Source organism: Neomonachus schauinslandi, chromosome 10 (genome assembly GCF_002201575.2).
Source record: "Neomonachus schauinslandi chromosome 10, ASM220157v2, whole genome shotgun sequence".
Lineage (NCBI taxonomy): Eukaryota > Metazoa > Chordata > Mammalia > Carnivora > Phocidae > Neomonachus > Neomonachus schauinslandi.
In genome coordinates, this window is record NC_058412.1 from 137,263,052 (window position 1) to 137,314,298 (window position 51,247).

General features: G+C 52.6%; 1 protein-coding gene across 1 annotated transcript; it reads right to left on the reverse strand.

Moving 5' to 3' along the window:
* Nucleotides 1-8,167: 8,167 nt before the first annotated feature.
* DIDO1 (death inducer-obliterator 1) lies at nucleotides 8,168-40,102 on the reverse strand. Its single transcript, XM_021677863.1, has 15 exons — nucleotides 39,945-40,102; nucleotides 37,411-38,245; nucleotides 36,365-36,686; nucleotides 34,116-34,328; nucleotides 32,978-33,188; nucleotides 23,831-24,293; nucleotides 23,556-23,715; nucleotides 22,472-22,588; nucleotides 22,242-22,346; nucleotides 21,871-22,006; nucleotides 20,930-21,452; nucleotides 20,363-20,516; nucleotides 19,560-19,649; nucleotides 18,519-18,714; nucleotides 8,168-11,290 (listed from the first exon to the last, which is right to left on the reverse strand). Exons 2-15 carry the CDS (start codon nucleotides 38,241-38,243, stop codon nucleotides 8,226-8,228), a joined length of 6,588 nt encoding a protein of 2,195 aa, XP_021533538.1. The 5' UTR covers nucleotides 38,244-38,245; nucleotides 39,945-40,102; the 3' UTR covers nucleotides 8,168-8,225.
* Between the last annotated feature and the right edge of the window lie 11,145 nt (nucleotides 40,103-51,247).

A 51,247-nucleotide genomic window follows, 5' to 3' on the forward strand; every position in this document is an offset into this window, starting at 1 on the left:
AGGCCCGCAGCGCGCCTGCGCCGCCCCGCCCCGCAACGGAAACCCCACCCCCTGCGCCGCGGTCCCGCCCCCCGCCCCCGCCAACCGCCTGGCCGCCGCCCCGCCACGCCCCGCCCCGGACGGCGGTCGCCACGGGAGCTGCGCGCGCAGGTGTGTATGTCGGGGGGGCGGGGCGGCAGGCTGCGCGCGCAGGTCGGGGGCGGGGCCGGCGGGCGCGTGCGCCCTAGCAGTTCACAGGTGAGATACCTTAGCCCACGTACCTGGGTGACCTGGGGGCCTGCAGCCTGGTGACGGGTCCTCAGACCGGTGCGTCCCAGAACAGACAGCAGCCGTGCCCCCCGGGCGTGCAGCGCTCCCTTACCGCGTCCTTTCTGGGAGCAAATGCGAGATCATACCCTGCACGCGGTTTTAACACGCTTTTCTTTTCTCCCACTTAAAACGGAGGGAAGTGGCGGAGTCCTCAGTAAAACGTAGGACAGCGGATTAATCCGAATAGAAAAAAACAAGTTAGAGCACTGATTTGCACACCAGATCAGAAATCAGCTGTAGATGATTGAAATACATAATCTTAAGTGAAATGACCAAGCCATTGAATGCATGGAATGACACGGGTAAAATCTTTGAGTAGATTGCAAGCACGGCACCGACACGGTCCGCAGTGTGCACGGAACCGCTAGATCTCGTTAAAGAGCAGATTCTAGGTCAGGCCTGGGGGGGCCTGGAACCCACCTTTCTAGGGAGCCCCCATCTGATGCAAGTGCAGCTGGTCAAAGGACCCCAACTTGAATAGCAAAATCACGGAGTACCGTGAAATTTACAATGGTTAAAAGAGAAAATAAAATCAAGGTTATGTCCAATATGGCTTTTCACGTATTGGAAATAAAGACCATTGGCCCCTACAGTGTCTTTTTGTTTCTTGTTTGGGTGGAGTTCTTGCAGATAGCAGTTTTCAAGCCTTTTGTTTAGACGTAAAATGTGAGAATGATCTGACTTTACTGGAGTTTGCATTCTAAATAAAATGTGAACAGAATACCAAACATGCTTTTCTAAAGTCAGTGTAGCTCCCAGTGGTTCTGCCTACCCCTCAGGAGGCAGCCCTGCAGAGCTGAGAACCTGACTGAGAGTTCAAGCCGAGCCTAGTGTGCAGGGAGTGAGGAAGGCTCCGGCCATGGCTCCTGGGAGCAAGTAGCAGGCCTCCACCCCAAACATGCAAGAAAATAAAATTTCAGAGGGACTCTGAAGGAAGGACTAGCCCTTCAAGGACAGGAGGGCAGCACGGCACACATGGTCATTATCTAGGGGAAGACCCATGGTGGGTCATAAGGTCAATTTAGTGACCCTGGACCCACAATTGAGAACAAAAAGCACATCATCCGTGTGAGCCGTGTGTCATGAGGGTAAGTGTCGAATGTGAAACCGTTATACAAACATGTATTCTGTGAAACCAATGTGACTTGATATCAAAACCACATAAAGATAGTAACAGGAATATAAAACCACAGACCAATACCTGACATGAACAAACCTGCAAAAATTCTTGATAGAATCTTTACAAATTGAATCCAACAAGATTACTGAAAAGGAATAATAGGTCATGACCAAGTAGATCTTATTCCAGTGACACGAGGGTTGTTTACATTTGAAAATCAACCAACGTCATTTACTGTATTTCAACCAACATCATTTACTGTATTAACAGGCCAAAAAGGAAAAAAAAAAAAAAAGCGTTCACCAACTCTAACATCCATTTCTAATAAAAACTCTGCAAGCCGTGAATGGAAGGGAACTTCCTCAACCTGATACAGGGCATCTATGAAATCACTACAGCCAGCATCATAATTACCAGTACAAGACTGAGTGTTTTCCCCTAGGTTAGGAAAAAGGCAAAGACCTCCACCATCGCTACTTGTATTCAACAATGTGCTGGAGGCTCTACTCAGTGCAAGAAAGCAAGCAGAAGGGAAGGCATCCAGACTGAGAGAGAAGAAGTGTAGCTGTCTTTCCTTGCAGACAACATGACGATCTATGTAGAAAAGCCTATGGAATCTATAAAAAAGCTACCAAGGGACTTCACCAAGGTCACGGAATAGAAGAACAGCATTCAAATATCACTGTATCCTATATGCTAGCAACGAACTTGTGCACATTGTGGTTAAAATACAATACCATTTACAATCACTCAAAAATATGCTTAGGTATAAATTTAACAAAACACGTATAGGACATATATGTTGGATATCATACTGAGTATTTTCCTTAAAAATCGTCTGCGCTCTGCCTACTCATCCCTCCCTCCCTTGCCCCCTGGAAGCCACTGATCTTTGTGTTTGCATAATTTTGCTTTTTCCGGAATGTCATATAGTTGGCATCATGCAGTGTGTAGCCTTTTCTGATTGGCTTCTTTCACTGAGTGATATGCATTTAAGGTTCCTCTCTGTCTTCTCATGGCCTGACAGCTCATTTCTTCTTAGCCCTGAATGATATCTGCGGTCTGGATGGTCCACAGTTTATTTATTAATCACCTACCGAGGGGTATCTTGGTTGCTTCTGAATTTTGGCGATTATGAATAAAGCCACCATAAACATCCACGTGCAGGTTTTTGTGTGGGCATGAGTTTTCTACTTCTTTGGATAAATACCAACGAGTGTGGTTGTGGATCGTATTACAAGAGTTTTGTGAGAAACCACCAAACTGTCTTCCCAAGGGGCTGCCCCATTTCGTGCTCCCGCCAGCAGTGGATGAAGAATTCCTGCTGCTTCACATCCTCGCCAGCCTTGGGTGTCAGCGTTCTGGATTTCGGTCGTTCTGATAGGTGTGCTTGACAGCCTTTTGCAGACTTGATCACAGCACCAGCTAGATGGCTGCAACTTGCAGGGCTGGGCAGTGTCTTCCAGGATACAGCATATGCTCTAAGTCAGCAACCTGTTTATGGTGCTCCTTCTGCACAGCTGGGATTCATGGACCTGAGAATCAAGGGGTGGAAATGGGGTGGCTCCTTTCACTGTTCCCTCTCCTGATCCACGAGCTGAATCTCTGCTGTCTGTTCCCACAAGTTCTGGTTCTAGAAAGCTCAGTTCAAGGGGAAGAGAGCCCCGTCCAGTGACGCAGTGATTGGGCTGTGGGCTGGGGCAGCCACCTGGCCACGTGGGACCCTTCGTGCCAGTGAGCCAACGGGTAAAGAACAGAGACTGTACTGGCCAGGCTGATCAGGCCTGCCTGTCAAGGGGCAGAGGGCCCGAGGACATGCCTGGAATGCAGGAGGATTCCCCGGGGCGCCTCGCAGTACCCCCAAGTCCTGTGCAAAAGTTCAAGGACGCGATCCAGGCGGGCTTACTGGGAGTTCAGGCCCATCAGGAAGGAAGCTTTGGGGCTCCCACCAGGCGGGGAGTGCCAGCCAGGGAGTGCGGACTGGATGGTGCAGAACGGCCCGTGGCCAGCTGCAGAAGTGAGGACCACAGCAGCTGGGGCTGACCTTACCCCTGCCACCAAGCTGCAACCCCGAGTGTGAGCCCGCGGAGAACACCGGGAGGGACTGTCTCCTCCTGGGCATGCGCGCGTTTTCAGGATGGCTGCATCCAGTTAGGTGGGGGCATGACTTTATCATTGGCTTTGTTTAGAAAATAGGGTTTAAAGGGTGCTGTGAGCAAGGCTTGGGAGGTGTGCTGAGGCCGTCCTGGGGGCCGTGCTAGGGGCCATGATGGCGGGGCAGGATGACTCTGGCTCTTGCTGGGCCACTTTGGTCAGCATCCCCCTTCCGCATGGTTAAGGGGATCACCAGAGGCACTTCTGCTTGAGATCTGGAGGCCAGGAGGGCAGCGGGGCCACGTGTGGATGGAGGGGACTTCGGGAGTTCTCCTGGTTTGGGCACTGTAAATATTTGCTTACAGATATATATTTTTTAATGTAATGGTTTTTATTTTTTTTTAAGATTTTATTTATTTATTTGACAGAGAGAGCAAGCACAAGCAGGGGGAGGGGCAGAAGGAGAAGCAGGCTCCCCGCTGAGCAGGGAGCCCCGACATGCAGCTCAGTCTTGGGACCCTGGGATCGTGACCTGAGCTGAAGGCAGATGCTTCACCGACTGAGCCACCCAGGCGCCCCTGCTTACAGATTTTTGTGTGTGCACAGATCCTCTTCTGTTTAGGGCCGTTTCCCAACCTTTGAACACTGGTGACTCCCGGAGAAACCCTTCCAGACTTATGTTCCTCAACTCCCTTCCTCTGCTAGGACATTTTACTGCCTCTGATGGGCCATATGTGTGTGTGTGTGTGTGTGCTGGGCCCTTTGGAAGGCCACATACCATTGCAATAGCTATGATCGGTACCCCCAGAACCAACTCTGGCCCCCTTGCGGGTGACCTTGCCCTGTGGCTAATGCATGCTTTGGGGGGAAGTGTCTAGTGGGGCGAATGAAGTCACTGGTCAGAAACTGTCAAGTCTCGCAGGGGCGGGCGTGGTTGCACCTGCCCTTCCTACTGGTGGTGCGTGAAGGTGCCAGGGTCCTGACATGCCGTGCTGACCCACACTGTGTCCGCGGTGGCTCAATCCCTCCTCTGTTTTTGCCGGCAGTCCCGGATTTGTTCCCTTGGAGCTAGGGGTGGCCGTGCGACACGGCGCGAGCAACAAGATCTAACCAGAAGTTGCGAACAGGGAGCCGATGGGGCAGGTATGCCCTGAGAGGCTCTATTCCTCCTGCTGGCTTCCTCCTAGAACAGGGAGGGGATGATGTGCTGCCCACGGGGGCAGCCTTCTTGCAGCCCTGAGGACAAAGGGACCGGCTGAGGACAGGCTGTCAGTGACACTGAGGCCACTCTACCCCTTGGGACTGCCTGCCTCCAGGTTCCCGTGAGGCATAAGACAAAACTCTGTAGAATCTCTGTTCATTGGCGTTTCCTAAATGTATTTCCCTGGTGATAGAGCCCTGAGCATCAGCAACGCAAGCACAGAAAAAAGGGGCCAGAAATACCATTAGGAATGCCTGTTTCCGGGCCACGGCTTTTGCCCCCAGGGCGGTTGGGGGGCAGCGGGGCAGATCTTGGTTTGCTGAATATGCTGCTTTCATTTCCTGTTCCCCTGGGTGGACACTCAGGACCCCACGGACCTGCAGGGAGCATTCATCCTCTGCAAACTAGAAGGATGTGAACCCTTCGAACAATGCGAAAAACACGAATAGCGCTTTTAATACTTGATGCCTTTGGGAATCGCCCAGGATAAAACAAATGAAAAAAAGACACAAGAATGTAATAGAATCCCAGTTTTGTGAAAGAAAAATAGAGGGGAAGAAGATTCAGGGAAAATAGGCAAATGTTACCAGCAGTTACTGCTGGGTGTCGTGTCACGGGGCGTCTTGGTGCTCCTGTCTTCCCCCCAGGGTCCGATGGTGAGCGCCTACCGCATTGTCCCAAGGAGACCCAGCAGTCGGGGCCCGTCCCTGCCTCCCCTCCGAGGGGCCCCCGTCGGGCTTGCCCACAGGGGCGCGTGCTTCTCTCCGCCTCCCGCACAGTCCCCACAGCTGCACCCCCCACCCGGCCCTGCCTCTAGGTGGGTCCCTGGGCTAGCGGGTGTGTGGTGGAGCTGGGGAGCGTGCCAGCCCCTTCCAGCTTTCTGGGGAACAGGCTCCTTTCATGCTCCCTCATGGCTACCTCTACGCAGCGCAGCCTGGCCGGTGAAGGTGAGGTGATGCGTTTTAAAGTCTGTCATTGCCGCTGGCACCCCCGCCAGGCCCCGCAGCTCGAGTCCCAGGGACTGCCCTGCCTGGCCATGTCCTCAAGCTGGACTCCTCACTAGTCGGGTTTCTGGAGAGCCACACACAGCTCGGGGCGCCCTGGATTGTGGGCAACATTGGCTAAATGGGGTCACAGGTTGGAGGGGTGATGGCGTGACAGGTGGCAGGGTGAGGACAGCGCTGCCTGGTGCCGCAGGAAGGTTTCATGGAGCCTCTGAAAGACAGGCTTTGGGATGAACACAAACAAAGCCAAGCATCTGAGGAGCAGACGATGGACTGAGGATTTTAACGTAGGGCCCAGTTCCCTGACATTTTGGGGAAACCCCTCTGATGGCAGTCTGCAGGCCTGAGGGCTCACGAGTCTGGGAGCTGGGCGCCATGCTCAGCACTCCTTAGCGTCTGTCCTGCACAGCTGGGGTCTTCCGACCTGCAGGGCCTGGGCAGCCAGCAGCTCTCCGTAGAGCGGCCCCCCACCCCCACGGTCAGGGCTGGCCCCTCAGGGTGCCCCGCAAATGAGCAGGCTCCACAGGCTTTTGTTGGCTGCGTGCTCCGCTGGGACGGGGGCCTGTCGTGCCGGAAGGGATGTCTTCGCTTCTGCACGCAGCGGAGTTAGGGGTGCACAAGCTGAGGAGGGGGAGTTCGGGCAAGGGGTCACCAGGTTGAGGGCAGTTATGGGTAGCGGTGACTAGCCCCAGGCCCATGCTGTGCCTACGCTCTAGCCATGGCCACGTGTCGGTTCTCCTCGGCCTGAAGGCACCGCATCAGCCTACCGGCCACGGCCACGGCCACACTGTCCGCCCCACCACGTGCTCCCTGAGCAGCACCAGGCACTGGGGGGCGCGTCTAGCCACACACGGAGGAGACAGAGCAGTAGGGCGGGTCACCCAACCCGAGGCCGAGTGGGGGGCCCCCCGTCCAGCCCCAAAGTCCCAACAGGGAAAAGCGACAGCACACGAGGGACAGAAAACCTTCTGTAGACGTTTATTCTACTTCAAGTAACAAAACCTATGGAGTTGCATGTTTTAATGTACAGTGATATCATACTTTGCAATATAAAATACAATTTACAGAAATTTCTATCAAGTAAACCTAAAGAAACACACTTGATTTTTACATTTGTGTATTTAAATTAGAAAAATTTGTTTTACATGTAAAAAACCCTTCACATCATATTAGATGTTGGAACTTGACGCCACTTCAATGTAATTTAACCTACTGACGCTTGGTCTGGAACCAGTCACACCGAATCACCAAGTTCTCCGTGTTCGTTGGTATCATTTGAACGTTTGTGCTAGAAAGTGAAAAATCTGTAGTGATGTACAATGGAATAGACTCCAAAGAATGAATGAAATTCTCTAATTTTACACTTGCAAAAGTAAGTTTATGAAAATATAAAAAAATTATGAAAGTGTATTTGTACAGTCAAATAAATTAGCAAGGTTTTCTCTATTTCCCTCTTTGGAAGTACTTGAAAATACGCGACCAGGAGCGGGACGCCGTTTGGGTCAACAGCGTCCCGGTTTGTTGTTCTCGAGCTAGAGCTGCTGTCACTGTTTTCTGTCTCAGACTTCACACAAACACTGTTCCATTTTCAATGACAGACTTTAAAACGCATCACCGGCCAGGGCGACGGTCTGGGGCGGGGGCACTTTCCCTGGGCCACAGGAAGGACTGTGGGGATGGCTGAGTTTCACAAACAAAAATGCTCCTGATTATTCAAATCAAAGTCACCCCCCACCCCCGTTTTAAAGTACACTTAATTGGCTTCTTTTCTCACTTTCTTTAAGCTGGTAAAGGTTACACCTTTCTCAATAAATTGCTATTTAAAAAATGCAACAGTTTCTACTCGGACAGATGTAGCTTTTAATCCTGTTTTTGAGAAAAAAAACCATGTAAGGTGATATACGAAAAGTGAGCAAAACTAAGAAATGTTTTGTTTCCTGGTTAAAATTTGTAATTCACATTTCCTCGTGACAAAAGAAAAACGCGTTTGTAAAAGCTCTTTCTCCCCATCCCCGGGAGGAGCGGAAGGCCTTCTCCCCGCCGCCGCCCGCCTGCGCGTGGCCGCGCCCGCCCGTTGCCGCAGCTTTTCAGAAACAGAGATACAGAGATGTCAGTAAAGGTACGGCTCTAAGGTCCACGGAAATTCCCTTAAAATTTACTCTGGTCAAGTTACTGGAAAAGATAACTTTATAATCTGAAAAAGCAATATGCTTCTGTAGACACTTTCCCATTTCAGTAATTTTAAATGGAAATACTGAGTTCTTATTTTTTTTAAAAAGCATCAGAATTGTAAAGATGTGAAATTTTGTAAGAAACCACTATACACAAAATTACAGTAACTTTTGAAGTCCAGAATATTCTATCCTGCATCTAAGTTCGCAGCTCTTTGCAAAACCACGTGCTCACCACAGCTGGGGCCGGCTCTCCAGGAGGCCGGCTGCGCACGGGCGGCTGGGGCCGGAGCAGCCGCGGGTCTCGCGAGGTCGGCGGGCGGCCGCTAGGTCTGCGCGGCGGGGGCGGCAGCCCGAGGGGCCTCAGCTCTGGGGTCGCGGGCGCCCTCCTTGCTTTTGCTGCGGTCCTTGCGCTCCTGGCCGTGGTCACGGGTCCGGTCACGGCCGCGCTCCCTGCTGCGAGACCGCTCCCGCTCCCGCCTGCGCTCCCGCTCCCGGTTTCGGCTGCGCTCCCGGCTCCGGCCCCACTCGGCCGCCCGCTCCGGCTCCCGCCCCCGGTCCCTGTCTGCACCGCGCTCCCGACTCCGGTCCCACTCGCGCCCGGGGTCCTTGTCGCGGTGACGGCCCCGCTCGTGGCCCCTTTCCCAGTCCCGCTCCCGGCTCCAACGCCGCCCTCGCTCCCGCCGGCGCTCCTCCAGGGCCCTGCCCGGCCGGTTCTCTGGCAGCGCGGCCTCGGGCTCATCCAGAGGCTTTTCTTTGGGCCCGGCTTCAAACCGCTCCCTCGGCCGCCCTTCAAAGGCCTGGCTTCTGTACTCGTGGCCCTTGCCCTCACGGAAATCGGCCTCAGGGCCCTGTGTGGGCGCCTCTTCCCAGCGCTCCGGCCGGTGCGGCGGCGGGTGGCTGGGCAGCTCTAGCAGCGGCCTGGGGCCCGGCTTCAGCCCCGGCGCCGGCGGGCCCTGGAAGTGGAAGCGGGGGGGTGTGGGCTCGCTCTTCTCGGGAAAGGGCACAGACCCTCTGGGTCCGCCAAACGGAAGGGGTGCTGGCGCCCGGGGGTTGGCAAATCTCGGCGGTGAGCTTACCCTCTGCTCCTCGAACTGCTGAGGCTGGATCCCCCTGGGTCCTGGCATGAAATTTGGTGCTTGGCCTCTGGGTCCTTCAAACTGACCAGGATGCGGCCCCCTTGGGCCCACAAAGTGGCCGGGGGGGGGCCCTCTCTGACCGCCAAACTGGGAGGGAGGGGGACCCCCTCGGGGCCCTTTAAACTGTGACAGCAGAGGCCTTCTCTGGCCTCCAAACTGGAAAGGCGCCGTGCTCCTACTCCCCATGAACTGGGCTTGTTCTGGCCCCTCAAACTGAGGGGCAGGGCCGGCCATCTCATCGTATGGGCTGTCCTGGAATTCCCTTGTCTCCCCGTGGGGGTCCTTCCGCTCTTCAAATTGGGGCGGTGCTGCTCCTCTGGGCCCCCCGAGGTGGGAGGGGGAGGGACCCCTGCCGTCCCCGTAGGGAGGGGGCCCGTGTGGCCCTGAGAACAAGGAAGGGATGGGCCCCTTCTGGGCCCCGAATCTGGCCGGCGGAGGCCCCCTTGGCCCATCGCTATTAGAAACGATATTCTCTTCTGAAAACGGAGGGACTGGCCCCCTTGGTCCTGGGAAACTGGGGCCATGAAGCCCCGATGTCCCAAAAGCGCGTGGTGCTGGGTCACGCTGGCCCTGAGATGGGGGCGGAGGGGCCCCTCCTCTCTGTCCAGCTGTGGGGAACGTGGCAGCCCCCTCACCGGGTCTGCACTGTGGCTCTCTGTCTCCTTCGGCTTCAACTGCCGGGTGGTCACCTTTTTCAGCAAACTGAACATTTCTCGGATCCTCGTACTGGGTCAAGCCAACCGATTTTTCCTGAGAGGTACACGCTGGGCCTGAGAAAGGGTCCCTCCCTCCAGGAGAGGGGAAACTCTGCCCGTCGTTCTGCAAAGGGAAGCCAGGCTGAAACGCGGTGCTGGGGGGCGTGGGCAACAGCACCTTGCGGGCAGGTCTGGGCATGCTGCCCGAGCCCGCCGAGGGCGGGCCGCCATCTGCCGGTGGCGGTACGGGGCTCAAGGAGCGCTCGTGGTTGGGGCCGTCCGGCTTGGCTGGCAGGGCAGTCTCTGCACCCTCTTCCCGGGCTGTGGGGGGCCTCGAGCCAGCTTCGCTCTCGCAGTGATCCGCGGCCAGCCGCCGGGCCTGCCGGGGGTCCCGACTCTGCCGCGGGTCGCAGCCGGGGCCGGCGGCTGGAGGGGCACCAGGGAGCGCAGCGGGGCGGCTGGCGGCCTGCTGCTCTTGCGGAAACAGCTCGGCCTGGGGCAGGGAGGACTTTGGGGGTGGCGACATGAGTGCCTCGGCCACGGAGAAGTGCGCCATGGAGGCCCCCACGGCGGCCCTCTGCTGCCGTAGCGCGGCTTCCTGCTCCTCCACCTGCCTCTTCTGCTCCTCAATCTGCTTGTTGAGCTCTTCTATCATCTTCTGCTGCTCCACCAGGGAGGGGGCCGCTCCGGGGGCCGAGGGCTCACCAGGCCTCTCCGTGGCGCCGCCCTTCCCGTCCGCACACATCCTGTTGGGCAGGTCGTCGATGGCCACTTTGGCTTCTTCTAAAATGGTCTCATCTTCTGGGTCATAGGCCACCTCCTCCCGCTCGGCGGTCTCGGGGGCCTTCTCTACATCAGGGCGCCTCCCACGCTCAAGCTGAGTGTCAAAGGCTCTCTCAGGACCGTACTCCTCTTCGGGGTCATACGGTCTGTCGTCTTCCTCGTCCTCCAGAGCTCTGTCTTTTGAGAACTGACCGAACTGCTGGACAATTGGATCTAGTAAAGGCGCCGCGGGCAGCCCGCCGTCGGCCTTGGCTTTGGAGTCTGGGTGGGAGGCTGGGGCGGACTCCATGGGCTCTCTGGCAGGGGGGTCAAATGACTTCTTCTTCCCAAACAGGGTCTGCAGGATGTGCTCCAGGGGCGAGGCTGTTTTCGGGGCGGAGGAATTGGCAGAGGCAGCGGCCGCCGGAACAGCCACTGCAGGGGCTGAGGGGACGCTGCTCGTGGCTCCCGGTTTGAGCGAGGATAGGATCTTCAACACAGAGGACGAGGCTGGCGCAGCAGGAGGCTCCGGCAGCGGAGGCGGCGGTGGAGGAGTCCCTGGGGGTGTGGTGCTGACCGCCATGTCCCCGGAGCCCACCTGGGACTTGGGGGGCTTCCTCTCAGACTGCGGGGCCGCGGGCACTTTGGGATAGACTGGAACCTCTGTTTCTTCTTGGGTCTGAGGGCGGATCCGCTTCTCCTCTACCTTCTCTAATTCTCCAGCATTTGAAGGACGTTTTATTCTCTGACAGATTACTAACCCAAGGATTATGTTGGGCCGTGGTGACTCAAGACCTGAAAAACAAAATATTTGTGCAAATTTTAGAACCTAACTTCAGCCTTTGTTCCTCAGATGCAAACCCTATTAAGGGTTGTAGTGGAAGAAACTCACTGGCAAAGTAAAATCAAGTGTTTGAAGAGTTTACTGCAAGACTGCGGAGCCACGACCACAGAGCCCAGGGCCCAGCTCACGCGTAAATTCACCCGATTGTCACAATTTACGTTATAGATCTGAACACCAGATATACTGCTAAAGCAGCCGCAGGAGAGAGGAGGTGGGGAAGGCCATTATGCAAATATCAACATCTGCTAACCTACAGGGAGTGAGGCAAGGTGCACTAGGAGGGTTTTTCAACAAGATCTTAGCTGTGTTCTTTTATTTGCCTCTTGCTAACACATCAGAAAGGCAATAGCCTGTCCTGTCTTAACTGAGGATTTGCTCTACAGAAATGAAGCTGAAGGTTCGATCAGGGGGCCAGTCCGACAACTTGGTTACGATGCTCACCTCCGCACATGCCATTAAGTAAGTTCACTAGCTGCTGGTGTCCAAGTCGCAGTGAATGGGAAGGACTGTGCTGACTGAAATGGCTAACATAAATGTTCTTCTCGGTTTAGAAAGGCACTCAGTTAACAAGAGCTAAGTAGTGCTCACGGTCTCTGTAAGCACAGGACGGCGCTGAGACACAAGCGCAGGGTGTTCAGGAAACTGGCCACGCGGAAGACCCTGGGGTTTCTGGGCACAGGACAGCTCTTAAACATAATCATTTCTTAAATAAAAAAAGATTATTCCATTCTGAATCGTACATCAGGAGTGTTAATATTTCAATAATGATTCTCCGCCCCACGCTCATAATAAATCCAGAACACCAAAAGAGGAACAAAAAAACCCAAGTCACAAAACAGTAATTTTAGGGAGAAATGATATGCAAAAATTTGTCAATAGCGTTAAGATACTTAAAATCAAATTTTATGAATTCACCTGATACGTTGTTGCTGTAGTATATAGGCATTTATGCTGCCTGTATACAGCTTTCACTTACTGAAAATCAGTAGTTTTCCCATTCTTTTTGGTTTTAAAGATGATCACAAGTCAAAGAGTTGTTTCTGGACACCATTATATAATTCCAAAATGTCTGTTAATCTTCCCAAATTCCAATAGAGCTGGGTTGACAGGCGGAGCACACGAGGGTGGAAGATGGCCCATCCAGCCCCCGAGGAGGAAAATCAGGTATGCCAGAGTGCGGTGGGGAGACGGAGCCTCTGCGCACACAACCTAGTGCTACCCTCCCTCCCCCCATCGGGAAGGGCCTGCTTCACAGGCTCGTGTGTGAGAGCAGGATGCCCATGGACCTAACACACCAGGACCTGAACACCACCTTCATTAGAGACCCGGCTTCCAGAACATTCTCTCCCTGGCCGCCCCCCCCCCCCCCAATGCTGTGTATCCAGGAAAGGAAGAGCCTGGCAAAGGAGGGAATAGAGACTGGAAGGTCAGGCAGCCCACCCTGAGTGTCCTATCCGAATGTTTCTGCTCAGCAGACATGAAGGGTAATCTATCAAGTTCATTCCCTAATTAACATGAGTTAAGGGTATTTTAACTTCGAATGACATCTCTCTTACTCTAACAGCCATTTACTGAACATTTGCTTACTCAGATCCAGTTTTGGGTATGATCAGTTGCTGAAACGGCTCTCTCGTGGCCATTCTGGACCGAGTGTCTGGTGCCTGGCTCTCCCTGAGGAACCTGACACGCGAGCCAAAGTGAAGGAGTGTACTCAGCCGCGTGGGGGGGTGGGTGGGCGGGCGTGAGCAAGGGCTGGGGAGCCTTGTGGAGGGGAAGTCCCCACGACTGCACTCAACGCAGAGGGCTGTGCCCCTCTTAAGGAAAAGCCCAACTCCTGGCGCACCAACGTCAAGGCTTGTGGCTGGGGGTCAAGTCTCAGGTCAGTAAGCTGTGCGTGACGGGCAAGTCACGGTGTTAAACCCAGGAAGACCTGGTCTGGGGTCTGGTGAAGTGTGCCCTTCCAACTAAAACTCCCCGACAGTTTCACGGGCTGACTGGAGAAAACAATCACTACACCCTAACCTCGGCAACGCTCTGTAGGTTCCAACCTCTGCTGTCCTAGTCATCACAGGCAAGATGGTTAAGTTACTCAGTATTTACGTTTGTTTTGACAGCAGCGAGCTCTCTGGACATTGGCATCTAATTAAGTAGCGTTCAACTCTCAACTACCTCATCTGCACAGATCTGTAAGTGATCTAACGAAGTTCCAGACTCATAGTTCCAGTTTTGAATTTCGCCAAGATTTTAAATTTAAACTGGGTGGTCACAAAAATGCATACGTCTGTTTTGAAATAGTCAGATCTTATCATCTGAATTGTGTGTTCATGTTATGGTTGCACAAATATCTGAAGTGTAACTAGCACCTTGGCAATAACTGACATTTGTGGAACAATAAAATTCACCGATCTGTCTCGGGCCTTAGGATCCACCTTTACTGAGATGAGGGTGCGCCCGACTCGACCCTGCCCTCTGCTGCCACAGGGCAGGTGGCAGGCAGGGTGACCTTGGGCAAGAGCAAATGGGTGCCCACACCTGGGGAGGCAGTAGAGGGCCGGCTCTCCTCCAGAACGTCCCACTCCCAGCCAGGGCCCTCTGCAGGCCTGCCCACTGCCAAGTGCTCCCCTGGAGAGGACAGGGTGTCCGAGCAGGTGCAGCAGCGGCCGTGGCCACACCGGCTGCAGCATGGAGACCAAGGGCTCCAGCCCAGGGCACAGGGCTGCTTCTCTGCTTTTGCAAAATTCCTCCCTCTGTCCATCGTTAGAAGCAGAGATGCTTACTTACCCACCGCCCTTTTGAGAGATGTTAAGTTTGTTAATTCATAAAGCCGATGAAAACAAGCAACTAGGGGGGTGGGAGATTGCAACAGGAGCTGCAGCTAGGGGTGCCATTCTCCATTTCCAGAGGAGTGATCACTCGGAACAAGGGTGTCGGCACCCACCCGCTCCGAAATGCCGGAGCAGATGTGTCTTCAGGGGACTGCGTGGGTCGCACAAGCCTCTGTGGTTGTAGGCAGTATGCAGGCATCCCCGAATGTTCTCAGTGGAAGGTCTCTAGCCTCAAGTCTCCACGGCTGGAATCAGACCCGTACAGAAAAAGTGGGCAAACCCAGGGACTGGGGACATCTGCCCCGCCGTGTGCCAACGGACTTCCTGACACCAGACCCGAGCCAGGATTTGTGTTCCTGCGTGTGAGCGGCAGGGAGGCCAGGGAAGGTGAAGGGGCTGGGAGCATGGCCCTGGGCCGCCCCCAAGCACCTCAAGCCTGACACAGCATGGGACAAAACTTTGTTTTAAACTACCTGAAAGCGGACTCCCGAACCCAAAACTACCAAAATGCTCTTACCCCCAAATCTATCTGGCACTCTATTTTTTTTAAAATGAAAACTCTTATAGTCTGAATCCATCAAAACAAAATTTTCACTCCTGCTAAACAGAAACTGTGTGGGAGTTAACAGGCCATAGTTCTGAAGTATGACTTGCCTAGAAAGAGACTTGGCAAATACAGGGGAGACACCATATACCTCCCCCAACCCTGCACCCCCACCGCACACACGCATAACACACACGCACACACACGCACCTCTCCCTCTTTCCAATTTTGAATCCCTAAGACCCGTACAAAGCCACTGGGCCCAGCGCGCGTTTCAGGTAAAAGGAGAGCGTTGTCTGTCTTCGTCCGGGCTACACGCCCAAAGGGGGGGTCGTGTTGGCTTATAAAAAATAAAGGTGGAGACTTTCGTCCTCCATCCCAGTGGACCTGTAACAGGTACCAAGAGCTACCAAATGGTTCAAATTCAAACAAACAGTGACCAGTTTCCATGAAATATTTTTATTGATTTCGAAGAAGAAAGTGGTACATTGAATTCAATACCATACTTGACTTTGAGAACGTGGGCACAGCCATGACTCTTTCTCACACACACACGCACACAGGAAAACTGAGGAGCGCTTACCTGGCAGGACTGCACCTCACAGAAGTTTCCAGCTAGTCAGAAAGCAGTTAGAGTGAATGCAGAAGACGGCACCATGGGTTTATAGGGTTCATGGAAACCGCCCTCCGCACTAAGCACCCGGCAGGCGGACTCCCTGCCCTCCCTCCCCACCCCCCTCCCGTGCGTATCCTGGAAGCCTACCACCACTCCACAGGTGCTCCAGGCTGGAGCCTGCGCCCTACCGAGTCCCTCGGTCCCGGCCTGCCGGGGTCACAGGGGGCCGTAAGATGAACGTCCAACGTCAGCTGGATCAGAAACTCGGGCTTTCCAGGTGTCTTCTGAAACTGTGCCGTCAGGTTATTAAGAATGACACGTGGGACAGAACAAGACAACCTGGTATTTCTAATGGACAAATCCTACAAATTCACACAGACGAAAACGTCCTCAGAGAAGCTGAGCGTGCTCTGGGTGTGTCCTGACATGCTGCGTGGACACCTGGTGTGTGGGCCGAGGAGCGGCCACGTGTGGACACACGCTCCATGTTTACTGTCAGGAGCCCGACGCTGGGGAAACACTCAGCACTGGCCGAGGGGCAGGCGCATGCGGAGTCCCCAGGTTAGGAGCCTTCTGTGTCCTGCTTCTCAAGTGTGGACAGCAGGAGTTTGGGGAGAATCCCACATGGACGACATCTACAGGGCCCGCGAGTCCAGGAGGTGAGGGCACCGGTAGCTTTTCTCCACGAACCGAGCTTCAGGGAGAGCCGGTCACGCCCTTCTGCAACACCCTCCCCGCCTCCTGCTTACACAGCAGGCCCCTCACCCAGACCGGTGGCTTGCCGGAGCCGGAGTCCCGTGTCCGCCGAGGCCTGCGCTTCGTGTGCTGCGCAGAGACCGAGCGTGACAGACGGGGGAGGTGCAGACCCGGGCACAAGCGACTGCGGGGTGTGCGACCTCAGGCAAGCGACAACTGTGGGCAGCGCAGGGGACTCCCCAGGAGAGTGGGCTGTGGTGGGAGTCAAGGGCGCCCCCATCAGGCTTGGGCAGTGCTCGCCGGCTGTTCTGCTGAGGGACGCCACGCTTTCACGGGGGTGCCACGCAGAGACTGACTCTGCGAGGACAGGGACCTCCACGACGGGAGACACACGCCCACGCCCAGCCTTTCACACGCGGCACACACCACGAAACCAGGACACACGGCCAGTTGGATCTAAAGAGCGCCAAGTCACGCTATGGGTACGTGACGCAGGTCAGGCAGAGAACCTGGCCGGGGCTCCAGGTTGTTTACTAGGAAAGTGTATAAAATACACACAGGTCATGATGGCAATAGGGGTATCAGAAGAATAAAAAAATATATGCTAAATACAGTTAAACCTAGAAGTCCCTTAAATTACAAAAAATCTTCAAAAGCTTATGAGCACAATTTCACTGATGACTACGTTTCTAAAGCCCTCCCTCCTGTCCTGTATTTACTGTGGATGGAAGTCTGTGGGTCGTCCGGGTAGCCCTTCGGGTGGTGTTGGAGCTTCAGGAGTGCAGGCGGCCAGTCACCGAGCGTGTCCGGGTGGTCAGTGGCCATCACGCTTAGCGGATCTGGCGCGTGCCACCCACCCCGCCGCCCTCCTTGTCCCTGTGTCACCCTGGAAGTGTCCCTTGCGACCCCCGCCCCTCTGCCAGCTGGGCTCCCCCGCCGCGGCTCTGCTGGAGGGTCTCCTCACCTGTCCACTGCAGGGAGCCTGCTCCTGCCTCCGCATCAAGCCCAGCTCCTTGCAGCCCTGACCCAGTGGGACCTCCACACAGGCCTCCGCTTGCTCCCGACAGTGACGTCTCCGGGAAGCTCACCCCCTGCGGACCTCGCGGCTGGGGCGGCGGGAGGAGCTTTAGCCTGGCTTCAGGGAGGCTGCGGCTCTCAGCCGCGGCTCTGTGAACACCCAGTGTCTGTGTTACCAGGGAACCCTACGCTTCTGCTTACGCTACATCCTCCATACGAGCTTCTATGCTGGTGACTGACTGGAGGCTCTTCACAGGGCCTGGGAGGCCAGCTTCTTCCTCTTCACCCTCGGGGACTCAGGACGGTCATCCGGGCAGCGGGCCAGCACGCTGCACACAGCTGCTCGCCAAGAACCTCCAGCAAGGTTCCTTCTGCCACCCGCTAGGGGGCGTCTCTTCACCCCAAGGGTTCGCGAGGGGACCCCCTCAAGTCCTTTGCTTTTAAACTGTACTCGGCATTAAGGTGACTCGCTGGAGTGTGCTGGCAGCTATCTACCCCCCCAGTTACGGATACCAGCCCACAGCACTGCGGGCCGGCTTCTGACACGTAGGGACCAACCGAGCCCGGCTCAAGCGCTAAGAACACACTCCAGTCGGGACCCGGACGTGCGTGTGGGTGGCGCGCCCTGGCCCGAGCAGCCCTGCTGGGCCCAGCTACGGTTTAGGTGCGGTGAGTACGGCATGCGGCTGCGGCGGGAACACTGGCCGGGACTGGCGACAGGGCCAGGGCCACAGAGGTGCCAGGTCTAGGCAGCGCCAGCAAGGGCCTGGCGTTCAGCCGTGGCTCTAGAACAACAAAGCACCTCGAGAGCGTTCACCGTGCGTTCTCCGGAGTCTCCGTCCTTCGGGGACTTCATGACCAAGGAGACACTTCAATGTGGGCATCTTCTGCCAACTGCGTACTCAGTCACGTGGACTTCTCAGGGCTTAACAGGAGTGGGCCCCTCACACACCATGTCCCCTTTGGAATCACCCTCAACCCCTTGACACATCTGAGCTCTTTTTTTTTTTTTTAAAGAACTAATTTGTAAATAATCTTCTAAAAGCACCGCTTTCTAAGGAATGAACAAACACAGAATAGCTTTCCTGTATCTCTTGCCTGGCATCTGCCCACCCTGGAGCTGCGGGGCAAGCACAAGCATCCCCCAAGCCCGCTGTGAGGATCACCTTCCTGTCCGGCCCTTTTCTGGCCTCCACTGACCTGAGGCCATGACCAGCTGGCTGGACGCTGTGGGATTTTCCCCTCTTCATGTCACTTTTCTAAGACAATTCATGCCAACAGTAAGGGCATTTCTAGCGCCACCCTCCGGTATCCCAGAAGCCGAGCTCTAGAGCTAAACGGGGCTCCATCTGCACTCCTCGTTCCTGCTGCTAGAAAGCCACGGTCTGGGTGAGGTGGCAGATCTGCCCGCGTGGTGTTGGCAGGAAAGGGACGTGTGGGGTCAGGTGTGCACAGTCACCACTCACAAAGTTGGCGCTTACCTGGTCCCTCAAAGGGCAAGAGTTTGGATGGAATGGGGTCCTTAGCACTCAGTGGGATCAGGTAGAGGTCCTTGACGTGCCTGCTGTTATTAGCTACAACGCCAAAGCGGCCACGGCTGCTGAAATAGGAGTAGAGAGAGATATAGGCCACCTCCTCCTCCTCAGTCGCGGGGTGGAATCGGATCAAACACAGCTCCTGCAGCACAGAGACAGGGCGAGAGAGCGTTGGCCTGCGGCTGCTCGGAGCAGGCATCCGCGCTCAGCTTCCATCTAAACCTCAAAGGCCGTCTGAAACGAGAGAAACGAGCGCTTCTCGGCCCGGTCCCCACAGTCCTGCCGTCACCCGGCGCATCAGGATGATGGAGTGGGAGGGACAGCAGGGGCCCCAGCATCGGGCTGCTGGACTCAAACCCTGGTTTCGGCGGCAATCTCCTGAAGACCACTTCTACTCCTAGCCCCGCTATTCCCGAAACAGCCCTTCCTGTGTGTCCCTGGACCACATGTCATCCGCTGCGGTGCTGGCCTAGAGCAGAGTCTGACGCGGACTGTGAGGACAGTGGTCCCGATCACCTGGCTGTGTGACCTACACAAGAGCCGAGTGCGGCTCCATAATGGGAAGGCTCAACGAGACCAGAGGGTCTGAGCCCCACGTGCGCCTGAGGAAAACCGCAGCCCTTCCCCATGCATGCATGCCCAGCTGTGGCTGCAACTCCGGGGCTCAGAGCCTCCAGACCCAGGGCCCGGGCCTTGCGGGAGCCAGGTCACCTTCCGGCACCTGCCAGCTCCCTCAGTCACAGAAACAATGGGGAGACATGGTGCCTGTGTTTCTCATCGACCCTGAACCGCACACATATTCATGTAAATTGTAATAAAACTGCCATTACCGTGTTACCCACACAGTTATCCCGCTATTTTAAACATTTACCTGGCAACATTTAATAACTTATAGGCTGATGTTGCAAGTACTAACCCATCAAGAAAGACTTGCATTTACACAAACGCCTTCCTCCACGGGTGCAGAGATTAGACTATGGCAGGTACCTTAGACACAGAAGATTTGAGTTTGCCGACATAATCCCAAACTGTTCTGGGTGTGATCCTTCCACCAATGTGAATCGTGTCCGGCAGGTCCTAAACAAAACGTACTTTGGGTAAATGACCAGTAAAACTGCAGCACTTTAGACTGACGTAGTAATTTCAAGGCACCAAGCTACCCGAGATTCAAGAAGACCACAACTCCTCCACAGAAAATGGTTAACACCAGCACTAAATATTGGTTGGTTAGCATCCAGGATTACGGGTCCCCAGGCATGAGCACAGCATGATGGCCTTCTGCCAAACGGGAGTATGTTTTGCAGAACATTTCTAGGTTATCTGTTGTGAATGTGTACGCAAAGCAAGGACTCGGACACGATCCGGAAGCGACTTACTTCTGCTCGCTAAGGTTGTGCGTACTAGTGCTGTTCACGCTGATTTTGGGACAGTGAAGAGCTGTGGTGTGTCCACACCAAGACAGTCACACGTGCCTTGCCCCGCCTTCAGCCAGCAATGCACACACACTGGCTCAATGCCCTCACTGAACAGAGGGAGGAGGAAAACGACCCAAGCTTTTTCATAAATGTTGGGACACTTCTCATTTGAATTTCTACCAGTGTCCAAACCGCTTAACCTGCTGACTCATGATAGCAGGTTCTACGGTGCCTTCAGAGTGCGCATGCATCCGGACCCTCTGCTGGAAGGCTGCCACACACCTGACCCCGACACTGGGTAGAACAGCTAGCTAAGGAAGACGCACGTGCACACACGTGCGCGCACACACACACGCTCTCACTCTCAGCTCTAACCTCACTGAGATAGTCACAGCACCCCGACACGGGATACGCCTTAGTGACAAATTTCGCTACACTCTGCATGTTAATAAATCCTTTCCAAATGGTGCTGAGTCGAGACAAAAAGAGGGTTGTATCTCCTTCTGGAGGGGACCTTGACTCGGAGAGGCTGTAAAACAAAACCAGAGAAAACAGATCAATCTTACTCTCTGCTCAATTTCCAAAGTATAGAGATTTTATGGAATTATAAAGGCAAGACTAAATTCCTGCAAGTTTTGGTAGCTTTTTCAAATTAGCTACTTCAACCCTAATGCCATGGACATTCTGGTCAAGAAAAAATAAACTGAACAGGCAACAAACCTGAATGACCATAAGACCACATTTCAGTTTTCAAGATGTGTGTTTAAAACAAGGACCAGGCATGCTAAAACCAGGCCTTCTCATGCCCCTGCAAACTATCAGAGTGCGGCTGTACTCCGGGTGGCTCGGAGCCGAACGGCAGGACCCCCCCACCGCCCATTCCTTCGGCTGACCCACGGGAAATGGAACCCATGGCCTGTTCGTGTGGCACATGTAACGCACCTGACGCGCGGCGGCGCCACCGGCAGGAGGTATCTGGGCTCAGGGGACGAGGACGGCTTAGCTAGTATGGACTTGGGCACCGTCACCGAGGTCACAGTGGGCTTCAGGACGTCTTGTCGGGGTTCCGCTGGGTGGGCACCATCTGGGCGGGCTGCTGCGGGGGCCGTGACCGTACACGACCCGCTAGACGCAGTCCTGGGGTCTCGGCCGGACACCGTGACCGTGGTGAGCACCGGGCCCCCACATGTCACTGGGCAGGAGGGGCCTTCCAGGGCGGAGGATTCTGGGTGGCTGTCTCCTGGCGGCACGGGGTAATACTTTCTCTCCGGGTGCGTGTGAGAAGCACTTTCTAGGTCTGGCTCAGAGGCATTTTCGGGCAGAGTTTCTGGTATCGCTTCATCAGCTGAGCTAAGAACTGGCTCAGAGAGAGAGGTCTCATACTTGGATTTTGACTCTTCCTTCTTAGAAGCTGACAACTTTTGTTTTTTTGGAGCTGGCTCATCTTCTGATGAGGGAACCTGACCTGAAGAACATGAGGAAGGCCTTCCTGAGAAATCCCACACATTCAAGAGCACAGCTTGCTCCCAAGTAAATAATTTCTTATAAGAATTAAAAAATGCAACATTTTAAGATTTTATTTACTTGAGAAAGTGAGCGAGCGAGGGAGAGAGAGCAGAAGCGGAGGGAGAGGCAGAGGGAGAAGCAGGCTTCCCGCGGAGCAGGGAGCCTGAGGTGGGGCTCGATCCCGGGACCCCGGGACCACAACCTGAGCCGCAGGCAGACACTGAACCGACCGAACCACCCAGGCGCCCCAGAAGCAACATTATAGAGACTAACACCATACACTTCAGAAAGGACGATCACGATTAGGAGGATCGGTGACTGAGGCAAAAGGAAACGAAGCCTCAGCTCCGAAGGTTCGTGCCCCAGACTGCGCTCACCTGTGCAGATTTTGCAGTTGAGATCAAACAGATGAGCCCGGTGCTGACCCGTGGTGTCCTTCAGCATACTGCTGAAGACGTCCAGGAGGGGTGCGGTGCTCTTCTCCGGCATGGCCCGCACCAACTCCTGCTGCTCCTGCAGGGCGAAGAGGGGACAGCTGAGCAGGTCACGCATCCCTCCGTCTCCACGGCAACAGCACAGAAGCTGCCCGGGCTAGGAACAGCCACTGGCACAAAGACGAGGAAGAGGGCCGCTGCATACAGCGCCTGTCACAAGCTCAGGGTCTTGCCCGATAACTCAGAGACCTAAGTACCCTGGGAAGATTACTTTCATTCCATTCTCGTTTGTTCCCCAAGTCCCCAAGGCTTACGTCGGAGTCGGACACGGGTGGAGAGTCCTCCATGTCGGGCACAGGGTCCTGTTTAGTGGCGGTCTTCTTGTTCTCACTGTGCAGCTTATTTCTGGACTCCATCACCTGAGACGAAAAGGACACAGAGCATGAAACCTTGTTCAGGGGGCCTTGCTCGTGCCTCGCCCTTCAGCTGACACCCTGGAGACCCAGAAGGCCCAGCACCGAGCGCCACCCCCCATGGCACTCACGGGCTTGGTTGGCCGCTCCCTCCACGTGGACAGCTCTTTAGACACCAGCTCTTCCGGCTTCATTCTCACAAGTTTTGCCAAAGAGATTTCCTCACGCAGAACACGATGGAAGAGCCCCTATAAACACACATCTTTAGCTCGCTTGCTCAGAAACACTTGGGTGTCTGCCTCTAAGACACCAGAGAGAATACAAGAAAACCACAGCAGCGTGAGAAGCCTCCACCAGAAGCCCAGCGGCAGCGGACGGAAGCCTGACACACAGGACCGAGCCCAGCAGGGGCCAGACACCGCCAGCACGAGTCGGCTAGCTGCCCTCGTGCACCACGCTGCACCGACTCTGCCAAAAAGACCTCAGAGAGAACAGAATCAGCTCAAAAAGGTACAGAGTTAGGAATAAAGGTAGCAAGAAATAGCTTCTTCCACAAGGTTACCATGATGAGACAGGAAGTGAGACTCTGCTTCGCAGCACATGGAAGAGTTCGTGAGGCCGTCGGACAGGAGGCCCGAAGACGGCGAGCCCCGGAGGGCGAGAGGCAGGGGACCCACACCAGGCAAGTGGCTAATGCTTTCCCAGGAACTCTCCTTTCAACCCCACTGGATGCGCACTGCCCACCCACGGCTGCTGGGAGGACTCAGGCCCTCCCACCATGCGAGCACACAGCACCTGCCCAAGTGGGGAGCACCGCAGGGCATGTTCAAGACCACTCATCGTTGCTCTAAGGAAGCCCCGATCGGGGGGCTCGCTCAACTGAGGGGATGGTAAGAAGGCTGAAAAGGCTGTCTGAAGCCCAAATACAGAGATACTCATACGCTTAAGAATCTGGATGTTACTTTGGAGCCAAGGAAATGTTACAAACGTAACTTCACAGCCATGTTTAGGAGAGAAGCAGCTGGTGAGACCAGGCCGGGCCTGAGAGTGTGTGTGCGAACCCGCACCCCGAGCCCAGGGAAGGTGTGATGGCGACCCTCTGGCTTGCACTGCAAGGACGAGAACTTCCAGATGCCGTGTCCAGATGAACGCTGTGAGGTGTGCCTGGGAGACCCCGAGAGCTGGCAAGCCCCGCTCTGGGCCGCCTGCACACACCTGGTTTTTGGGGTCCTTGAGGTTGAACATGATGCTGCGGTATTTGCTCTTGTAGCGGTTATCTGTGACTTGGAACAGGTTAAACATCTCCTTCTCAATGTGGAGGGCGATTTTTCCTACTTCACTTTCTGTCATGATTAAGTCATCGCTGTCGTTGACTCTAGAAGGAACAAGAAGAGGCCACATGAACCACTGCGCCCGCATGGGCCTTAAAGCGTGACAGTCACAAAATGATCACACTCAACCACTTTAGGAAATCAAGAAGAACAGCCCACCTTTTCCACAAAATCTCCTTCAAGGAGCGTCTGATATTTTGCCGAATTTGCGAATTTGGCTGTGACAGGGCGGGGTTCGAGGTCCCCAGGCGTCCTGGGGCTGGAGAAGCCAAGGGCACAGAGGCAGCCGCTGGCTTCCGGATGGCCCCCGCCAACGCGGCCGAGCTGGGTAGCTTTTTGGAAGCAGCTGTGGCAGCCCCAGGCGCCAGCGCTGCTTGCTTGGCGGCAGGAGCGCCGGCCGAGGGGGTGGCCGAGAGCCAGGGCCGCTTGGGTCCAGGGCCCTTGAAACCCGAGGGCGACTTCTTGATGGCCACTTTGGCTGCCGCTGCGTTTGCGAAGGGTGGAGACTTCTTTGGAAGGAGATTTCTGGGCAGAGGTTGTCTGCTGCCTGCCGAGGGGCCCGCAGGGGCCATTTTCTTAGGAGCCGTGGTCCTCTCCTCCGCCCGCCTATCCTCCTTCGTGGCTGCAAAAAAGATGCGCACACGCTTAGTGAGGCCACATTACTGTGGGAGAGCAACTTAAAATAATTAACTATTAAGTCCAGGAAAAAAGTGCTACAATGAAGGGTTGCCACCAATATGGGTGACCGTGACCACACCTTATTTCAGAAAAATATGCTTTGCTATACGTTATTATGTTAAACCTTTTACTTCAAGCAACAAACCCTAGTCATGACAAGCTTAATTTAAATCATGAACACAGCTTAAAAGCCGAAAGGCAAACTGCGCATCAATAAAATGATGTGGAAGAGCACTTTAAGATTTCAAGTGTCAGTTTTTGTAAACACGAATTGAGGAAATCTCAGGACAAGTCAGACAGACACATTCCCCTTAAATGGACGTTCAGCTGCCCCCTGCCCATTCTTGGGGCTTCGGGAGGGCGGACCACAGGGCCTGGGGCAGCATGCAGGTGCTCTTTGCTGTCTGTATCAAAGTCAAGTGGAAATGAGGACGTGGATAAAGAGGGAAAGCAGATGGGGATTTGCAGCACAGGGAAGGTCAGTCACTTGACACTCAGAGAGGCTGTGTGACTGGCGGCCCCAAGGATAGCCCTCTGCTTGGACCCCATTTTGGGCAGAACAATAAATTAGTGTTTTTGGTCTAAACGAGGACTGCAGTAGAAAGCTACGTAAGTCAAAACCCCTCAACCTGCACAAAAATCTTTGTGATGCCGGTACTTTTTCTCCAGAGAGAGGATGTAAAGGACTAATTATACCCATACTGTATCAGACCATCTCCATCAAGGTCTCAGGCGAGCAAGACAACGGCTGGGGGCCAGTGCTGCGGCCCCTTGGCCCCAGGGCCAGCGGGGCCTCCAGGGGCAGAGCCGGCCAGGGAGCCGTGGCATCTGTGCACACAGCAAGGCCACAGACGGCCAAGGCTCCACACCCTGCAGAGGGACAGAGCGAACCGGAACAGCGGGCACAGTAAGCAGGCCAGGACACCCCGTGGGGACGCGTCTAGGGTGGCAGTCAAGTCCCCGGAAGGACCCCCGGACGAACTCCGTCCCCCAGGACAGGCTTCTCTCAGACTCTGTACTGGGGAGCCTCCCAAACACCAAAACAAGGAGCTTCAACACATGCTCCGGCGATCTTTCGGGTTTTCCCAGGGATTAAAAATCATTCACTCAGTCACCAGTCACTGTTCGAACGAACGAGGGAGAGGTCTCAAATCTGAGGGAAAAGAGGAGATCCTACCCACAGAAGCCCAACCCAATGAACAGTGTCTCCGAGGCCACCACGGGTCCTTGGCCATCTTGGCAGAGGGCCAGAGCCACTGCTCAAGGTCGTCCCTCCTCGAGCAGCCGGGGAGGCCAGCGCTGCAATGGGAGCTAAAGGCCCTGGAACCTCAACTTTTCCCCACTTTCAGGAGAAACACAACTTCCTCATTTTACGAAGTTTCCAACAACGGCACTCCCACATGGATCCCACCTAGGGACAGTGCTCTGAGTACTTTGCTACCAGGCGCCAATTAGGACTTTAAATCCTGAATCTTCGGCCCACAAAGCCCTCCGACTTCATGCGTCCCGCCCGCCCCTGCCCAAGGTGGCCTGTCCTCCGGAACCTGGGCCTTGCCGGCAGCCTCAGGCCCTCCGCCCCCGGAGCAGCTGGCTCCTGCACCACATCCACTCTGCTCCCCATCACCCGTGCCCATGGTCACCGGGGGCCACACCTCTCAACGTCCTGTGTCCCTGGGAGCTGGAGTTTTAAAGAAAGCATGTGACAAAGCAATGAGGACGTCTCAGAGTAAACAATAGGCACGCGGCAGGACTGCGGCAAACAGGTTCCCCCCGAGTACCTCATCATGTTGCGTGTTTAAGCCTTAGGCTACGGTACCATACCCCAGCATTTAGAAACCACTTTTTACCAGCTCAGATTTGGCTGCAAGGTCCACCTTGCCTGGGGGATGGCTAGTTTGGGGTTAAATCAAACAGATGGCAGTCCCTTTTCTTGAGGAAGCCGGGGCTGGGAGGGACAGGTGGCACGGCAGGGACAAGGGGCCAGGATGGCAAGGCCCACGGCACGCGGACCTCGAGCAGCCACTGTGAAAAGTGAGGCCCAGAACCAGTTCAGTCCCTGCCCTTCTTGAAGACCAACTCTGCTGAGTGTACTTTAAGAGCACACTTAAAAAGCCGGCCTAAGGCACTTCAGAAACCCCAGTGAGGCTGGTCATGTACAAGACACCTGTGTCCATGACACCAGACATTTAAGTGGCTGCAGACGAAAAATTTAACTTTAAAAGCACTTACTGCAAGGTGTCCCGATCAGAATCTAAGATCAATACTGCCACTGGTCTAACCAGTATTTCCCCATTCAGCAAAAAGCCAAGTCAAGATTATTTTTAGGACATTCCCAAAATACGTGACTGAAGTGACGTTTTATCCACGAATGGTTTAATGGTAAATAAACACAATCTATTTAAAAAGTACAGGATGGCTTTCCTTGACCATCACATTGCTATCTTACAGAACTAATTGCTACTAGTTATAGTCAACTTCTGTTATCCCTTACCTGCACTTTGGGAAGTACATAAATGGGCACAATTAGGTAAATAAGCAAATTCTTAGTACAATGCTCTGAGACTGATGGACTCCACCAGCAAGTTGGGACATGACCCTCTTCTACTTTGAAATGTTTCAAATGTGCCAAAGGCCCAATCCGGCAAGTGCTGCAGACACAAGCTGCATTTGGTCCCATCGCAAACCAGAGTTGTGTTAGCTGCTGCCAGTGACCGGTTGGTGGAGCACTGCAATGTCCGCACAGTGAAACACTAGTATTTCTGAGAAGAGTAGACACTGAGTTTGCAAATTCCTCCTCTGAATTGACTGAACGTATTACACCGTGTATAAATTTACACAAGGGCGAGGAATAATCGCGTAACCAGTCTAGAAAAGCACACAAGGGTGTCTTCAGGAGATGGTTGATGCCCCCAGGCACTGCGGGACCCCTCTGGTCAGCAGAGGGGAGGTGCCCGAACGCCCCCAGAACCTGCCCACGGTGCTGAGACAGCCTGCCGGGAGCTGAGCCTAAGCCAGTCCGGCTGCAGAGCCTCCTTCAGCTCCCACACTCTGGGGCCTGCTTGTGGGGAAGGCCAGTGACGCCTGAGCACCAGGCCAGGCAGGACTTAACTTGCTGGGACCTCAGCAGCTACGGGACGAAAAGCTGCCCCTGTGGGTCAGGCCCCTGCCCCAGATGGAGCGGTTTCTGCTGGATCTGGCCGCCTGTCTGTAACGGAGACGAGCTGTTTTGGGTGAAGCCTAGCCCAGAGCGCAGGTTCATGTGTATGCACTCTAATCGGCCGCTTCCCAAGGAGCACGAGACTGGGGCCTTGTCCCAGGGCCAGGCGGTTGTGGTGCTGCAGCATCGCTGGCCACTGGGTGGCACTGGCGGGCCTCCGCGGAGCCGGGAGCCCAGGTCTCCCCCCGAGGAAGTGGCAGCTGCCCAGGTGAGGTTACAGCTCGCACAGCCCAGCAGCCCCAGACGCCCACGTCTAGAGACGGCCCTTTACAGGGACCGGTGAGAAACCCTCAGGGCAGCAGCAAATTGCTCTAAACCTTCTGTGCTCTGGTCCTGCCCAAACTAGTACCAGTTTACCCTAAAAATCCCCAGATGGGTCACACTGGTCTCAGGTGGGCTCACTCAGTGACTGGTTGGAATAGCCAAAAAAAGAACAGTGAATTGGTGTGACAAGGGTTCAGGTATGGGTGTGTCCACGGTGCAGGTGAGTCCCCAAAGGTCCCAACTGAGACACCACACGTGTTCCCTCCCCAGTGGCTCCAAAACTCAGCCCGATTCCCACCACCAGCGACCTCCATGTGCCCCCCACTCCCAGGGGGTCCTAAATGCGCTGGGCAGCCGAGGGCAGGCAGACACTGCCCCACGGTCTCCACCGCAGGAAAGGCAAGGCCGGGGCTCAGAGGGCACACAGTGGGGCGCCGTGCCGTGCGTTCTGGGGCTGGGGAGGCAGTTCTACACTCAGTCAGCGGGACACGTGCACAACGAAGTTACCCACTTCCATGCTGACTGGCAAGATTTCTCCTGGTGTGAAAAGTCAAATTAACAGTAGCAAGAGAAAACCATTTTGCTTTTTGTGCCATTGCCTGAATATTTTAAAGTGAGTTTTCCTGGAAACATAACCAAGTACCAATTTGCTTTTGTATCAGAAAACATGTATAATTCCCAAATTAACACTCAAAAAAGCAAAAGCTACATTCCTGATGCTCTTCAGACTAGACATCAATCTTAAGGGCATCTTTATGAAGATCCCCAGGCAAATTGTCATGGCTTGGACTCCACAAAGCTTTTCTAGGCTTTTTTCTTCCTGATGTCCAATATTTGAGTGACTTACACCTTAATGGAGACACACAGAACTCTCCACTTGTAAAAAAAAAAAAGGGGGGGAAAAAACCCCAAAACAAAAAACAAGTATATACCTGGGGAAGCAAGTCACCCTTCCTCATTGTAATAGTTTCACACATTGTATTTTGAAAATGAACCCAAAGCCTGATTCAGGCTGGATGGGTAATCTATAAAAGAACCGGTCAGATTGTCCTTCCACCACATGAACCACTCAGACAAAACGGAATTGAGGCCATGTGGGGAGACAGGTGCCTCCTCTCGACTACACGACTGGGATCTGGTGAGCGGCCCACTGTGCGTGCAGGACCGGATGCCGGGCCCGAGACTCACTTGGGAGTGGAGCGGCTGCTTTCCTGCAATCTCTCAAACTGGTTAACAGGCATGACCATAGTTTTAATAAGGTGAGATTTTAACCAGTATCATTTGTACCCAAATTGTCTACTAGTTCACCCAACCCACCTAGGGGGCTAGGGACATGTTAGGAGAGCCCACTGACCCTTCCGTCCATCCCTTGTCCCAAAGGGTCCCATTGCGCAGAAAACCCCAAGGCTGCTGGCCCTGTGCAGACCAGAGTTGGGGCTCTGCAGCAGTTACCTTTGCGTGCTTCTGGCTGAACTTCTCCAGGTTCTTGGCACTAGAAGAGGGCCCAGCTTTCATTTCAGCAAAACTTCTTTGGTTTGCGGAAGCAAATATAGCTATGTGCACGGGGACGCATCGTCACACTTCAAATCAAGAATGCTACAACTTCATGCAAATGCCCCTGAAACTCATGTGCCGTATGGGAAGGGTTACGGTGGCATCGTCAGAGAGAACCGTGGACTCTAGAACAGACACCACCAAAGGGACTGCCCCATAGCATCTGTCTTTAGACATCAGAGTAGACCCGCAGCTCCCCAAGGTCACATGAAGTTCACTGGAGGGCAGGTGGAGGGAGGCCAATCCTGCTGGAAACTTCCAGCGGCTGCAGCACGACTAAGGGGGAGCACTGGTCACTACTGGCAGTTTCATCTCCCAACGTTCAAGTCTGTGTACACGTGAAACCTCTCCCTGACCTAATTTTCTGAAGTTAACCAGGGTTTTTTTAAGCTTGTGAAAAGTAAAAGTCTGAAATACCAAGAGTATCACTGAGCACCAAGGAAATTCCAGTCGTATGGAGAGCATCAAGAGTTGTCAAGCTACATCATCCTTCATCAGTACGTGTTTTGGATTTCCCTCTAACTGGGGGAGAGAACCTTGGTTCAGATGTACCAGGTCTGATTTGTCCCCAACCGTATTTTATTGCCAATGACAACTCTGAAATAGACAGATTAAAAATGGCTCATGTAACTGATAAAATCCGTAACTGTGCACACCCAAGGATTTACATTTCTACAAAACATTCCTGGGTCCTAGTATCCCCCACGTATTTATTATAGGAAACTGGTTTCCACTTAGGACTTCCGAAGTGTGTCTCTGGAGCCCACGCCTCTAGTTATCCTCGTGACAATCCGTGTTCTCCTTGTTCCATTTCACAAGCAGGTGAACCATCTGTGTGGCTTGCCCGTGAACTTATAGGAGAAATACTTCTATCTGCATCACATTGCTTTACCAAATCATCTGAATCTGGGTGTATAGGTGGTTAGGGTTTTGCATTCTAATTCTCAAAGCTAGATGAAACTAGAAATCTCATTTTCCAATCAAAATCTGTTCAGAATCTCAGTGTTTTAAGTCCCCAAGCCATTTAAGGGGTCCCAGATACCAGGGATTGTGCCTACGAATATCAGAATTCCACTTCCAAACACTAATAAAACAGGGACATTTTAGAAAAAAAAGTTTTCAGCCCTCTTCATGCCTTGACAACAGCGGGAGGTTGACCCAACATTGAAAAAGAACAGAAAAAAATAAGGTTATCAAAACAAAGAAACATGATGATTTAGGGAAGTAAATAAAGCGGCAGTAGCTTCTATACGTGAAAAGCAGCCATACAGGAACTGGGGAGAAGAACCGCACTATGTGAATCACAGCACCTGGAGGACACAAAGCATCTGCTGATCCTTTCGTGGGGAGAAGCAGATAGAGCCTCCAAGTCCCTGTTTAATGGGAGGTCCCCTCACACCCTGTTCACGGACAGCTGTCCCTACTCATGACCCAAGGTCAGCAGCAGTGGCCTGGGGACGAGAGGGAAGCCCAGGGCACCTCCCAAGCCGTGTACCACTCCCTCAACAGTGGGTTCTATAGGCGGAATAGGGGATGTACCCAGACGTGACATGTACCCAGGTCAACGTGGGAACACTTCTAACCACGGTCCCAATACCAGCTGTACCCCAAATCTAGCCACCCCAACCCAGAGAAACATGCTCTGCAGCCAGCCAGAAAGGCAGATGGGGGTCCTTGTGGGGTCGGAGGGTTCTGCTGTGTGTGTGCACGCTACCTGATACCCCAACTGTGAGGTGATGGTTTGGGGGCGAGGCTGCTACTCACCGAGGCTGAAGTCGGGTATTTTACCAGTGACTGGAAGATGACATTTCTGAGATAACAAAAAAGGATCAAAAGCAACTAGCTCAGAAGTATGTCCCTCATGCATGCTATACATTTTGGGTATCCATCAGCTTTAATTTTGAGATGTAAATGTGCTGAGAAGGGCCGTCAGTCATGTCCCAGCTTTCTGTCAACTGAAGCAGGTCGAGCATCAGTGAGGAGCTGACTGATGTGCAGAAAAGAGCAGGCAGGGGTGAAGAGGAGCTGAGAAGCAGGCCTTCTCCTGGGCCTCCCTCGCCCTCAAAGATGGAGGGGAAAGAACCCAGGGACAGGAGCCATCCAGGTTTCCTACCCTCCCCATGAACACTGGGAGCCTCGAGGCAGCTTTCCAAGTCTGCTGGTAGAGACGGAGCTGTACTGAAGCCAGCCACCCAGGGCTTCTGTAGTCCACCCCACTGTTTCATTCTGTTATGTGCCTATGACCAACTCAGAGCACTGGAGCACAGTATTCCAAAGCGACAGCTCCGCCCCCCCCCCCAGTGCTCACTGGTCCGCGATGCTTACTTTCAGATATGTGCATGACTCGTAAAAGTGCTTTGTTGAAGATCTGAGACGTGCTGTTAGCATGGAAGTAGCTCAAACCACCTAAGGCGTAGCAGGGACTCATTTTAATACAGCAATCAGCTAATCCCATAATGGAAGAGAGCTCCCTCCTAACTTCCCCCACCCCACCCACCTCCCGCAGGTTTGGGGTCACCCTCGCACTTTCCCAACCCCGTCAGCTCTAGTACGGACCTGCGGGGACGCCTGGCCGCAGGAGGGTGCAGTACACACCTACGGTCTTGGAATTTAAAGCTACGTGGCTTTTGGTACTTTTGTAAAAGGCACAAAACAACATAAAAGACAACATGAACTAAAACTGAGTGAAAATAATCTTAATAACAGTAAGATGTGTCCTATGGATCAATTTAAATTTCCAAATTTAATTTTGGAGTGCTTGGCTGAGAAGCCAGAATGGAGAGAAAAGACCCAGCTGCATGATCTAGAGCAGTGCCCCACACAGCTGTGGGAACTGTCTGGGGGCGAGGGGGTCTGACCCGACAGTGCAAGCCTCCAGGAGAGAGTCAGGTCCCAGTTACTACAGGCACTCTCCCTTTAGGGAGGGCACTACCCCAAGGGCCAGCACATCACACTCACTTACCTTGGAGCATATGGAGCAGCGGTAAACAGCCTTCAAAGCTTGAGAGTGCGTGTGTGTGTGTGTGTGCGTGTGTAGTATTTGAATTGCACACGAAAAAAATTCCTGTTGGATCAAAAATAATGTAACTCCTGAAAAATCACACAAGTTGAGTATCAGGTGCGATACTATCTGCAGAAGTGGATTCCCATAAGAGGAAAGTGAGGCCTCCCTGTGTGGACAGCAGACGAGGTGGAGAGACTCCTAAGCCAGTGGGGCCAAGACAAGGCTGCAAGGGCCGTGCGGCCAGAGTCTGGATGCCAGGAGCACGTCTACCCAGCGTGACCTCACCGAAGACCACACAGATACTTACCAGAGCACGACAATGAAAATTAAGGAGATTAAAGAGATCGGTTGCCAGGTGAGACATTTAGCAATGAGGTTTGTACAGCTTTTTGAGGTTTGTACTGACAGGAAGGGCCAACAGACTGAGGTGGTGCATGGGGCTCGAGGCATGTGGGGCTCAGGCATCTGCTTCTGTCTTTGCAGGTGCAGTATTAAATATGGCTAGAGCTCCTGGTCCTGAACAGGCCCGAGTGACGGCTGTCCAGAAAGACCAGGAAGGGTCCAGACGCTACCCCTAAGTGATACATACATTTATACAACAGTGGCGGCCAGAGAGCAGCAGTCTGTTCTGGCTTTACTGCATTGTAATTGTGGTCGCTTGCCCAGGACGGCGTGCCTTCACTGGTCGCTTCCTTCATGAGGACCTCACTCCTCGACGGGGCCACCATCGCCTTCTTCACGGTGTTCTCTTTCTTGTCTGGAGCCGGTCTCTTGTGCATAGCAGAGATTCTAATGCCTGCCTGGATAACCAGCAAAACCCCAATCATTAAGGAGGCCAGAGAGAAGCCTTCGCTCCTCATGCTTCGCAATGAAGGTCACGATACGCTCTATGGTTGGGGTCATTTGAAGCCCCTCACCACCCCGACCTTGGGCTCAGCATCTGCTCAGCAGCAGGGCTGGGCTACACTCACACATCCAAGAGATGTGGAGGGAGGGACACAAACAAGGACCTGGGCGCCAGGCAAACCCTGTGGCCACTGGGAGACTGGAGGAACACGGTGTCCCGCCGCCCCTGCCAGGTGCTCGGCATGGTCGCCACGGTACTTTGCACAGCAACCGCTGCTCTGGGAGTCCTGGGACTCAGACCACCAGCCGTAAAAGTTACGCCATCTAAAGGCCAAGCAAGCGCTGAAAAACCCGGAGAGAACTTCCCGAGCAGCACCGCTTAATGCCTTGCTCATCACAGATGTAATGGGGGCTGCAACGCAGTCACACCAGCCTGAGCTCAACCTCTGGGCGAGGGCCTCGAGGGTCAAACAAGCGACTCTTCCCAGGTCACACTTAGCACAGGAGAGAGAGAGTTCTGCGAGCTAGGGCTTGAAGCGAGGCACACAGTCTGGCCGCCCAAGACCCACCTCCCCACCCTCGGCGGCTTGCGAATCTCTGACAAACCCCAGCTCTTCTCCCAGGACCGCAGGTCCCAGATGGAAGGCTCGGCTCCCACGCCTGCCGCACTGCGGTCAGCACGAACGACGCCCTCCACGAGAGCGGGGGCAGCATCAGAGTGCAGGGAAAGCGTGGAAGGCTGGAGGAGTCGGCGGGTACCACTGGCGCTCTGTCTGTGCCCGCTGTCCCCCATGCGCCACAAACCAATCAACAGCGCCTGCCTGCAACATGCAGGCCCATCTCACTACAACAATTCAAACGGCTGGACTTGATCAACTTACCTGAACGCTACATTTTGGGAGAATGAGCTTTTCTGGCTTCGTCTTGATCTTTTCTTTAAGTTTTGGTTTTTGTTCTTTACCTGAACTTAGAAATTTCATCGTAGCAGCAGCGTGTTTGAGAATACAGTCACTGCTGCAGTAAACCGAGTCAGGCTGCGCCAAGTTAGAGCACCCAGGGCCAATACATTTTGAGGCACCAGGAGCCTCTGCAACCTGCAGAACGAAACACGTGGCTTCAAACAACATACTTACCGACTTGAGCAGTTACAGCACTTTGTACAATTCCTATTTATACTACTGGGCTCCCTATTTCTAATGGAGGCGCTAACAGCATTTTTAATACCAATAAAAACATGTCTTTGTTTCTTCAAAGCGCCTGACCCAATCTATCCCATGGCAAGGCACTCACAGTAACTACACTTCATGCAACCTGTGGCGGGCAGAGTTGGGAGGTGGCCCCAGGACTCTGCCCTGGCACAGAGACTCTGGGGACTTTTCAACACAATGGGGTTTCACATGCATAATTAGGTTCCATTGCAGGGCAAACAGGCAGGGAGTTTTGCAGATGTAACCAAGGTTCCAAATGAGACAATTCTGGGCTACAGAAAAGATCTGCTTCATCAACAGAAAACGTCAGAAGAGGGACTGGGCCTTGCAATAGAGAAAAGACTCCACTGCTGATTTTGAAGAAGCAAATGGCCTTGCGAGGGAGCCCCAGTGGTGAGGGTCTGAGGGTGAGCTACCAGACGCAATCCAGGAACATCCATTCAATGTGCATTTCAAACACGAGTGACTTTTAGCACCGCTGAGCCCCAGACATAGCAAAGGGCACGTTTAGACACAAAACCACTGGAGCCTTTCAGAGGTAGATTCCTCCCCAACTGAGCCATCTGATGAGGCCCCAGCCTACAATGGCACCCGGGTGCCATCTCTTAAGAAACCGTGGAGAGACCCAGCTAAGCCAGGCTCAGGCTTCGGGCCCATGGAAGCTGAGCTAATAAATACGTGTTGTGTGAGGCTGCTAAGACATGCTCACTTGTTATGCAGCAAGAGGGATCTAAAGAGACCTAACCTATCCCTCAAATGTACTTGAACCAAATCTTATTTCTCCAAGGTATTCTGAAACTGTTCTTCTTCCACAGAATCCAAATCTGACCAAAAATAAAATCTAAACTTATGCAGCCTCAAACATCAAAAATAAAGACATGAAATTAAGGTGACTTTTCCCACTGTCCCATTTCCACGAATTTTTCTGAATGACCAAATGCGATAGGAACAGTTCACATCACATCCCCACGCAGTACGTCCTGACATCTCCAGGCTATTTCTTCAATGGTCTGGACCTCACAGCACTTCCACCTCGAGGCTCCCACAGCCCTCAAAGCTCCTGTACGCCCAATGCCTGCGAAAGCACAGGCCTCCACTTCAAGGCTGTCTAGGGACTCAGGAAGGGCTGGGGGGACATGCTCATGAGAGCCTGTGACGGTGTTCCTCAGTATCAGAAGCTGACGACACAGGAGAGATGTGACAAAGAACCATGGCCCTACCAGACAGCGCCTGAGACTGTTCCAGAGGGTGACACCAACAGCAGCCGTGGGAGGTGCCTTGGATGCCAGGGATGAAGTGGTGTGTCCCCCGCCCAACCCCCCCGCCCCGGGAGGCTCAGAGCACCAGCTCTCTCAGGATGATGGGGTCAGGTCAAACAGGTGCACGTTTACTTCCTTTGTTAATATGTGTATGTGAAGATCGACATTCCAGAAAGAACATTTAAGGAAAAACTAATTTTAAAAAATGAATCCGTTTAAGGAAAACATTAACTCAATAGTAATAGTATAGAAAGCAGACAAGACTTAAAGAAAGAAAGGTCCCGGCACGCCTAGGTGGCTCAATCGGTTGGGCGACTGCCTTCGCGCCTCAGGTCATGATCCCGGGGTCCTGCGGTCGGGCTTCTTGCTCAGTGGGGAGCCTGCTTCTCCCTCTCCCTACTACTCCCCCTGATTGTGCTCTCTTTCTCTGTCACATAAATAAATAAAAAATCTTAAAGAAAAAAAAAGAAAGGTCCCTCGAGGTGTCCTGCAGGATCATGGAGTGTGGGAGGCCCACGAGCCACGTGCAGGGGACTGCCTGCTCCCAGAGCCCAGCCCGCGGCAAACACACTGCCGTCTGGAGGGAAAAGCCTAACCTGCTTCCAAAAGAGGCTTGACTTTTCTGCTGACCCTTTATCACTGGCCTCGCAGGCAAGTACTTACAGGCTGGAATATCTTGAGCTTTTTCTTGCCACTTGGGTTCGCAGCCTTCTCAATTCTACCCTTAATTCCTTGGTCCTCGCTGGACTTCTGCTCCACCGTTCCCATGCTCATACAGTCCGTGCCGTCCGCGCCGGCAGGCCCGCACTTGGCCTCCTGCTGCGCTGCGCTTCCGGAGTCCGGCTCGTCCTGCACCTGCAGAATGGTGCAGTTTGGGCAGATGTAATCTTCACCGTTCCTTTCCAGAAGCTGTCCCCGGGCCTCAGAGATGCCCACACAGTCGCCGTGAAACCATTCTTCACATCGGTCACAGCAAATCATAAACCTAAAATTAAAAAAATACTGGCATTAGGAATGGAAAACATGATTAACAATTTTAGGAACATTAAAAGCTGAACTAGTGAACTGGTTTTAACACCTTATTATGAAAAAAAGCAAAATAAAAAAATAAAGAACAAAATAAAGAACATTCAAAAGCCCTTCTCTTGACTTTATTAGCCTTCAAACAAATTTGTGTCTTTTTTTTTCCTGAGGGGAGCACTCTGAGAGTGAGCTGCAGGCTGACCAGCATTCCAGCCTGGAGACCCTGCACACGTCTCCACGGACCAGCACATTCCTCTGTCCCGCCAAACACCCCAGGCGGCAGCTCCCCAATACCACCCAGCACCCAGACAGGCTCTAGATGCTCAAACTGCAGCCCGGTCACAGCCCGCTTGCTCATGGGTGCTCCTCCAGGACAGTCCGGAGCGGCGCTATGCAAGAGACCTCTAGGATGACGGGAGCACCTCAGTCTGTGCTGTCTCATACCCCCCCGCCGCCCCGTGGCAGTGGGGAGCCCCATACGGCTACAGGAAGTCATATGGCTACCCTTCCGTGGCTTCTTTTTTTCATCAATGCCTCTTTCATCCTTTCCAACTGGGTAAGTTACTCGTGCAGCCCAGCTCTAGAACGCGTCCCCTCAAAATGAACAGAACCTTCCCTTGCTGTTTTCACGGCCTGGATCTCCCTGGAAGCTGGGGGCCACCGGCACCCCCCAGGCTGTGGCCTACCTGTTGTTGTGTGGCTGACGACAGATGCAGTACAGAGCGTTGGGCTCATAGGCCTCACACTCAGGCTTCTGCCTGCCCACGTCCCCGGGGTCTCCACCTTCGATTCCCTGAGCCTTTCCTTCCAGCTCCCTTTCTCCACAGTCTTTCTCGGCCTGGGACACTGCACCCTGCTCAGCCTCAGGCTCCTGCTTGCGGGGCAGCACGCTCTCCGTGGCATTGCCCGCCTCCACGTCCACGGTCTGCGTGGGATCCTGCTCCCGGCGCTTCTTCCTCAGGCGGCTCTGGAGGCTCTTGGGGGGCCTGTCGGCCGCCTCTTGTTCCCGCTGTCTTCGCAGGCGGTTCTGAAGTTCTTTCAAAGTCAACCCATCGCTGTCACTGTCAGAGGTGTCGTCCTCGTCCTCACCACCTTTGGCCTTTGCTGAGGCGGCTGGTCGTTCCTTATCACCCGTGGAGCCCGACGTGGGCCCGCCCTTCCCCTCAGAGGTGCTCTCCACGCTGCCTTCAGACGCCGTCTCCACATCTGTGACGGGACAAGACGCTGGTTCACTAGAATCCTCGAGGGAGGCAGGCGCATTCTTCCTCCCTCTTCGTCGGACCGTCGTAAGAAATTCTTCCACCCGCTCGGTCCGCTTCGGCTGCCTCCCACTGCGGCGCAAGGAGAGGCTCTGCTGCTGCTGGGGCTGCCGCTCTAGACAGTCGGCCTCAGCGTCCCCAGCGCCCTCTCGCTTGGCAATGGTGGTTCTTCGAAAGCCCCACGTTTTCCTGAATTCTTTGCTGGTGGGCTTGATGGCCTTGGGCACTTCGTCATTGCTCGGGTCACCTTTCTCATCCATACCTAACGGTGAAATGGAACCACACCATGAGCAATGTTAACGAGGCAACACTTCTTGGCAAATAATTAACAATCCTTGAGCTACAAGTACACACAGCCTTTAATTCACACAAAGGAGGGAGCACGGCCACCTATACAAAGTGAAGGTGAACATTCAAATGAGTTATCCTGACCAAGGTTTCCTAAAAAGTAGCATGAGAGAAGATGTGAGGGGACTCCGGACAGAAGTCTCCACAGTCACACATCTAACTTTCAGGACACAGCTGCAACCAGCAACTCAAAGCCGGCCCCCCCCAGCACTTCGCTGCTCAGCACAGGGCTCCACCACACAGGGGGCAGAGAAGCCCCATCCAGCAGTGAACAGCACACGCGGTGCAAGGGCGTGAGCAGGGCAGGGCTGCAGTGCTGGGAGGCGCCACGCACCTGTCCCCGCCCCCCAACACCCCGGGCACAGAGGATGGAGTGCCAGGGTGGCTGGAGGCCTGGTGCAGAAGAGGACTGGCTGCTTCCGTCCTGGCCTGCAGAGCCCTGAGCTGCTATGTAAGTGGTCCGACAACCCTGCTAGAGAGAATGGCACCCCGCACCCCAGCCCTGCTGCGAGCCGAGTGCAAGTGTCCCCTATAGACACCTCGTGCACATAAGGATCGCCCAGCTAAGCCTTGCCCAGATTCCTGAGCCCCGACTCCGGGGTTAGCTGTTACGCAGCAACAGGTAACTTGGCCACTTTAGAAAATGATGGGGAATAGCTTTATGTGCATTTGTTCTTTCTCACTTTTTGATAGACTATTAAAGGATCATGCTTGTGAAAACTCTACTCCTGTTTCAAACCTGAAAAAGTATATACCTTGAAAATTTTTTTCAAAGCTAGCCAGGCTTCAATCGAATTGAAACACTAATGCTGACTCAGCCTTTACACCACATTCCATCGTAAGGCAAGGACTGTGATGGGATGAAAACCTTCAAAATACAAAATACACAAAATTCAAAACCACATGCAACCAGATTGTTTTTTTTTTTTTTTTTTTTTCTTTTATCTCCCATGATGTGCTGTCCCCCATTTTCCTGCTGGCTCTACCGACCCTTCCCTCCGGAGCCTGGCCAGCATGCTCCCAGGCCATTTGGAGGCTTACGGGAGCGGCTGGGACATCAGCATGTGTGCCAGCAAGGACCACACCACTTTTCTGGTCCTGAGATTTTGTGCAGGAAGAACTCTCCTCAACAAAACATAGCTCTCACCGAAGAGTATACAATGTCAAGTACTCGCACCAACAAAATGCCAATGGAAAAGTAAAAGAGTGCCTTGAGTAAAAATTCTCAGCATGGGGCGCCTGGTGGCTCAGTTGGTTAAGCGACTGCCTTCGGCTCAGGTCATGATCCTGGAGTCCCGGGATCAAGTCCCGCATCGGGCTCCCTGCTCAGCAGGGAGTCTGCTTCTCCCTCTGACCCTCCCCCCCTCTCATGTACTCTCTCTGTCTCTCTTTCTAATAAATAAATAAAACCTTAAAAAAAAAAAATTCTCAGCATGTGGCTGAACACTCGTCTAAACACTTAGGGCTTAAAGTTTAGAATATTCTAAATAAACAAATATGAACGTTACACCGTATGTCTGTCACATAAAATGCCACTTCAGAAACAGGACACACAATTTCAAACCTATTAAGAGAAAACTGTGTTGCTGATGTTGCTGCTGGTGCTGCATTACCTGCCCCAAACCGAAGCTCGGACACCTTTTCCAGAGGTCCGAGTGCCTGACGGATGGAATTGCCTGGTCCACAGACACAGCCCGCCTCAGACACCGCTGCTGTCAGTCACTGCTCACAGGTAACAATAAAGATCATCTCAGGACTGTTCCCACGGCGTAAGCTCCTAAAAGAAAATAAAAAAATCATGTATAGATTCAAATAACTGTAAAAAAAAAAAAAAAAAAAAAGGCATCAGACCTTCCAAATAATCTATTACTTGAGTTTATGTCATCATGTGACCCACTCGGGGAGTCAGAAAAAAAAAAAGGAAAGAACATAGTCCCCTTCTTTAAGGGCTTCTGCAGAAGGGAAGGCACTGTGACTGCACCCTGACAGAAGGCGGCCAGGCCGGGCCACTGAGGGCCGGCAGGTGCTGGCAGGTGTGTGTGCGTGGGGGTGGGGGGGAGGGGGGAGGGGGGAGCCACCCCTAACTGTGCAGAGGCCTCAGCAGCATGGTGGTTTCCAAACCAGTCGCTGGCTATCAGCTGCTTTCCAATTATGATCCTACTTTTGAGATGGGCTCAGCTCGATAAAGCCAAACAGAGAGAGAAACACGAAACATGAAAAGGCTGAACAAAATCACCCACGAAGAGAAGTATTTAAAAATTCTTAATAGTGGAGATATGCCATCATTTAGTTAAAAGCCCAAATAAGATTTCAGAAGACTACTAATTACTTAACATCGATGTTAAGTAATGCTACATTTCATCTACATGAATTTAAAAAACAGTTCTCCTAGATTATAGTCCTGCAAAGAACCATACCTAGTTGAAATGCACACTGAACAGGCGTCTGTTCCTGGATAAATCCTCAATGCTGATCTTTTCACACGTTTCACACTCTGGCCCCGAGCGCCCCTCCCCAAGCCCCTCCCAAGCTGAGTCCTCACCTCCACCTCCCTTGCCCTCTGGGTGGGTACTACAACTGTGGTCTCCTTAGTGACCCCAGAACAAGGACAAACATTCTGAGGCAACTCCTCTTAAAGAGACAGCATCCATTCCACTCAGATTAGCCAAATCCACCATCATGGCCACCAAATCTCTCAAACGTGGTAAATGCATCTCAAATTGAGGCTTCAACGTTCAGATGCCTTTACTTCTCAGAAGGAACTAAAAATAAACTTTACTTTTGTATTTCATAACATTGAGTATTTATAAAAGCAAAGAAATTAAAACGTACTTAGAAATGAAAAATTTATAATACACATTAACCTGAAAAACACATTTCTGGATTTGAGTTCTGAATAATCGATTTTTAAAAAAGGAAAATGGAAAATCTAGTTATTTCTGTGTGTGGAATGACATACAGTATATTCAGAATAGAGCAAATCATTTTAGATCTGATTCATTTATCTCGACTTTATCTTTGCAAAGTTGACGTTTTGATAATTTCTTCAACACTGAAATTCTAATAAAAATTTCAGCAATGCAACAAAAGAGTGTGTATCAAGACAAAAGAACAAAAACCCATGTCGAGTCCCTAACAAAACTTGGATGTGGTGTGTGGTCGTACACCACACAGTGCGCGGCAGGAAGGATACGCTTAGGAACCTGCAATCACAATGTGGTAAGAAGCGCTTTCCCCGGGAAGGAAAAGGAAGGTGGCCATCCCTGAAACTGGGAACATGAGAACAATCTATGAGCACGGAATGCACTGAAATAATGTAAAATTATCTTTCTACATTTCTCAGGGCAGTATTTTTTCTCAGCTGCAAAGTGCTCCATTTCCCACTAACCTGAAGTTGGACGAACGCTGTGGAAGCTCACATCTAAAGACGCACACAAGCCAGAGCCCCCCAACTGCTCCGCTCACAGCACAAGCAAATGGCCAGGAAGCAACTTAGGAACAGGCAGCCTTTCAAATGTTCTGCTCTCAGGGCTCTTTTACACTCTTAAAAACGGAGGGCTCCAAAAAGCTTCTGTTTATGTGGAATAGATCAGTATTTCCGAAATTAAAACTGAGAAAGTTTTCAGGTAACTGTGGATGTTCTTTGACATCAGGCCGAAATTCAACAAACAGTAGTTTCCTAAGGAAAGCTGCAACGTGGAGCCTGAGACCTGACACTGTGCCCGTGACCTGCCCACGCTTTCCGACGGGGAAGCCACTGGTCTGTCCTGCGCACCCTCGGAACGCACCATTTTACCCATGCGTGGTGGTCACGGTTACCGACTGACGCAGAGTCCACATGTCAGCACACTTCACCACAACACGGAAGACACACAGTTGTTAATGCCGGCACCCACCTCCTCAAATGTCCTTTTTTTTTCTTTAAAGATTTTATTTATTTATTAGAGAGAGACACAGCCAGAGAGGAACACAAGCAGGGGGAGCGGCAGAGGGAGAAGCAGGCTTCCCGTAGAGAAGGGAGACCGATGCGGGGCTCGATCCCAGGACCCCGGGATCATGACCTGAGCCGAAGGCAGTCGCCCAACCAACTGAGCCACCCAGGCGCCCTTTTTTTAAGAATTTATTTATTTATTTGACAGAGAGAGATACAGCAAGAGAGGGAACACCAGCAGGGGGAGTGGGAGAGGGAGAAGCAGGCTTCCCGCTGAGCAGGGAGCCCGATGTGGGGCTCGATCCCAGGACCCTGGGATCATGACCTGAGCCGAAGGCAGACGCTTAACGACTAGGCCACCCAGGCGCCCCTCTTTCCAAAAGATTTTGAGAGAGAGACCAAGTGAGACAGCACGAGTGGGGGGAGGGGCAGAGGGCGTGGAAGAAGCGGGGATCATGACCTGAGCCGAAGGCAGACGCTTAACTGACCCGTTGGAGCCACCAAGGCGCCCCTCAAATGTCTTCAATTACTGGGAAGCCATCAAGCCCGTGACGGCAGATGTGAACTCTTCAAAATTGTAATTTTCACCTGAAAGCTCAAACTTTATCATTAGCAAGGAATACTGTCAGCTGTTTTCCCTGAGACTCAGGTCATTCCTCTCTGAGAAAATGCCTGCCAAATACTGGGTCTGAAAACTGGAGCCTGTCCATTCTTTTCAGTACAAGGGGTGTTCCATGAGAGGGTAGCCAGTTTGGCCCAGGGCTCGTCCTGGAGAGCCACCCTGCTTTGGGGTACAGAAGTGCTTCAGAGGTACTTGCCATTTCATTACAGGGAACCTAAAGCGACGGGACACTGGAGTGGTGAGGTTCAACTGCGCTAACGAACAGTCTTTGCTGTCTCTCCAAAGACATTCCCGGGGAAAACGGCACATTTTACACAACCGACTGGTGCTAAGCAATGGACAGCACACCGTACAGGGAAATGCCACTGTCTGGACGAGCGTCTGCAGGCCGCTGCAGATGTCCACTCCACAAGAAGGCTGACAACATCACTGGTAACGCGCAGAGCTGTGAGAGCCCCAGGGATCCAGGAAACACACTGCGAGGACCTCATTACCTCCTATTCGTTAAGCACACCCTGGATACGGCAAAGCAAAAGCACATCTCTGTGCTTCAGTATCAGAAGGGGCCAAGCGTTTCCTTCCACAAAATTGTTCTAAAATCACTAGATTCTCCCTTCGGCGTCTCCAACTTTTCAAAATATTCTCCAAAAATTCAAAACATTAAGTTGCCAGATGTGGTTTCTTAAAAACAAAACCCAAAACATAATACATTACTTAAAAACAAAACCCCAAAAAACAGCTGTTAAGTGCCAGTGACGCAGGACTCTAAATCCTTATAAATCTGAAGGTGCAACTTCCAGGACGCATGCGTACCAGAAGAGATGTCGAGGCGCCCGGTGAAGATCTCTGGTTCTACACCCGTGAGGGCGGCTTCTCTAAGACCTAGCTGCACAACCATAAAGCAGGTCCTGCTTCCACAGCAGGACGAGGAGAAAACAGCCAGGATCTGCCCCACCTGGGGGCCAAACACAGTTTCTCCAAATCTCCTACCCGCCCCCATATTCAAAAAGAACAATTTTAACCTGTCACCAGAAATTACATACAATGTTACAACACAGCCTCACTGTTTCTGCCTCTGTTAACTGAGAATTTGAAATTCTGACAGACCAGGCCAAAGTTCCTATTTTGTCCTGAGGGTCAAGTGTCTCACAACCAATTCTTCCCTGTGGATGATGAAGGTTGAGAAGATGCAAAATTCTTCAAGCTACTGAAAAAGGAAGATTTCCCAACTGAGGACTCATTACTAGAACCGTCCCTAACGAGCACCTGGCTGGAAGTTTCGGACGACGCAGCGGCCCCGAAAGCACCAAAAGCTGTCCAATCACCAGCAGCAGCCGCCTCTCCCTCTCCACCCAGACCTTGAAGGTCCGCAGCAGCAAACACCCCACTGCGCTCTGACCACAGACAGAAGAGAGGTTTGAGTCCACAAAGTAAACTAAGAAATCCTACATCTACACAGAACCAGACTTGACTGTGTTAAAAGCTTTTGTAGCTAATTCAAAGTTTTGCTGCTACCAAAAAACACTGTCATTGTTAAAATTATTCTGATCAAGTGAAGGTGTCCCCAACAATAAGTTTCTCAGGAGATGAATATAAAGAGAAATCTAGAAACCACCCTGTTTAAAATTTCTTAGTACTTTGCTTTTACCCGTATGTGGAGACAAGAAGCAAAAGCTGCTACCTGAAAGCCTCTTGGGAACTGAGGCCCAGCCAGGCCCTGGTGTAAAGCTGGGCCTCCAGCTCAGCGTGGGTGAGCAACAGGCACTGGTTTCTCTCTGCCCAGTTTCTGCTGCAGAACACAGGCTCGTGACCTTGGTGGGCAACTCTACATGGGCGTCAGGAGCCAGAACAGCCACGTTGCATCTACCAAGGTTAAGGAGCAGGAAAGGAGGTTGTCACTGTTTTCTGTTTCATGGTGCGGACGGTCTCCTAAACTGCTACCTTGGATGGCTTTGGCCATGGTCTGCATTGTGTGCCCCAGCCCCTGAAATTCATATTGAAAGCTAGTCCCAAGGTGACAGCACCACTAGGAGATGGGGCCTTTGGGAGGTGCCTAGGTCGTTAAATCAGAGCCCTCATGAATGGGATCAGTGCCCTTAAAGAACCCCAGAAAGCTCCCTTGCCCCCTGCAACCCTGAAGACACCTCACCAGGACCTGACCATGCTAGCACCCTTATCTTGGGCCTCCAGAGCTATAAGAAATAAATGTGTTTTCTATCAGCCCCCCAGTCCATGGTCTTTTGTTAAAGTAGCCCAAGCAAACTGAGCCAGCTCCCCTCGTGTCTCTGAACACAAACCTGGTCTCAAGCACTGCAAGGGACTATAGGAATCCTACATTTTGGGGGACTGGTGCTCCTAAGACAAGGCCACCGCCTGGCTCTTGGTGAGCCTTTGAACTGTATAGGTTTTTGGGCTCACTGAAAAATCTGCCCTATGGGACAAGTTTGGCTACTGCTAAATACCCAAGAAGACACTGGGATGAGTTCCCAGAGTCTCCTGCCCTGCTTCCCCAACAGAGAGAAGGAGGAAGAGGGTGAGATGTGCGTACACTCACAGAGGGGATGAGGGCACCATAAGTCACTTCCCAGGACAGTATGACATTAAGGTGCCAGTCATCCCTGCTAAGCACTTTGGGGGCTGTTTCCCCTCAGATTGAGTTTCTAAGTCCTGTAGCTGTTAATTAAGAACACTGATCTTCCAGGGAAGACCCCTGCCCAACTGCCTATGTGGGTGGCTGGCTGGCACTCCCTTCTGGCACCAATGGGGGCACAGCTGCAGGACCCCGCACCCTGTTTTGGTTTCCCGGGTTCATGCCACGGGACGCCGGATCGTTCCACAGTCAACATAGGCCATGCTCACCCCCACTTTCCTGCAGCAGGAATTAAGGAGCCAGTGAAAGGCTGTGTATAATGAAAGGAAGTCGTACAATCAATGAGAAGGGCCACTTACGTGCTCAGACTGCAGTCAGGCCACATGACCTAAGGCCAAAAGAGGTCTCAGGGCCTTCCCACCCAGCCAGCACCCTGGCCATCTTGCTTCCTTGCAGGCGGTCTACCGGAGGGAGACATGTGCACTGGAACGACACATCACCCTTATTCCACACTCTTTGCAAAAAGCAAACACACAGCTGAGCCAATAAAAAAATTCAAAGACGTTGTCCATCTTCCTAAAAGTAACCTATTTCCACAGGTGTTAAAGTTTAGAGTCAACTATTTTGTAAAGTTCTCATTTCTTAACAGGGCAACGCTAATCATAATTAGAGCAGAAGTTCTCAAAATGTGGTCCACAGGCCTTTCAGGAGGTCCCTGAGCTCAAATTATCTGCACAAACACAAAAGACATCGTATGCCCCTCTCCCTGGCCACTCGCAGGAGCGTACTGTAGAGCTTTCCAGAAGCTAAATGACAGTGATGCTACCACAGTCTGCGTGCAGATGTGAGAATCCAGCTGCTGTCAGTTAAGCCAGAAGTCAGAGATTTACTAAAAGAACCACCACCATAAAACAAAACAATGCTACCTCTCTTACTGTTTTTGTCTTAGAAAACAGTTTCTATACGACGTTATTCATGTTAACGTGTGAGGTTTTATTATTTAAAAATGAGTAAGTTTACTGGTCTCCGTTTTCGTGCCAAGCCCAGTAAATACTAACATATGTAACAACTCACACTAAAGCTCTGCGGTGTCCCCAGTAACCACAGGTGTGAAAGAGGATCTTGAGTTCGCAGGTAAACTTACAGGACTGCTCTTGAAAGGCCAAAAGCAGTTCCAGGCCCTTCCCAGTAAGACCAAGAGGTACCTCCACACCCTGCCCCTGCCCTTCCTCAACCACAGTTTCAAGTGATTATGGAGAAGGCGCTTATTTCCAATGATGAAATGGCAGCCTCACACAGTGACAGCCACCTGAATTCAAAGACAACGGGGTCTGGAGAAGACACAGGCCTCGTCTCCCGAGCACCTGCTTCGTGAGTGCTGCTGTCAGAACTGCAAGCCACAGGCTGGCCAAGAGACAAGAATCATGACTGGAAACCTCAAGTCAAGAAGTCACTGCGTTTCACCAGGAGTCTTCCTTTCTTTCCCTGAGATTAGCAGAGGCCAACGTCTAGTTTTGTTTTGGGGGGTAGTGGACAAGGTCCGAGATTAAATAAAGAAGTTATAGAACAAGGGTTCACGCAGAGCAGAATTTGACAGTGCAGCCTGTATGTCCTGCAACGTCAGACTCTCACTGCTGCGCGTTTGAGAAGGGAAGAGGAAGGGCCTCTTACTGCTACAAGAACCCATACTGTGAAAAGGAAGACCATCTAAATCACAATCTAACAAACCCAGAGAGTCCACAACCATTGTCTACTAGCCCTGTTGTCTCCACTGGGGGCCAGGGCATCTGGTGGGGCATCCCAGTCCTGCCCACAGCAGCCGGCAGTGCCCCCCACCCCAGGTGCAAGTGGGGTAGTTCTTCTGATAAGCAGATTGCAGTTGGGAGGCTCCGGGGACAGCAGACCAGATGACGAGAACACAGACTTCACCCCCAGCTGCAAACCTAACAGGCAGACACGCTGAACAAGCGTGCTTCCCTCTGGGCTGTGCTTTCCTGCCTGTGAGACGTGGACAACTGTGAGCTCCCAACTTCCGAAAAGGCTATGTGAGACTACACCCCGTCAAGTGGCAGTCCGTGCTTGCACAGGGCACGCAAGCGGGAAGCGGTAGGTGTCATCTATTAAAATGACAATGCCCATGTTGGTGAGCATTTGGGGAGACAAGCCCTCTTATGAGGGTCTATTTGTCAAAGATTTACCAAGATCCCCTTATGTACTTGGCATGGGGCAGAGCAGGCAACATTCCTGTTCCCATGGACCAGGGGTGACACGCCTCACTGTGACTTGGCTGAGAGAACTGGGAAAGGACAGGTGCACATTTATAAGGGCGCTCCCAGCCACACTTTTTTTCTTTTTTCTTTTTAAAAACAAAGGGACACAAGCCAATGTCCATCACCAGGACACTGGTTTGGGGGAACAAAATCAAGAAACATCACATAATGGAATTCTCTAAGACCGCAATTGAAGGATGATGAACCACAGAGCCACTGCCATGGAAAGAGTCCCACACAAGTGAAGAGCACGGGTCACAAGTCAGCCCTGCACAGGGGCCACACTCCCTAAATACGTCCTGCCACACACACCCACCCATGTTCAAGAGCAGGGGAGCAGCTGTAACGTGGGCTTCTGCATGGGACCATTTCTAGCGTTTGCTGTTTTTCTTATATTGCTAATTTTCTGTATATCTGTAACCCAACACACAGTAAAGCTATCGTTATACTGGAGGGAGGAGCTCATTCACTTTCTTATAAAGGTGTATTAAACACCATTTAAAAGTCTTTATCAGCATGTGAAAAACAAAAACACAGCACCTAAGTTTGATACCCAAAGATATACCTGCTTTACAAGTAACACACTGGATAATGTGTTACTGATCATGCATGTTTTATAGTCATGGCCACAAGAAGTCTTATTCATACACGTGCAATTACCTACTCAATTTCACGTAACAACTTACCCTAAAAATTACTACTCGTTATGATAAAATAAGGTCTAAGCAAGAGAAACTCTTCTCCAGTAGTGGGGGCACCTAGAGCAAATGAGCTCAATTCAGACCATTTTTTGACCCTTCTTTCCCAATTAATGTGTTTCTAGTAACTGTAAACCACAGAGACTTTGTAATGGAATTAGCACCCATCATTTGATACGAACCATGAAAAAGGGAATATTAGATATCCACTCTAAGGGACCCTACCATGTAAATAAGAAGAAACAGGCAAGAAACTCCATTTAGGAAAACACCCTTCTTAATGGACTTCCTGAATCCATGGGGCCTGTAAGAATCAGGCCTCTATGACAGACAGTGCCCCACCGCAGGGACCCAAGGACAACAGTGATCTGGCCCAACCTGTAAATATGCCCCACCTGTCCTCTCCAAGAGCTAAATGGAAATCACCAGTATCACTGGATGAAAAGTAAAATGTCAACAAAAATAGACAACAACCAGAACCTTGAACACTTGCAAACATACACCAAACCAGAAAATAAACCAGTCCCTGAGCTGCTTTGGAACAGACTCCTTGTGAGTTAGACACCCGATGGGAGGAGGACTTACAGCGTCAACAGCAGGACCTGAAAACTCCACCGCCGTAAGAAAATGGGAGACTGAAGTCCCGACTCCAACCCCCCACCCCCCCCAAAACCCCACCTGAAACCCCGAGTTGCACCCACCTCTAAGCCCCAGCGACACATTTCCTCAACAAGCCACTGTCATGCTCACACATGCATACACACTGTGTGTGTCACTGTCTGACAGGACAGAAATCAGTGACCGTGGGCACCAGCAGACAGTAAGGAGAAGAGAGTAGCCAGTTACACAACTTTTTATTCGTGCCCTTTCTTCCTATCAGTACAGATCTTACTTTGCTTGAAATAACCTGAATTTAATCAAATACTAACAAGGGAGAGCTCTCAGTGGAAAATCAGAAGTAAAGATACGCATTATTCCTAAATTCGTTGTTAAAGTCTGCAAGAACACAATCAAGTAGGAAAACGGGGTGCCTAGAACATGCATCTGGCAGGAAGCTTCACCAGGCCTTGGGCCGGGTCTTCCCAGGTGACACTTCTGAGATGCCTCTGCTGCGTTTAGAACAGATACACTATGGACTAGTCATAGAGTCGTATATGCGTATACGCCAACCCCAGATTTCAATGAAGGGAGCCGGGATGTCCTCACAAGTCCCCACTGCACCTGTCTCCAGGACCGGGAAGGCCTTCCGGGTTGCTGCCACAGCCAGGGTGCTTAGCACACAGGAGGCCATAAATATTTGCAGAATAAACTGAGGAATCATTCTACTAAAGGTCACAGATCTTATTTCCTTAAAATGCATGGCTAAAACACCTTTCCTGGAAGCGTATTTCAGCCAGGGCCTCTGTGGCTCTGGAAGCTGTGGAACATGTGTCTGGGGTGGGCCTGACAGCCCACTGAGAAACAAGCTCCGAGCTCCTGGGCAAGTCCCTTCCTTGTGCTTCAGTTTCCTGGAGGCCAGAATCGGCACAGAATGCCCGAGTACATCAGGCTCAGATCTCATTCCTTCAGTGTGCAAAGGACATGGATATTGTTATCTACGTCCAAGGGATGATTTCAAGAGCATCTTCAACTTAACTCGCATGCTGTTGTGACCCATGGTCCCAACTCCAAGCTCATCTACTGAGGTGCTAGATTCAAAGCCAAAAACCTGGCCCTGAGCTCCAGTGTCTCACAGGCATTGTGGACTTTAAGATCTTTTGAATAAATCTGAGGACCTCGGTAGTAGCTGTAGCTTAGTACTGGGTGAGTCGAGTCTCCATTTGGCATAAATGACAGCTCACAGCGGGCACGACACCAACGTGAACCCTGTTCTGGGCACTTTACGAGTGGTAACTCATTTGAATGAGTAAGGTGCTTCTGTGCCCGTTCTAACCTCCAGGAAACTGAGGCACAAGGAAGGAACCTGTCCAGTAGCTCAGAGCTTATTTCTAAGTGGGCTGTCTGGGGGGTGGGGGGGTGGGGTGGGGATGAAGACAAGACACGGAAAACGGGAGAAAACGAATGGGGATCTGAGCGCCCAAGGCATGAGAGACACAAAAGGGACCACGAGGGGCACACCTCCCTTGGAAGCTGAAAGTTGACCCTTTCTACTTTCAAGATGACCAGATGTGACACAAATATGGCCAGTATACATCGAAACGACAAAATAACGAAACAAAAACCAAAAATCAGTATTTTATACCTAGGCAAATACTCATTTTAAATGAAACTGATTTTCCGAAATCCTTCCCTGCTTCCTACAGCACCAAATACCACCCATCTATCCTAACGTCATCCTTCCTGAGAGTAGCCGGCTAAATAAGAGTGACCAGTCCCCACGCTCTAAAAACAGATCCTAGAACGAAACTTCACAACCTTAGAGGGTATCTAGAGCAACTAACCGAGCTGGAAAACAGAAACAGAGAATGCACTCCAACCGGATGCTTTCTCGAAATACAGTCGTTTCCGTGCCGTAAGCCAGCCGGCCTCGGAACTTCCAGGAGAAGGCGGTCCCCTTCTCGCGGGCTGTTCCGCCTCCCGCACCGCCGACTCGGAGCAACGCACACGAAGTTGCTGTCACTCCTTCCAGTCCGTTCAAATCGCGACCAGGCCACGCCGAGCGAACACCCTCCCCGGCCGGATCCGGCCCCAGGCGGGCCCCCCGCCCCCCACTCTCCCGCCCTCCCCTCCCCCCCACGCCCCCGCGGACGTGAGAAGATGGCGGCGGCCGCGGGGCGGGCGGGGGGGAGCGGGGCGGCGTGGGGG

What these genes read in the sequence shown, in the direction of transcription:
- DIDO1 (XM_021677863.1), bottom strand. Translation starts at nt 38,243, where the DNA reads ATGGATGAGAAAGGTGACCCGAGCAATGACGAAGTGCCCAAGGCCATC. An exon ending in CAACTGCAAAATCTGCACAG is followed by an intron (nt 21,453 to 21,870) that starts GTGAGCGCAGTC and finishes CATGTTCTTCAG; the next exon opens with GTCAGGTTCCCTCATCAGAA. An exon ending in GCTGTGACTATCTCAGTGAG is followed by an intron (nt 19,650 to 20,362) that starts GTTAGAGCTGAG and finishes CGTTTTGTTTAG; the next exon opens with GACCTGCCGGACACGATTCA.